The sequence below is a fragment of the Antechinus flavipes genome, chromosome X, assembly GCF_016432865.1.
Source record: "Antechinus flavipes isolate AdamAnt ecotype Samford, QLD, Australia chromosome X, AdamAnt_v2, whole genome shotgun sequence".
Taxonomy (NCBI): Eukaryota; Metazoa; Chordata; class Mammalia; order Dasyuromorphia; family Dasyuridae; genus Antechinus; species Antechinus flavipes.
The window spans coordinates 785,734-845,914 of record NC_067404.1 but is presented as its reverse complement, the minus strand read 5'-3'; the positions used below and the strand labels follow the sequence as shown (position 1 = coordinate 845,914).

The window sequence follows — 60,181 nt, the reverse complement described above, 5'->3', positions numbered from 1 at the left end:
TTTTTAGTAGTGGGGACCGGAATAGATAAGATAGCCTGGATACGTTCAGAAGACAGGGAACGGTGGCCAGATTTGAGAACATAGCCCAGATAAGACACTTCAGGGAGGCAAAGCTGAGCCTTTTTAGCAGAAACTCTGTAGCCTAGGGATTGAAGGAGATGCAAAAGGGCGCGAGCTGCCTGCAAGCAGAGGGACTCATCAGGAACTGCAAGGAGAAGATCATCTACATACTGGACCAGCGAGCAATAAGAATGCTCCTTACGAAACGGTTGGAGGTCCACATGGAGAGCTTCTCCAAACAAAGTAGGGGAGTTCTTAAAACCCTGTGACAGCCTAGTCCAAGTAAGCTGCCCCGAAAATTCCCCTTGGGGATCTTTCCATTGAAAAGCAAAGAGGTTGACTGCAAGGGATATAGAAAAAGAAAGCATCCTTTAGAGCTAAAACAGTATATACAGTATGAGTAGGAGGTAACAAGCTGAGTAGGGTATAGGGATTTGGAACAGTTGGGTGGATAGTTTCAACCCTTCTGTTAACTTCCCTAAGATCCTGAACAGGACGGAAAGTCCGAAGATCCAGGTTTTCTGACTGGTAATAAAGGCGTGTTCCATGGAGACTGACAGACTGTTAAAATACCAGCTTCTCTTAATCGATTAATGTGAACAGAAATACCTAGAAGGGCTTCTCTTGACATAGGGTACTGCTTGACAGAAACAGGAGAGGCAGTGGCTAGAAGCTGCACAACCACCCGTGCATGAGGAGCAGCCAGACCCGGAGGGTTATTTTCTGCCCACACCTGAGGAAAATCGGTTTGCAGCTGAGTGAGAAGGGGGGAGGGAGCAGGAGAGGGTGACGCAGGGGAAGCCACTAAGATATGTTCAAATTGGAGAGGTAGGGTAATAAGAAGACGCTTTGGACCTGGAGGATTTAAGGTTAGAGAAGTCTGGTCCTCAGAAAAGGAAATAGTCGCCTGAAGCTTTCGAAGCAAGTCCCTACCCAGAAGGGGATAAGGACAGTCTGGCATGACCATAAACGAATGGGTGACTGTGCGGTGCCCTAGATGGACTGTGCGTTCAGTAGTCCAGGGATAAGAAGCAATTTTACCAGTAGCACCTTGTATAGAGGTAGATTTTGGAGATAATGGGCCCAAAGGTTTTGTTAAAGCAGAGTAGGTAGCTCCAGTATCTACCAAGAACTTAACAGGTTGACCCCCAATTCGTAAGCATACCCTAGGTTCTCCGGGGTCTAAAGAAAGAGAGAGAGAACCAGGGCTCCCTCAGCCTGTCCCCTCAAGAGTGAGGACATCCTTGGGACGATTCCGGATCGGGCATTCGTTCTTCCAGTGCCCATTTTTCTTACAATAGGCACACTGGTCTGAGCCTAACGGCTGCCGCGCACGAGGGCGCTGGGAAGTACTCCTAGGGAAATTGTTTGCTTCTCTCATGGCCGCCACTACTGTCTTGGCGCATTCTTTACCTGCTGCCGCAGCTGGCGTGTCTCGGGTATTAAAGACCTTCAGAGCTATCTCGACTAGTTGAGATATATTCATACCCTCGAACCCTTCTTGCGTCTGTAATTTTCTACGCATATCTGGGGCAGACTAACAAATGCGATATTCACAGATCTATAGTTCTCGGGAGCTTCAGGGTCAATAGTGCTATAGGCACGGTAAGCCTCATACAAGTGTTCTAGAAATGTCCCAGGGGATTCCTCTGCACCCTGAATAACCTCAGAAATCTTAGTCATATTAATAGGGTTCCTTGCCGCTGATTTAAGGCCTTGGAGAAGGTACCTATGATAAGCAGAAAGCGCCTTGCTGGGAATTAGGGTCCCAGAGGGCCGCTCCGAGGGAAAGCTAGCTTCTACCTGAACACGATGCTCCTCTACAGACCCTCCACCCGGTCCCAGGACAGCTTTCCTTGCTTCCCTTTTAATCTTATCTCTTTCCTCTGTAGTAAAGAGAGTAGTAAGGAGCTGCTGACAATCATCCCACGTGGGCTGGTGGGTATGGAAAACAGATTCAAGAAGGTTAATCAAGGCTTGTGGTTTCTCAGAAAAGGGGGGATTTTGAGCTTTCTAGTCATAAATATCACTTGCAGAGAAAGGGACATAAACTAAGAAAGGAACCCCTTCTGAGCCCACCATTTCCCTCAGAGGCAGAATAGGTTTGGGGAAAACTGGGGCTTGCTGGACAGATCCCGAAGCATTGTATGCAACTCCACCTCGAGTACGGGAAGGTGAGAGAGTTAGGGGAACTGAAGGGCTAGCCGGAGTGGGAAACAGCACTGGAGGGAAGGAGGAGGGAGAAGGCAACGGAGCAGGAGTCAGCACCTCTGTGCTGGCTGTACCAAGCCCCTGTGCACTGGCTGGAGAAGGAAAAGAGGCGGGGGAAGACGGCGGGAGAGAGAGAGAAGGAGACAAAAGGCCAGGCGGTGAAAGGCCAGGCTCAGGAGGGTTTTGTCCCTCAGGTGGCAATTCGGGCAGGGAGTTTCCAGGCAAAGTTGGATACAGATGTAAATCCAGATATAGTGGGGGAGGGGGATTATCTAAGGGGTCTTCCAGAGAATCCTGTAGGATTTTTTTCTCTGGCGCTTTACAACTCTCCTTGTCTGTCCTCAGGCACTGCATGATCAGAATACAAATACCATTTGTCATGGTCGCAGCCCTCAGCCAGGAAGCGGGGTAAGAGACAACTTGTAGCCAAACATCAATGTAGGGGTATTGATCTGGAAGGCCAGATTCACCAGTAACTACCCGGTGCACTGCCAATGCTATTTCCCTGTCATATGTGCCTTCTGGAGGCCATCCTACCCCAAAGGAAGGCCACTCTTTCTGGCAAAACCGTTTTAGTTTATTCTTTTTCCATGATATTCCATAATCATGATGTTTAAAAGCTGAAGAAATTAAATTTTATTTCAATTGAACTTTGGCAAACGACGTCAAGAGGAGAAAAATAAGTTAAAGTATAATAAAAAAGAAAGTATAAAAAGAAAACTACCACCAAAGAATAAAATCTAAGATATTGTTGCCTGCTAAACCATGACATTAAAATAATTCCAAATTTCACAATTCAGATGCCAAACTGAAGTTTAAACTCAATTGGTAAATCACCTAAAAACTCTCGAGTTTTGAGTTATGCAACACGCCTAACATATACAAAATAAAATTTGTCAATCAATGATACCTGGTTTTGTTCTTGATGCTTATAATTGCTTTGAAATATTTCAATAGCCATTAAGACACTTGTGAATTGGTAAATAATCTTTATGAAATTTGAGATTATCTTATTTTTGTGATTTAACTATGGTTTTTCTCCTTAGCCCGTGATAAAGTAAGCCTACACTCAATAGTTATGGAAATAACTGTACTTTAGATATCATCTCATGAAACAAATTCTCTATTGCAGGGTTTGTTTGTTTTTTAAGCAACCTGGGAATTGCTCTTGCAGGTGTTACAGATCCAATTATTGATGATATAGGAAAGTTCTCTTCACTAAAAATCCTGGTGGAGTAGTGAGAAGTGTAACCTAGTTTCCCCACAGAATCACTTACTTCAGGATCTAGAAAATAGGGCAAAAAATCAATAAAAGGTCATAATGCTTCATTTTACTGACCAGGGTAGGTTTGGAAGGCAAATATAAACATTTAGGCACCCAGAGAATGGAAGATCAAAGACTTAAAAAAAAGCCAAAATTAAACATGATTCATTTCTAAATGAAATATTTAGAGAACTGCAACTAGATAAATCTTCTGACAGCTTTATATTATAATAGGATTAAAAGAAGACTGAATTAAAAGTTGCATTAAAATAGTTTGCCACTTCTTTCTCTAGATCATTTTTTAGATGAGAAAATTGAAAAAAAAAACAAAACAAAAAACAGGGCAAAGTGACTGTTCAGGGTCATAGATCCAGTAAGTGTCACATTAAAACAATTCTGAGGTACCATCTCACGATCTGATTGCCTAACTTAAAAAAAAAAAAAAAAACAAACAAAAAACAGGGCAAAGTGACTGTTCAGGGTCATAGATCCAGTAAGTGTCACATTAAAACAATTCTGAGGTACCATCTCACGATCTGATTGCCTAACTTAAAAAAAAAAAAAAAAAAAAAAAAAAAAAAAAAAAAAAAAAAAAAAAAAAAAAAAAAAAAAAAAAAAAAAAAAAAAAAAAAAAAAAAAAAAAAAAAAAAAAAAAAAAAAAAAAAAAAAAAAAAAAAAAAAAAAAAAAAAAAAAAAAAAAAAAAAAAAAAAAAAAAAAAAAAAAAAAAAAAAAAAAAAAAAAAAAAAAAAAAAAAAAAAAAAAAAAAAAAAAAAAAAAAAAAAAAAAAAAAAAAAAAAAAAAAAAAAAAAAAAAAAAAAAAAAAAAAAAAAAAAAAAAAAAAAAAAAAAAAAAAAAAAAAAAAAAAAAAAAAAAAAAAAAAAAAAAAAAAAAAAAAAAAAAAAAAAAAAAAAAAAAAAAAAAAAAAAAAAAAAAAAAAAAAAAAAAAAAAAAAAAAAAAAAAAAAAAAAAAAAAAAAAAAAAAAAAAAAAAAAAAAAAAAAAAAAAAAAAAAAAAAAAAAAAAAAAAAAAAAAAAAAAAAAAAAAAAAAAAAAAAAAAAAAAAAAAAAAAAAAAAAAAAAAAAAAAAAAAAAAAAAAAAAAAAAAAAAAAAAAAAAAAAAAAAAAAAAAAAAAAAAAAAAAAAAAAAAAAAAAAAAAAAAAAAAAAAAAAAAAAAAAAAAAAAAAAAAAAAAAAAAAAAAAAAAAAAAAAAAAAAAAAAAAAAAAAAAAAAAAAAAAAAAAAAAAAAAAAAAAAAAAAAAAAAAAAAAAAAAAAAAAAAAAAAAAAAAAAAAAAAAAAAAAAAAAAAAAAAAAAAAAAAAAAAAAAAAAAAAAAAAAAAAAAAAAAAAAAAAAAAAAAAAAAAAAAAAAAAAAAAAAAAAAAAAAAAAAAAAAAAAAAAAAAAAAAAAAAAAAAAAAAAAAAAAAAAAAAAAAAAAAAAAAAAAAAAAAAAAAAAAAAAAAAAAAAAAAAAAAAAAAAAAAAAAAAAAAAAAAAAAAAAAAAAAAAAAAAAAAAAAAAAAAAAAAAAAAAAAAAAAAAAAAACCCAGAGACAGGATGTCTGAATACCTAGAGATAAAGATGTCAGTGAAATACCTTGGAATATTTTAGAGGGATATAGTAAATTCTTGAGGACAGAAGATAATCAGGAGGTCTACTCTCTTGTTTATCTTGCTTGGGCTAACAATTTATAACCTTAGAGTAATTGGTCCTCAGCCTTAATGGACCAGAGGGAGATTTACAGCTTAGGGGAGTAATTAGGGAGACTGAGACAAGGGAAACTTGTACAAGGAAACTGAGTCAGGGCAGTTAAAGAGAACTGTGGCATAACAGTATGAGAACAGGAATTGAGAGAAAAATTATAAGCCAGTTGAGGTCAACTCATTGAGAAAGGAAGGACAGTCACCTGCAGATCGAGAGAAAATAGCTACCAGGGTCTAATTAAGTAGTAAGGCCCTCAAAGGAAGAAAGGTAATTGAGAGGAGCTAAGGGGAAAACCTAGAGGAGACAACGGGAAGCAAGGGGCAATCTAACTCTCTCACTCAGCTGCTGAATAATGAAGGAAGGAGCTACCACTGTTGGAGAGAATGGTCAATCAGGGAAGTTGGGTTGCCTTTGTTGTCAGGAGCTACCTAACTTTCCGTGAGAAGTTTTGGAAGGACAGAGTGGAAAAGGAAAAGCTTTAAGCTGGAGGGAAGTTTATTGTCTTTAGAAAGGTATTGCAGAGGACAGGGAACGGAGTTAGGGTGAAACTTTGGGGCAGGAGAACAAGAAGGAAGAATGGAGAATTGTGGGGCATGACTAAGTGAATACATGAAAACGTTCCTCATTAAGCCTCAGAGCAGAAGAAGGGACGTTTTAAGTAGAAAGAAGGTCTAGAAATTCTCCACATGAAATTTGAGCAACTTTGGGACAGACAGAATATTCTTTTCCTTGAAGCTTTTCCTCAGGAAAGGTTTGCTGTAACAAGCAGGATTAGGTTAATATTAGGATTAGAGAATGCACCTATGATCTGACATCTTCTCATACAAACAGAGTGACTATCTCTCTCTCTCTCTCTCTCTCTCTCTCTCTCTCTCTCTCTCTCTCTCTCTCTCTCTCTCTCTCTCTCTCTCTCTCTCTCTCTCTCTCTCTCTCTCTCTCTCTCTCTCTCTCTCTCTCTCTCTCTCTCTCTCTCTCTCTCTCTCTCTCTCTCTCTCTCTCTCTCTCTCTCTCTCTCTCTCTCTCTCTCTCTCTCTCTCTCTCTCTCTCTCTCTCTCTCTCTCTCTCTCTCTCTCTCTCTCTCTCTCTCTCTCTCTCTCTCTCTCTCTCTCTCTCTCTCTCTCTCTCTCTCTCTCTCTCTCTCTCTCTCTCTCTCTCTCTCTCTCTCTCTCTCTCTCTCTCTCTCTCTCTCTCTCTCTCTCTCTCTCTCTCTCTCTCTCTCTCTCTCTCTCTCTCTCTCTCTCTCTCTCTCTCTCTCTCTCTCTCTCTCTCTCTCTCTCTCTCTCTCTCTCTCTCTCTCTCTCTCTCTCTCTCTCTCTCTCTCTCTCTCTCTCTCTCTCTCTCTCTCTCTCTCTCTCTCTCTCTCTCTCTCTCTCTCTCTCTCTCTCTCTCTCTCTCTCTCTCTCTCTCTCTCTCTCTCTCTCTCTCTCTCTCTCTCTCTCTCTCTCTCTCTCTCTCTCTCTCTCTCTCTCTCTCTCTCTCTCTCTCTCTCTCTCTCTCTCTCTCTCTCTCTCTCTCTCTCTCTCTCTCTCTCTCTCTCTCTCTCTCTCTCTCTCTCTCTCTCTCTCTCTCTCTCTCTCTCTCTCTCTCTCTCTCTCTCTCTCTCTCTCTCTCTCTCTCTCTCTCTCTCTCTCTCTCTCTCTCTCTCTCTCTCTCTCTCTCTCTCTCTCTCTCTCTCTCTCTCTCTCTCTCTCTCTCTCTCTCTCTCTCTCTCTCTCTCTCTCTCTCTCTCTCTCTCTCTCTCTCTCTCTCTCTCTCTCTCTCTCTCTCTCTCTCTCTCTCTCTCTCTCTCTCTCTCTCTCTCTCTCTCTCTCTCTCTCTCTCTCTCTCTCTCTCTCTCTCTCTCTCTCTCTCTCTCTCTCTCTCTCTCTCTCTCTCTCTCTCTCTCTCTCTCTCTCTCTCTCTCTCTCTCTCTCTCTCTCTCTCTCTCTCTCTCTCTCTCTCTCTCTCTCTCTCTCTCTCTCTCTCTCTCTCTCTCTCTCTCTCTCTCTCTCTCTCTCTCTCTCTCTCTCTCTCTCTCTCTCTCTCTCTCTCTCTCTCTCTCTCTCTCTCTCTCTCTCTCTCTCTCTCTCTCTCTCTCTCTCTCTCTCTCTCTCTCTCTCTCTCTCTCTCTCTCTCTCTCTCTCTCTCTCTCTCTCTCTCTCTCTCTCTCTCTCTCTCTCTCTCTCTCTCTCTCTCTCTCTCTCTCTCTCTCTCTCTCTCTCTCTCTCTCTCTCTCTCTCTCTCTCTCTCTCTCTCTCTCTCTCTCTCTCTCTCTCTCTCTCTCTCTCTCTCTCTCTCTCTCTCTCTCTCTCTCTCTCTCTCTCTCTCTCTCTCTCTCTCTCTCTCTCTCTCTCTCTCTCTCTCTCTCTCTCTCTCTCTCTCTCTCTCTCTCTCTCTCTCTCTCTCTCTCTCTCTCTCTCTCTCTCTCTCTCTCTCTCTCTCTCTCTCTCTCTCTCTCTCTTCACCACTCTCAACAGACACTGCCTTCAAGTGGTGTGGGGAAGTCGGGGGACCTTTTGTATCTTTATGATCTTTTCCCTTTTCCAACAAATGAATAGGCCATGGAAGACAAGATTTCTTAAACGAGGAAAATTGTAGCCAACAATTGTTCCATTGCTAAAAAATGCACAAACTTTTGCAACCAAAGTAATTTATATCAAAAGAGAAAGATATAGTCTTTTGTATGTGTGTTTTAAGTCCAGATGGTTCCTGTGTCTATGTTGGCAAGTAGACGCTCTGGTATTTTATGCCGTCAAGGGTATTTACGTGATCTAAATCAGTACTGAATTCCATTGCTGACACATACTGTAGTTCCCCGCTCTCGCCTATTTGATTAAACCTATTTTAACTCTACCTCGGTGCGACATAACAGTAACTATCCTGACTTTTTTCCTACATACTAAATTCTACTGCTGCCCTTTACCTTATCTTTGTGTGGTCAAGATTAAAAGACACTCTGCTTTCCAGAGCGAGGGAAAGCAAGCTGTGCCCTGAGCTTCGCGTAACACTAACCCTGAGCACGGACCTCCTGGAACTGATAGACTCTAAGGAGCGACAGGCCCAGGCACACAGCTCTGCTATGAGCAGGAAACGTTGTCACCAGACAACCCTGACTCCCTGTTACTCTTGTGCCTCACTGCTGTTGCTGCACTACACTGACTCTTGGGCTAGCCGCAGGTAAAATCGAGACTCAGCCAACACCTGTCTGCTCTCCCTCTCACCTGCAAGCCATTTCCCTCACTTAGAAATTAAACTCCTGTTTGGTCCCTGACTCTCCTGTTTCCAGCCTGAAATATTTGGCTCCCGCCACCCACAGGTTAAAGGCTAGTTCTGTTCTAATGTAGCTCTGGTGTTTCCAGCGTTACCTGAAAGCGAGATATTACCTAATTCAACTTTTTAATCTGCTGTCCATGTCTGTTTTGTGGGTAAATCCATCCCCTTCACATGCTAAGCTGCAATCACTCCCTCTTTCCTAATTTTCCTCCTATTCTTCTCATCCTGTAGATGAAGTGACCCTATCCCTCCTCACTCTTTGCTTTACTTCGGCCCTCTACATTGCCTTCCCAGAGTCCTTAATCTACCCATCCCAGTGGGCCTCCCTCCCTTGTCCTCTCTCCTCACTCTATCACGAGGCGAAGATCAGCGACTAACAAGGGGGAAGATGCCACTAAGACAGAGGCAAGTCCTAGAAGAAGGGCAAAGACATGCTAAGATGGGCAGTGTCTAATGAAGCTGCCATTGGGACCCTTAGCAGGTGAGCTAACCCTGAAGGGGGCTGGCAAAGAAGTGGAGCCACCCATAGGTTCTTTTATAGGAGGAAAAATAACCTCAGGGGTTCTTCCAAAAGCTTCTCTTTTTTTTTTTTTTTTTTTTTTTTTTTTTTTTTTTTTTTTTTTTTTTTTTTTTTTTTTTTTTTTTTTTTTTTTTTTTTTTTTTTTTTTTTTTTTTTTTTTTTTTTTTTTTTTTTTTTTTTTTTTTTTTTTTTTTTTTTTTTTTTTTTTTTTTTTTTTTTTTTTTTTTTTTTTTTTTTTTTTTTTTTTTTTTTTTTTTTTTTTTTTTTTTTTTTTTTTTTTTTTTTTTTTTTTTTTTTTTTTTTTTTTTTTTTTTTTTTTTTTTTTTTTTTTTTTTTTTTTTTTTTTTTTTTTTTTTTTTTTTTTTTTTTTTTTTTTTTTTTTTTTTTTTTTTTTTTTTTTTTTTTTTTTTTTTTTTTTTTTTTTTTTTTTTTTTTTTTTTTTTTTTTTTTTTTTTTTTTTTTTTTTTTTTTTTTTTTTTTTTTTTTTTTTTTTTTTTTTTTTTTTTTTTTTTTTTTTTTTTTTTTTTTTTTTTTTTTTTTTTTTTTTTTTTTTTTTTTTTTTTTTTTTTTTTTTTTTTTTTTTTTTTTTTTTTTTTTTTTTTTTTTTTTTTTTTTTTTTTTTTTTTTTTTTTTTTTTTTTTTTTTTTTTTTTTTTTTTTTTTTTTTTTTTTTTTTTTTTTTTTTTTTTTTTTTTTTTTTTTTTTTTTTTTTTTTTTTTTTTTTTTTTTTTTTTTTTTTTTTTTTTTTTTTTTTTTTTTTTTTTTTTTTTTTTTTTTTTTTTTTTTTTTTTTTTTTTTTTTTTTTTTTTTTTTTTTTTTTTTTTTTTTTTTTTTTTTTTTTTTTTTTTTTTTTTTTTTTTTTTTTTTTTTTTTTTTTTTTTTTTTTTTTTTTTTTTTTTTTTTTTTTTTTTTTTTTTTTTTTTTTTTTTTTTTTTTTTTTTTTTTTTTTTTTTTTTTTTTTTTTTTTTTTTTTTTTTTTTTTTTTTTTTTTTTTTTTTTTTTTTTTTTTTTTTTTTTTTTTTTTTTTTTTTTTTTTTTTTTTTTTTTTTTTTTTTTTTTTTTTTTTTTTTTTTTTTTTTTTTTTTTTTTTTTTTTTTTTTTTTTTTTTTTTTTTTTTTTTTTTTTTTTTTTTTTTTTTTTTTTTTTTTTTTTTTTTTTTTTTTTTTTTTTTTTTTTTTTTTTTTTTTTTTTTTTTTTTTTTTTTTTTTTTTTTTTTTTTTTTTTTTTTTTTTTTTTTTTTTTTTTTTTTTTTTTTTTTTTTTTTTTTTTTTTTTTTTTTTTTTTTTTTTTTTTTTTTTTTTTTTTTTTTTTTTTTTTTTTTTTTTTTTTTTTTTTTTTTTTTTTTTTTTTTTTTTTTTTTTTTTTTTTTTTTTTTTTTTTTTTTTTTTTTTTTTTTTTTTTTTTTTTTTTTTTTTTTTTTTTTTTTTTTTTTTTTTTTTTTTTTTTTTTTTTTTTGTTTTTTTTAATAATTTTTTATTGATAGAACGCATGCCAGGGTAATTTGTTACAGCATTATCCCTTGCATTCATTTCTGTTCCGATTTTTCCCCTCCCTCCCTCCACCCCTTCCCCCAGATGGCAAGCAGTCCTTTACATGTTGAATGGGTTGCAGTATATCCTAGATACAATATATGTGTGCAGAACTGAACAGTTTTCTTGTTGCACAGGGAGAATTGAATTCAGAAGGTATAAATAACCCGGGAGGAAAAACATAAATGCAAGCAGTTTATATTCATTTCCAGTGTTCTTTCTCTGGGTGTAGCTGCTTCTGTCCATCTTTGATCAATTAAGGCTCTCTTTATCAAAGAGGTCCACTTCCATCAGAATACATCCTCAAACAGTATCATTGTTGAGGTATATAATGATCTCCTGGTTCTGCTCATTTCACTCAGCAGAAGATGCAGAATGTTGGAGGGGATGTGGGAAAACAGGGACACTGATGCATTGTCAGTGGAATTGTGAACACATCTGCCATTCTGGAGAGCGATTTCAGACAGTGGAGAAGTTCTCTCTACATGACGTTCACTTCAGGACATAAGAAATCATTCAAAGTTGAGGCTTGAGCTTTAGAAAGGTATTGCAGAAGACAGGGAATGGAGTTAGGTTGAAACTTTGGGGCAGGAGAACAAGAAGGAAGAATGGAGAATTGTGGTAAAGGATGTTAAGGAGGGTTAAGAAGATGATCTATAGGAGTTCAGAGTCACTAGAATATGTATAGATATGACTAAAGTGAATACATATAAACATTCCTCATTAAACCTCAAAGCAGTAGATGGGACACTTTAAGTTGAAGGAAGGTCTAGAAATTCTCCACATGAAATTTGAGCAGCTTTGGGACAGACAGAATATTCTTTTCCTTGAAGCTTTTCCTCAGGAAAGGTTTTCTGTAACAAGCAGGATTAGGTTAATATTAGGATTAGAGAATGCACCTATGATCTGACATCTTCTCATACACATAAATTGACTATAAAGCAGCAGATGAAAAGTGCCAGACCTGGTAGCTTTTTCCAAAGTTTTCCTTTAAGTTATCCCAATCAAAATATTTATTTTATTTATTAAAATAGTTTAAATACACTTTTGCATTATCTCTAGAAATTACAGTTCAACTTGTATCCAAGCATTTTAGACATTGCTTATATGTCAGTCATTTTCTTCTTCTATTTGTATCTTGAATATTATACCTAATTATTATTGAGAGTTTTTGTTTGTTTGCAATTTTTTCTCCAACTTTCTGATTTCAGATTTGATTTTAGAGCTGGGCATTGGGGGATTTCTGCAGAGAAGATTTGGACTAATGACATTTACCTCATTTAAGTCAAGTAAGGTATATATAAGTCCCTTATAAGTCAAGACATCTTATGTCAGTGATTTTCTTTAAGAACAGACAACAAAACCAATTTTTTCTAACTCAAACGGGGATCATTGTATTTGTATCACCAGCACCTTACATAAATTATTCTTGGCCTTTCATAAATATTTGCCAGTTGAAAGCAAATGTAGCAAGAACTTAATAGAGGTGGGTTAGGGTTGGGGTCAGGAGTTGGGTGGGGAAGGGAGAAGAGAGACGGAAACTTTCTTTGATACTTTACTGAAGCTTTTCTTGATAGCTTAATAAGTTTGGCTTGTTCTTAGAGAAGAATACTGTTTGCATGCTTTGATTGAAAAACATTGGATGGCATGCATTTAAAATATAGCAGAGGAACTGATAAAACCTGATCTGTGAGACTGGCAGGGAGCAGGCTCTGATAAAGATCCATGGTTAATTTAGCTCCATGGTTACACCCTTTGGGAAAGTGATCCAGTCTGGAATCCAGTTTATGTCCAACTCCTCAGGCTCACCCCCTGTAGAAATCCCAGTCACGTCGCTGAGGCTCAACTTTCCCCATAAAATACACACACGGGCCATCCTCTGGGTGCTGCTGGCTTGCTTGGAGTCAGGCTGTCATGGCACGCTGCTTTCCCCTTTCTCTTCCCCCATGTTTCTCCCCGAACGCCACTGTGCTTCTCAACCCCACTTCTTCTGACAGCTGTCTCTTTTAGGGTGCTAAGTCTCTTTCAGGATTTAGCCTGCCAGCTAAGGGCATGACCCAACCTCAAGGGGGGCTCCCTACTACTGTCTCCTCTCGAAGCTATATTCCGCCAACATCATCATTGTCTTACATCACTGTCTTGATAAAAAGTCTCTGTAGCTTGTGATAAGGCCCAGTTTCTCCGGTGTACTTTGTACCTCAGTTTCCTTTTAAAGGGCAACTTTCTTGAGTCCTAAAATGCTCTTGGGACCCCAAGTTTATACAAGTGTGTAAACCTGTCAGCTTCTCCTCAGGAGATACTTTTCTCTGTGTGTCTGTTCTGTCTCTTCCCCTCCCCTTTCATTCTCTCTCTCTCTTCACCACTCTCAACAGACACTGCCTTCAAGTGGTGTGGGGAAGTCGGGGGAACCTTTTGTATCTTTATGATCTTTTCCCTTTTCCAACAAATGAATAGGCCATGGAAGACAAGATTTCTTAAATGAGGAAAATTGTATCCAACAATTGTTCCATTGCTAAAAAATGCACAAACTTTTGCAACCAAAGTAATTTATATCAAAAGAGAAAGATATAAAGTCTTTTATGTATTTTTATAAAAATGTATTTTAAAATATTTTGCCATTGATAGACATTCATTTGTATCATAGATACACCACAGAAACACCAAAATGTAGCCTTTCAGATTATTTCTGGGGAAAAAAAGATTTAATTCTAAATTAGATTAAGTACTTTAAATTGATTTTCAATCATTATGCTTAAATTAATTTAGAACTAATCCAAATTAAGTTGTGAATATAGGCTCCTTAATGTAAATTCAGCTAATTATATTTGATGAAAAGATCCCTTTTCCACTGAAAATTGAGATCCTCTGTATTCTGATGGAAGTGGATTTCTTTGACAAAGAGACCTAACTCAGTTTCAACTGATAAAGGATGGACAGAAGCAGCTACACCCAAAGAAAGAATATTGGGAAATAAATGTAAACTTTTTGCATTTTTGTTTTTCTTCCTGGGTTATTTTTACCTTCTGAATCCAATTCTCCCTGTGCAACAAGAGAACTGTTCGGTTCTGCACACATATAGTGTATCTAGGATACACTGTGACATATTTAACATGTATGGGTCTACCTGACATGGGGGGAAGGAGGCGGGGGGAAGAGGGGAAAAGTTGGAACAGAAGATTTTGCAAATGTCAAATGCTGAAAAATTACCCATGCATATGTCTTGTAAATAAAAAGCTATAATAAAAAAGAAGAAATATATCCAACAAGTAGACATTTAAAAGGAGTCTCTTCTAGCTGGATTTTTTCCCCTCTCACTTCAATTTAAAATAGGTATAATCATCTTTAATAAAAAAGGATTCTTAAGTCAGATCTTTTTTCCCCCTTTCTTCTATATGTCTTTTGATAGTTATCTTTTTCTTTTCTCTATTTGTCTTTAAGGCACTGCAGTGAGATGATGACTTCAAGCTATGCCAAATATCTTGCCTCCGTCCACATCCTCACTTACCAAATGGCATTGGGCAGGCTGCTCCTTCATGCAACCATAATTCCTGACATTGAGGGCCTGACATTCATCGAGTCTATTGGCAAACCTTCTTTTACGAATCCCTGTTTTTTCTTGATCTAGTTTGATCTATTGCTTTACCATTTTATGCTATTTGTTTTCAGTGCCATGTTGAATTTTCATGGTGTGGCAAGACCATTATGGCGATAGGCAGGAAAGAGGAACTATTCCAAAATTTTCAATTTTTTGCTTACATTACTGTTTTGTGCAGCATAAAGAATGCAAGTTCTTTTTTCCTAAAATAAAAAAATTCATTTTACGAATTTGCACACTCAAAAATGTTGAGGAGTGGAACAAGATTCCTCCCATATTGTATTAGCATGATTTAGTTACACAAGTTATCTATAATTCACGTTTTAAAATAATAATACCCTTTCAGCATTCTTTAGGCATTTAAACCGGGATGTAACATTGAGAAAAATTGTATAACTTTATTTCCTTGAGTGAATCAGTAGAATATTCTATACTAATATATTCCTTCTTGTAAAGTTGTTTTAGAAAACAAGATTGATAGAATGTTTCTCCATTTTATGTGTTAATTCACATTTGTGACATTTGCTCATTAGTGACAAATTATCTTTTGTTCTAAAATAAGGTAGTGAAAAACAGAATTTTAATGCTTCCAGTTCAGGTACTCTCATACAGTAGTAATCTCCTGTAATAAAATTTGTTGACCTTCATATTAATAATAAATGTTAATTGGATAATGTTGATAAACTTAGGTGATTTAGTACTAAGTTTTAGTACTAAGTAGTACTAAGATTTAAATTGGTTTTGTGTGAGAACTCTAATTGTTCTTCCACACATATTTATGTTCACACTTTATCCTTCTTGTCTTAATAAAATGAAAACATCAAGGGAAATTATGCATCCAACTCGAGTGCTAGTTTCATTTCACTTAAATAAGCATCCTCAAGGATAGGGTAATGGTGCTCCTCTCAGAATCCCTCTTTTGAAATAAGTGTAATTTTCTTTTTGAAAAGATCTAATCCTTAATGAAGACAGTAGACACAAAGGCCCATGTGTGTGTCTGTTTACCAAAAATAAGAGAATTTCTGCTGTTTTCCAGTGGTGACATGGTGGGGATACCTGGAGTTATTTTCTTAGTATACTCCTTTTCGAAATCATTTGTAATAACCTTAAAGGGGAGAGGAAAGTTTCAGATGAGACACAGAGTAACTTAACATCCTTGCAGGTATTTAATTTAACTTTTTTGAAAATGCCAATAATTTGTTCTTTTCCCACATTTCTTAATATTCCCCATAAAAAGGAATAGATTTTGAGGTGCACATGTATATTTCTCACTTAAATGAGCTAAAAACATAAGTTTTAGCATAGTTATCCACATTGTTACAGTATTCTTGGAAATTTGTTACTTCACATATAGGGTACAAAGTCCTTAAGACAACTGGCTAAGGAAAATGTTAATAAGGTTTGTACAAGGATTATGGCGACTATCTAAAGAGGCTCTTTTGAGGAGATCATAAGTCGTTGTGCTCTTTAGTGTGTTCTTCTAATTGAGTTATCATCTCATTCTTCATGCCTAGATCATGAATCCATTATGACTTTATCCTGGTGTACGGTGATGAATGTGAGTCCATGCCTAGTTTCTGCCATACTAATTTTCAATTTTCCCAGCTATTTTTATCAAGCAGTGAATTCTTATCCCCAAAGCTGGGATCTTTGGGTTTGTCAAATACTACATTATTATAGGTATTGACTATTTTGTCCTGTGAAACTAACCACTGATCAACTAGCCTGTGTGTTAGCCAGTACCAAATGATTTTGGTGACCACTGCTTTATAATAGAGTTTTAGATCTGGTACAGCGAGGCCATCTTCATTTGATTTTTTTTTTCATTAGTTCTCTTGAAAGTCTTGACCTTTTGTTCTTCCAGATGAATTTTGTTGTTATTTTTTCTAGGTCATTAAAATATTTTTTTGGGAGTCTGATTGGTATAGCACGAAATAAATACATTAGTTTAGAGAGTATTGTCATCATTCTTATATTTGCTGGACCTATCCAAGAACACTTAATATTTTTCCAATTGAGTAGATCTGAGTTCATTTGTGTGAAAATGTTTTGGACTTTTGCTCATAGAGTACCAGACTCCTTTGGCAGAGAGATTCCCAAATATTGTATACTAGCAGCAGTTATCTTAAAACGAAATTTCTCTTTGTATCTCTTGCTGTTGGATTTTGTTGGTGATATATAAAAATGTTGAGGTATTTATGGGGATTTATTTTGTATCCTGCTACTTTGCTAAAATTATAAATTATTTCTAATAACTTTTTAGTAGACTCTCTGGGGTTCTCTAAATATACATCATGTCATCTGCAAAGAGAGATAATTTTGTTTTCTCATTACCTACTAATCCCTTTCATCTCTTTCTCAACTCTTATTGCTGAAGCTCGCTTCTCTAATACCATGTTGAATAGTAATGGTGATAGTGGGCAACCTTGTTTCACTTGTGATCTTATTAGGAATAGTTCCAATTTATCCCCGTTACATAGGTTGCTTACTAATGGTTTTAAATAGATGCTACTGACTATTTTAAGGAAAAGTCCATTTATTCCTATTTTCTCAAGTGCTTTTAATAGGAATGGATATTGGACTTTATGAAATGCTTTTTCTGCATTTATTGAGATGGTCATATGTTTTTTGTTAATTTGGTTATTGATATAGTCAATTATACTAATAATTTTCCTAATACTGAACCAACCCTTCATTCCTAGTGTTGGTTATAGTGTATTATCCTGGGGATGATTTTCTCTAATTTTTGTGCTAATATTTTATTTCAGATTTTAGCATTGATATTCATTAGGGAGATCGGGCTATAATTTTCTTTCTCTGTTTTCAACCTACCTGGTTTAGGTATCAATACCATGTCTGTGTCATAAAAGGAATTTGGTAGGAGTCCTTCATTCCCTCTTTTTTCAAATGGTTTATATAGCATTGGGGCTAATTGTTTTTTAATGTTGGGTAGAATTCACATGTAAATCCATCTGGTCCTGGGGATTTTTTCTTAGGGAGTTGATTAATAGCTTGTTCTATTTCTTTTTTTTTCTGAAATGGGACCATTTAATGAATTTACTTCCTGCTGTGTTAATCTGGGCAGCTTATTGTTTTGAAGGTAGTCATCCATTTCACTTAGGTTATCAAATTTATTGGCATAAAATTGGACAAAGAAATTCCTAATTATTGCTCTGATTTCCTCTTCATTAGTGGAGAGTTGTCCCTTTTCATTTTTAAGGTCATTTGATTTTCATAACTGTAGAAAACCATGCCCATCCCTTTCTTCACACCGGTATTGTTTGGACAATCTTGATGAGGTGCGAATGAAGAAGTTGGAGAAGTGGGTGGGAGATCCCTTATGAGGCGCAGGTCCTACACGAAAGAATTTGAAAACCCAAAATCTGTGTGGCAAAAAGGGATTTATTGCCACTGAAAGGCCAGCTTGCTAGGAAGACAGACTTGTTAGTGGGCAAAAAGGTCCTGTTAGGGAGACAGCAAAGATTAACACTGAGAAGAGAATGTCTTCCCCAGTGGGCCAAAAGTCCTGGCAGAACAGTTTGCTAAGAAGACAGCTTCCTTGGCAAGCATAATTCTGACTTCTTTAAAGACAGTTTGACCAACCCTGGATTATATGGGCAGATCTTGGCGGGAGCAGTTTGAGTCGACCATCAGGATGAGATCTCTCATTGAATAAGCTATTGGCAATGGTTCAGAACTAATCTTCAGCTCAAGAGAGGGGGCAACTTAGTCCCTGGCCATGATCTCCTACTGAATGAGACCCACTCGACATTGTTCCCTGAGGGTGAGTCTTTCCCAGAGGAAAGTTTGAGACCTAGGTACCTCCCCCAAGAAGGAGGAACTTTCAGGGTTCACTTGCCCCCAAAAGAAATCAGTTTATATCAGTTTCATGTGCTCTTTTGCACATTTAATTTAATTTATTTAATGGCACCCAATTTAAATTAGGCAATTTACTAAAATAATAAATGCAAAATGGTAATTCAGTTGAAATTCCAGATTTTATTATAGCTGAGTTCTCTCTAGAAAGTTGCCAATTTTGGATGCCTTTATTGGAGAGATTTTAGTAGCTGAATTAGTAATGAAAATGAAAAAATGATGAAGTTTCTAAGTCCTAAGTTTCCAGACAAGACCTTGTGAGTTGGCCGGAAAGGTTACATAAGTTCCACTTTAATTTTCAGCTGGAAGTAGCCTCAGTTTCATCAAAAGGCCAACCTTGTCCCCAGAATGTCTGTTCCCCAAAAGATAGAAAAGAAAAAAAAATGATGGCTCACAGCCTAGGACTTATTTTATCGCCAAGGATTGTGGAGTAATTAAAACTTTTTGCTCCTGATTTACGTCCAAGAAAATCCCCACCCTCATCTGATTTCTTCTCTCTCTTTCACCCCTTTGTAGGCTATTAGAAGTGCTGGCTAAACAGAATGCAATGATGAGAAATACTTTGGACTTGGCATCAGAATTTATTGGTTCTAGCCTGCTGGTCTTCTTTTTCACTCAAAGATAAGTCCCTAACTTTTCTCATATTCTATTTACATCTTTAACTTCTTTCTTATTTGTTTTATGGTTTGATTTGTTTAGTTCTAAGAGTGCAAGGTGGAGCTCTTCTGCTATTATACTTTTGCTGTTTATTTCTTCACAATTTTTATTTTTACTTGATCTGAGATAAGGATGGCTACTCCTGCTTTTTTCCCCCTGACTCTCCGTAAATAAATTTATTTTATTTTGCCTTTTTATTGACAAAACATATGCATGGGTAATTTTCCAATATTGTCCCTTGCAATCACTTCTGTTGCAACTTTTCCCTTTCCTCCCTTCACTCCCTCCCCTGGATGGCAGGCAGTCTCATATGTTAAGGTATAGCTTAAAAACAATAATTAAAAAACAAAAATCTTACAGTTCTCTTGTTGCACAAGAAAAACCAGATTCAGAAAGGTTAAAATAACCTGGGAAGAAAAACAAAAATGCAAGTTTTCCACATTTAGTCCCAGGGTTCTTTTGCTGGCTATAGCTGGTTCTATCATTGTTGAATTGGAAGTGAATTGGATCTTCTCATTGTTGAAATGTATAATGATCTTCTGGTTCTGCTCATTTCACTTAGCATCAGTTCATGTAAGTCTCTTCAATCCTCTCTGTAGTCATCCTTCTGGTCATTTCTTACAGAACATTTTTTTTTTTTTTTTTTTTTTTTTTTTTTTTTTTTTTTTTTTTTTTTTTTTTTTTTTTTTTTTTTTTTTTTTTTTTTTTTTTTTTTTTTTTTTTTTTTTTTTTTTTTTTTTTTTTTTTTTTTTTTTTTTTTTTTTTTTTTTTTTTTTTTTTTTTTTTTTTTTTTTTTTTTTTTTTTTTTTTTTTTTTTTTTTTTTTTTTTTTTTTTTTTTTTTTTTTTTTTTTTTTTTTTTTTTTTTTTTTTTTTTTTTTTTTTTTTTTTTTTTTTTTTTTTTTTTTTTTTTTTTTTTTTTTTTTTTTTTTTTTTTTTTTTTTTTTTTTTTTTTTTTTTTTTTTTTTTTTTTTTTTTTTTTTTTTTTTTTTTTTTTTTTTTTTTTTTTTTTTTTTTTTTTTTTTTTTTTTTTTTTTTTTTTTTTTTTTTTTTTTTTTTTTTTTTTTTTTTTTTTTTTTTTTTTTTTTTTTTTTTTTTTTTTTTTTTTTTTTTTTTTTTTTTTTTTTTTTTTTTTTTTTTTTTTTTTTTTTTTTTTTTTTTTTTTTTTTTTTTTTTTTTTTTTTTTTTTTTTTTTTTTTTTTTTTTTTTTTTTTTTTTTTTTTTTTTTTTTTTTTTTTTTTTTTTTTTTTTTTTTTTTTTTTTTTTTTTTTTTTTTTTTTTTTTTTTTTTTTTTTTTTTTTTTTTTTTTTTTTTTTTTTTTTTTTTTTTTTTTTTTTTTTTTTTTTTTTTTTTTTTTTTTTTTTTTTTTTTTTTTTTTTTTTTTTTTTTTTTTTTTTTTTTTTTTTTTTTTTTTTTTTTTTTTTTTTTTTTTTTTTTTTTTTTTTTTTTTTTTTTTTTTTTTTTTTTTTTTTTTTTTTTTTTTTTTTTTTTTTTTTTTTTTTTTTTTTTTTTTTTTTTTTTTTTTTTTTTTTTTTTTTTTTTTTTTTTTTTTTTTTTTTTTTTTTTTTTTTTTTTTTTTTTTTTTTTTTTTTTTTTTTTTTTTTTTTTTTTTTTTTTTTTTTTTTTTTTTTTTTTTTTTTTTTTTTTTTTTTTTTTTTTTTTTTTTTTTTTTTTTTTTTTTTTTTTTTTTTTTTTTTTTTTTTTTTTTTTTTTTTTTTTTTTTTTTTTTTTTTTTTTTTTTTTTTTTTTTTTTTTTTTTTTTTTTTTTTTTTTTTTTTTTTTTTTTTTTTTTTTTTTTTTTTTTTTTTTTTTTTTTTTTTTTTTTTTTTTTTTTTTTTTTTTTTTTTTTTTTTTTTTTTTTTTTTTTTTTTTTTTTTTTTTTTTTTTTTTTTTTTTTTTTTTTTTTTTTTTTTTTTTTTTTTTTTTTTTTTTTTTTTTTTTTTTTTTTTTTTTTTTTTTTTTTTTTTTTTTTTTTTTTTTTTTTTTTTTTTTTTTTTTTTTTTTTTTTTTTTTTTTTTTTTTTTTTTTTTTTTTTTTTTTTTTTTTTTTTTTTTTTTTTTTTTTTTTTTTTTTTTTTTTTTTTTTTTTTTTTTTTTTTTTTTTTTTTTTTTTTTTTTTTTTTTTTTTTTTTTTTTTTTTTTTTTTTTTTTTTTTTTTTTTTTTTTTTTTTTTTTTTTTTTTTTTTTTTTTTTTTTTTTTTTTTTTTTTTTTTTTTTTTTTTTTTTTTTTTTTTTTTTTTTTTTTTTTTTTTTTTTTTTTTTTTTTTTTTTTTTTTTTTTTTTTTTTTTTTTTTTTTTTTTTTTTTTTTTTTTTTTTTTTTTTTTTTTTTTTTTTTTTTTTTTTTTTTTTTTTTTTTTTTTTTTTTTTTTTTTTTTTTTTTTTTTTTTTTTTTTTTTTTTTTTTTTTTTTTTTTTTTTTTTTTTTTTTTTTTTTTTTTTTTTTTTTTTTTTTTTTTTTTTTTTTTTTTTTTTTTTTTTTTTTTTTTTTTTTTTTTTTTTTTTTTTTTTTTTTTTTTTTTTTTTTTTTTTTTTTTTTTTTTTTTTTTTTTTTTTTTTTTTTTTTTTTTTTTTTACTTCACCTGATGCCTAATAGAGTCTGCTCTAGCCTTTTACCTTCAAAAAAAAAAAAAAAAAAAAAAAAAAAAAAAAAAAAAAAAAAAAAAAAAAAAAAAAAAAAAAAAAAAAAAAAAAAAAAAAAAAAAAAAAAAAAAAAAAAAAAAAAAAAAAAAAAAAAAAAAAAAAAAAAAAAAAAAAAAAAAAAAAAAAAAAAAAAAAAAAAAAAAAAAAAAAAAAAAAAAAAAAAAAAAAAAAAAAAAAAAAAAAAAAAAAAAAAAAAAAAAAAAAAAAAAAAAAAAAAAAAAAAAAAAAAAAAAAAAAAAAAAAAAAAAAAAAAAAAAAAAAAAAAAAAAAAAAAAAAAAAAAAAAAAAAAAAAAAAAAAAAAAAAAAAAAAAAAAAAAAAAAAAAAAAAAAAAAAAAAAAAAAAAAAAAAAAAAAAAAAAAAAAAAAAAAAAAAAAAAAAAAAAAAAAAAAAAAAAAAAAAAAAAAAAAAAAAAAAAAAAAAAAAAAAAAAAAAAAAAAAAAAAAAAAAAAAAAAAAAAAAAAAAAAAAAAAAAAAAAAAAAAAAAAAAAAAAAAAAAAAAAAAAAAAAAAAAAAAAAAAAAAAAAAAAAAAAAAAAAAAAAAAAAAAAAAAAAAAAAAAAAAAAAAAAAAAAAAAAAAAAAAAAAAAAAAAAAAAAAAAAAAAAAAAAAAAAAAAAAAAAAAAAAAAAAAAAAAAAAAAAAAAAAAAAAAAAAAAAAAAAAAAAAAAAAAAAAAAAAAAAAAAAAAAAAAAAAAAAAAAAAAAAAAAAAAAAAAAAAAAAAAAAAAAAAAAAAAAAAAAAAAAAAAAAAAAAAAAAAAAAAAAAAAAAAAAAAAAAAAAAAAAAAAAAAAAAAAAAAAAAAAAAAAAAAAAAAAAAAAAAAAAAAAAAAAAAAAAAAAAAAAAAAAAAAAAAAAAAAAAAAAAAAAAAAAAAAAAAAAAAAAAAAAAAAAAAAAAAAAAAAAAAAAAAAAAAAAAAAAAAAAAAAAAAAAAAAAAAAAAAAAAAAAAAAAAAAAAAAAAAAAAAAAAAAAAAAAAAAAAAAAAAAAAAAAAAAAAAAAAAAAAAAAAAAAAAAAAAAAAAAAAAAAAAAAAAAAAAAAAAAAAAAAAAAAAAAAAAAAAAAAAAAAAAAAAAAAAAAAAAAAAAAAAAAAAAAAAAAAAAAAAAAAAAAAAAAAAAAAAAAAAAAAAAAAAAAAAAAAAAAAAAAAAAAAAAAAAAAAAAAAAAAAAAAAAAAAAAAAAAAAAAAAAAAAAAAAAAAAAAAAAAAAAAAAAAAAAAAAAAAAAAAAAAAAAAAAAAAAAAAAAAAAAAAAAAAAAAAAAAAAAAAAAAAAAAAAAAAAAAAAAAAAAAAAAAAAAAAAAAAAAAAAAAAAAAAAAAAAAAAAAAAAAAAAAAAAAAAAAAAAAAAAAAAAAAAAAAAAAAAAAAAAAAAAAAAAAAAAAAAAAAAAAAAAAAAAAAAAAAAAAAAAAAAAAAAAAAAAAAAAAAAAAAAAAAAAAAAAAAAAAAAAAAAAAAAAAAAAAAAAAAAAAAAAAAAAAAAAAAAAAAAAAAAAAAAAAAAAAAAAAAAAAAAAAAAAAAAAAAAAAAAAAAAAAAAAAAAAAAAAAAAAAAAAAAAAAAAAAAAAAAAAAAAAAAAAAAAAAAAAAAAAAAAAAAAAAAAAAAAAAAAAAAAAAAAAAAAAAAAAAAAAAAAAAAAAAAAAAAAAAAAAAAAAAAAAAAAAAAAAAAAAAAAAAAAAAAAAAAAAAAAAAAAAAAAAAAAAAAAAAAAAAAAAAAAAAAAAAAAAAAAAAAAAAAAAAAAAAAAAAAAAAAAAAAAAAAAAAAAAAAAAAAAAAAAAAAAAAAAAAAAAAAAAAAAAAAAAAAAAAAAAAAAAAAAAAAAAAAAAAAAAAAAAAAAAAAAAAAAAAAAAAAAAAAAAAAAAAAAAAAAAAAAAAAAAAAAAAAAAAAAAAAAAAAAAAAAAAAAAAAAAAAAAAAAAAAAAAAAAAAAAAAAAAAAAAAAAAAAAAAAAAAATAAATAAAAGGTATAAGACAAGGGTAAACTCTAGGACCTGAGGAAGTATCCCCATAGAGTTTCTGTAAACATTTCCCATCAATTCAGAAAACTTGGAAAGTCCACAAGAAGTCTTAAAAGCCGATTAATCGATTTCCATCTCTGGCTCTGAACTATTCTGGCTTGTTGAAAAACCTTTTATTGTTGTCGAAATATGTTCTAACGAGAACAATTAGATAGTCACGATCTTACCAAGTGAAAATTATGGCTAAAAAGCAACATAAAATTTAAGAATTGAATAGTAGCTGATGCATTGTTATCCTATTGTTATCCTAACCTAACTGCTCTGTATACCCATCCCCTATCAAATGGGGAAAAGACAAGTCTGTATTTAGCTGCAGTGAAAGATTAGGTAGGAATGTTATTATAAGCCCCTGAACAGCAAAGGCAGACAAGAACCCCCTCCACCAGAATCTATTCTTCTCCTTTATTTCTATCTGAATGGAGAATGACTTAGAGGTTGCAAACCTGCCCTCAGCAGAAAAAGGGAAGTCAGAAAGAGAGGAAGATTTGAGAGTAAGTTGGCGTTCTTTATTAGGGCCTTTCCTGATGCTGTTCTAGTGGCAGCTTAGAGAATTGCAGGAATCCATCTTTGGCCGGAAGCGCAGGTCCAGCCCGAACAGAATTCATGACCCCCAAAAGTTTGAAGGGCAAAGGGAAGTTTATCGGCACTGAGAAGTCAGCTCTGTGAAGAAGGCAGACTTCCAAATGGCAAAGTCCTGTTAGGGAAATAAAGGTCAGCACTGAGCAGACAATGTTTTCACAGTGGGCAGGAGTCCTGGAAGGCAGCTGTGCCAAGAGGAGAGGTCCCTTGACAAAAGCATAATCCCTACCTGGCACTTCTGCAAACATAGGTTTGGAGTTCAGACCTATCCTTTATAGAAGGCTAAGGCTGCTAGTTGAAAAGAGAGGCCGGCGGGCCACTGCTTTCTTCCTTAAAAATTTCCTGACCACCACGGAAGTTGACTTAGCAGGAGGCGGGCAGGCTGTTCATCAGCCAGTGCAGCCTCGTGGATTCAGTTAGGCCCGGTTTCCTGGCCTCCGGTGGTGTGGTCTTCAGAAGGCCACGCGGGGCCTTACCAAGGACCCACGGCCGTCCGGGCTGACTTTTGTATTCACACAATCAGGAAAGTGCATCAGGGGTTAAGTCTCTCGGATAGTGTCAGAGGCATCAGGGACAAAACACCTTTTACCTGCTGTCCTTGAATGTCCTTTGCTGTCCTTGAATGTCCTTTGCTGTCCTTGAATGTCCTTTGCTGTCCTTGAATGGAGATGGACTAGATGCCTTGTAAGATTGCTTCCAGTTAAAATCCTTTTGATTGCAACTGAAAAAAAGATCCTTTAATTTCTAGTGCAGTGTAACAAAGTCATACTTTCTATAATACTGGTATATTCATGATGTTGTTTAAATCGAGGACTCGTATGTTTTTATTGAGACAACTTACAAAAGTCATGTTTGTGACGTTAGTGGCCAGTTCTCCAAGTAGACTGGATTTAGACTTTACAAAGAGAGACAATGTTTTTTTTCAAAGCCAGAGAAATATCTCTCGGTGTTTAGATTGACATATCACCATAACAGTGAGGCCATGTTTTGATGGCTTGTGTGAATTTGATTTCCACTTTGTCTGGCAGTTTCTATCTTCAGGAAAGTGAAGATTCTGTTTCCTTTAAATACACCTCTCAGAGATGAAACTTCTGCTCGTAGTGCTCTCTCAAGAAATCTCTGATCAGTCACATGGGCCCCAGTCAGTTCTGGAGAGAATAATTTTTGGTCAGACTAGATCAAATCCTGATCTCAACCAATTATCCTCTCTACCCAGTGCCTCAGTCCTTCTGAACACTTTGCCACATGTCTTCTTGGTTACCCAAGTGACCCCTTGGTTGTTTGCAGAGCTACTAAGCTCCTCTTCTTAGGTGTGTTTTAGGCTTTGGTCCCCTTCAAATGACCAGCACTTTAAAGCTATATGGACCAAATTCAGGGAACTGGTTCAGAATTTATTGAATAACCCACTTCAGTCACCCCCAAATGCGATCTATTGGCCATTCCCAGCATGAAATCGTTTCAGAAGATGAGATCATCCCATATCCCAAAGGATCCCATTTGTTTGGAGGGAAACTGAATAAAGCATAATAGATTTTGCTGTAGCCTTTTACCTTTACTCTGTATGTATCTCCCTGCTTTAAATGTGTTTCCCATAAATAACATATTGTGGGATTCTAGAAGTTGAAAGCCAGAGGCACGTTTGATCTCAGCTCCTCCTGACTCCAGGTTCAAAGCTGTCTTCCCGGGGCCATCTCCCTGCCTTTAGTGTGTAGGTATACATACATGCCCATTTTTTGCAGTACATATGGAAGAAGAACAGAGTGAGAGAGTTACTCTTCATGGGTGACAGGGTGTGTGATGTGGTAGGGCCTAGTTTAGAAGAGAGCTTCAAGCAGTAGAGGCCATGAAACAAACTATGACTTGGGGGAACTGGTCGTCAGGATAGTATCAATAATCCAAAAGGGGCTGTAATAATCAGACCTGACCAAAAGGGATGAACAATTTCCAGATGTGGAAATGTAAGCCATCTGCAGGCACGTGAAAACATGCACTAAATCACACTGATTAGACAAATGCAACTAAAACGACCCTGAGGTCCCACTTCACACCTCTCTGACGGCTAAGATGACAGGAAAAGGCAAAGATAAGGTCAGAAGGGGATGTGGGAAAACTGGGACACGAGTGCATCATTGGTGGAGCTGTGCACGGGTCCAGCCACCCTGGAGAGCAATTTGGAACTGTGCCCAAAGGGCTAACACACTGCCCGCGTGCCCTTTGATGCAGCAGTCTCACTGCTGGGCTGGTATCCCCAGGAAATCATAAAAGAGGGCAAATGCACAAAAATGTTTGTAGCAGCTCTCCTTGTGGTGGCAAAGGACAGAAAATGGGGAGATGCCCAGCATGGCAACAGTGAATAAGCAAGGCTGCATGAAGGAAATGGAAGAATACTGCTCTATAAAGAGGGTGAACAAGCTGATGGTAGAAAGGTGTGGAAAGATGTACACAAACGGAAGCTGAGCAAAACACGTGGAAACAGGGCATGTTTGGCCCATTTGCACGGCAAGAAATGGGCAATGCTCACTACGAAAAAAGTAGTTCTTCTCTGAGGTTCAATGACCCAAAGCAATCCCACTAGACTTTGTGTAAAATACCGTTGAGTTAATTACTCAAGCCTGGGCATCACTTCATCTGCGAAAGCCCTGGCAGTTCCCAATATTTCACATTGCCAATCTCTCCTCATTCACAGGGCGACAGGGTATCTCTGGCCACGGATCTTTGCAGTGTCCATTAATTCTACCTGGCTCGCCTCCTTCCGAGGGCTCTGCCAACGATTTCTTGAGTCATAGTTTAATAACCGATAACATGCTCAAGACGGGAAGCCTTTATTACACTTGCTCACATAACGCCCTGACTTGTTAACTCCCTAGCGAACACCTGGTCTGAAGACCCACGTGTCCACTATCAAGCTCCTTACCTCTGGCGCTATCCATCCACTCGGCTCAGCTCCGCCAGCATAGCCAGGAGGAGAGCGACCTCCTGCTGCCAGGGGGCTTAAAAAGCCTGCGAGGTCACACACACAGCCAATCAGAGAGGGAGCTGAGAAGCTACCTCGATATGGCCGGGATCCCGCCCATGGGGCAGTCCCTAGCCACAGACAATTACTTCCAGGCCACTGGAAGCTCCTCTTGCACTGTGCCGGCCCATTTTAAGAACCCTTACGACTCTGGACAGAAAATGCCGCCTGCATCCAGAAAAAGAACCAAGGAGCCTGAAGGTCAATCAGCCCATGTGCAGTTCACCACTTCCTTCCTCTCTTACCTACAGACTGCAAAGTCCCACATGCGGGAGGGATTTCAGCTTCTTTATAAACAAGGTAGTGCAGGGGCCAGGGCAGGCAAAGTCAGGGAGACCTGGTTCTAAATCCTGCATCAGACCAGTTCTATCACCCTGGGCAACTCCCTCTCTCCCAGTTCCTCCTGGGACGGGGAGGATAGAAGGGTCAAGGCTGAGAGAATCAAAGGAGAGGAAACCTAACACATAATATGTTTTGCCAAATATAGAGAGATAGGTATTAACACTGGTATCTCTGCACAGCAAATGCACGCTCTAAGTGCTAAATATTTGCTGAATTCATACATTTGCTGAAAAGCTCGATTGCTGAAATATTTACCTACAGCATCTTTATTTATAGTTATATATATATGTATGTGTGTGTATATACATATATATGTACATGTATTTTCTTCTTTAAATATAAATGAATTATACAGAAAAATGCACAGGAGTTAAATGTGCCAACTCAAGAAATACTCCCTGTTTGCAAGACCTGTGCTATGGGAAATGCAATGAAGTGTGTTACTCTAAAAGAAAAAGAATTATATTCATAGCATGAAATCACAAATTATTAGGGATGGACAATGTGAACTGTGACCTAACTAACTGATTAATGGGGAACTGCAACTACAGGGCACGGTGGAAACTCAAGCACTCCATAGCAAAGCACCATTAACCTATCGAACCTGAGCACTGATAAAGGATGGACAGAAGCAGCTACACCCAAAGAAAGAATATTGGGAAATAAATGTAAACTTTTTGCATTTTTGTTTTTCTTCCCGGGTTATTTTTACCTTCTGAATCCAATTCTCCCTGTGCAACAAGAGAACTGTTCGGTTCTGCACACATATAGTGTATCTAGGATACACTGTGACATATTTAACATGTATAGGACTGCTTGCCATCTAAGGGCGCGGGCGGAGGGAGGGAGGTGAGTGCAAGAGATAATGTAAAAAAACATTACCCTGGCATGGATTCTGTCAATAAAAAGTTATTATAAAAAAATTGAGATCCTCTGTATTCTGATGGAAGTGGATTTCTTTGACAAAGAGACCTAACTCAGTTTCAACTGATAAAGGATGGACAGAAGCAGCTACACCCAAAGAAAGAATATTGGGAAATAAATGTAAACTTTTTGCATTTTTGTTTTTCTTCCCGGGTTATTTTTACCTTCTGAATCCAATTCTCCCTGTGCAACAAGAGAACTGTTCGGTTCTGCACACATATAGTGTATCTAGGATACACTGTGACATATTTAACATGTATAGGACTGCTTGCCATCTAAGGGCGCGGGCGGAGGGAGGGAGGTGAGTGCAAGAGATAATGTTGTAAAAAAACATTACCCTGGCATGGATTCTGTCAATAAAAAGTTATTATAAAAAAATTGAGATCCTCTGTATTCTGATGGAAGTGGATTTCTTTGACAAAGAGACCTAACTCAGTTTCAACTGATAAAGGATGGACAGAAGCAGCTACACCCAAAGAAAGAATATTGGGAAATAAATGTAAACTTTTTGCATTTTTGTTTTTCTTCCCGGGTTATTTTTACCTTCTGAATCCAATTCTCCCTGTGCAACAAGAGAACTGTTCGGTTCTGCACACATATAGTGTATCTAGGATACACTGTGACATATTTAACATGTATAGGACTGCTTGCCATCTAAGGGCGCGGGCGGAGGGAGGGAGGTGAGTGCAAGAGATAATGTTGTAAAAAAACATTACCCTGGCATGGATTCTGTCAATAAAAAGTTATTATAAAAAAATTGAAAAACCCTAATATAAAATGTTGCTGGGAAAGCTGATTTCAATGTATTACAGATAACATGCAAATGCTTGATTTACTGAAGCACCCCATCCAAAACATTACCTCCATAGTATTCCATAAAAGAGCATCAGGGAAAATTGCATTGGCCTACAAGAAGTAAGAAATAGAAAATTTCACGATACACAAACTGCTATTGTGCTAACAGAACCACAAAATATCAAAATCAATAGATATGAACAAGCCAGATGGAAACATCCCAAAGTCCCAAACTGCAGAGCATTTTTGAAGAGCTCTTTGATTAGAACATTTAATATTTCTCTTTTAAGAGAGTATGTTGAGTTACTCTAAGAGAGCATGGAGACAGCATGTTCTACTCCTCAGAGAGAGCAGGTAGGGTTTACCCTGAGGCTACCCCTGGAAAGTGTAGAGGAGTTTCCCCACTGCTGTGATTACCCCCTCCCAAAAGAGCCTACCTTTGAATCCCAGATTCAGCGTTATACACAAATAACTTGGAAAAGTACCCCTGGCTAAGCAGCGGAACTACACTTCAAATGTCCAAAAAAAAAAAAAGAGAAGAAGAAGAAAGAAAATGAGCAAGCAAGAAAAGAAAAGCTGACCAGCACAAGGACACTCTGCTGAAAGGAAGACCGAATCACCAAGTTACAAGAGGAGACCATTGCACGTTAATGACTCCACGAGACATCAAAAGTGAAACAAACACGTGAGGAGCATGTAAGAGACTCCAACCTAAAGTGGGCAGGTAGGATACCCAAAAAGTGGGACCAAAGTGGTGGCTATAAACAAAAGGCTTGAGAAAGTGCCTTCCCTATAACAACAGTGGCCTCTTTTGTGGGTCTATTTTTCTTTCTTGCTCATTTTTTTTCTTTTGTTCTTCTTTTCCTCTTTGGTGTCTTTTTGAAACATTTTTAAGCTTTTTGTTTATAAACCCGAGCTTCAAATTCAAGCACGGAGACCAAGGTTTTTTTGGGGTATCTGCACCACACAAGGTGGTCGCCTCCCGTGCGCTCTACAAGAGCATCCCTTCATCCTCTCTTATCCAGTAACCCAATGTGTTGTCTTTAAAGGCAGCCCTAAATATTCTCAACAACGTGCTCTTCAAAACTGCTCTGCAATTTGGGACTTTGAAGTTCCTATTTGTACGTGTTCATCTCTACTGAGCAGGATATTTGGTCTGCCTCTAAACATAATAACATTTTGTGTGAAAGCTACTTTTGTATTTCTTACTCGTTTTCTTTCTTCATTTTGCCTCTGATTGCAGTTTTCTTGAAGATCTTTTTGGAGTACTTCTCAGGTTCTCTTTTGGGTCAAGTCCTTCAGTAGATCAAATATTTCTATGTTGTCTGTAATGGGCCATTTTAAAAATTGTGTTTTCCAATTAGGTATATAATATTATGGACCTTTTTTCATGTTTTATCGCTTCTATGTCTTATTTTTGATGTTTCATGCAGGGGCTTGTTTACCTCATTTTGATGTCTCATGGAGCCATTAGCTTGTCATGATCTCTTGTGACTTGGAGATGTGGTCTTCCTGTTACCACAGCAGATTTTGTGGGTCACATTATTTTGTTCTATCTTGCTCATTTTCATTCTTTTGTTCTTCTTTTCCTCTTTGGTGTCTTTTTGAAACATTTTTAAGCTTTTTGTTTATAAACCCGAGCTTCAAATTCAAGCACGGAGACCAAGGTTTTTTTGGGGTATCTGCACCACACAAGGTGGTCGCCTCCCGTGCGCTCTACAAGAGCATCCCTTCATCCTCTCTTATCCAGTAACCCAATGTGTTGTCTTTAAAGGCAGCCCTAAATATTCTCAACAACGTGCTCTTCAAAACTGCTCTGCAATTTGGGACTTTAAGTGGTCGAATCTGGGAACATTCATCTGCACTTAGAGGAGATTTTGTCTTTTTGGCTAGCACAACAGCAGCTTGTGAATCATGTACTTATTTTCTAATAACTTTCTATTGACAGAACATATGCTAGGGTAATTTTTTACAGCATTATCCCTTGTCCTCACTTTGGTTCTGTCTTTTCCCCTCTCTTCCTCCACCCCCTCCCCCAGATGGCAAGCAGTCCTATATATGTTAAATATGTCACAGTGTATCCTAGATGCACTTTATGTGTGCAGAACCGAACAGTTCTCTTGTTGCACAGAGAGAATTGGATTGAGAAGGTAAAAATAACCCGGGAAGAAAAACAAAAATGCAAACACTTCACCCTCATTTCCCAATATTCTTTCTTTGGGTGTAGCTGCTTCTGTCCATCCTTGATCAATTGAAACAGAGTTAGATCTTCTCTTTGTCGAAGAAATCCACTTCCATCAGAATACATTGTTGTTGATGTACATAATGATCTCCTGGGTCTGCTCATTTCACTTAGCATCAGTTCACGTAAGTCTCTCCAAACCTCTGTATTCATCCGGCGGGTCATTTCTTACAGAACAATAATATGCTATAACATACCACAATTTATACCACAATTTATCCAACCATTCTCCAATGAATGGGCAGTCATTCAATTTACAGTTTCCGGCCACCACAAAGAGACCTGCCATAAACATTTTGGCACATAGAGGTCCCTGTCCCTTCTTTAAGGCCATGTGGGCTTATGCCCCAGGAGTAACACTGTTAAGTGAAAAGGGTTTGTTTATCACCCTGAGTTTGAGGTTCAAGCAGAATGGCTGTTTTGGGGAGGCTCTGCTGCTGGGACACAAGGACACTTTTCCAAGCTATTTGTTTATAAATCTGTGTTTGGGGTTCACATATAGGGGCCCAAAAGGGGCAATCTTAACCTCAGGGTAACCCCTACCCGGTTCTCTCCTCTGCGTAAATGGCATACCCCCGGAAGGGCTGCTAGACACCGGTGCAGACCGTAGTCACTAGAGGTGCCAGTTGGCCCAGGCATTGGCCGAAGGTTAAGGCAGACCCCACATGTCTGACACAGGAGGATCAATAGCAGCTGAAGTTAGTGCTGCCCCTTTGAGATGGACATTTGAAGGTGAAACAGGAGGATTTACTCCAGTTGCAGCTGAAAACCCCATCAAGCTGTGGGGAAGAGTCATCCAACAAGAGGTAGACAATTGAGTACGGTGGCTTTTTTAGGCTTTTTTAGGCGGGGCTGCAGTTGGAGGCCTTTCTGCCCTCTCACCTGTTCCCATTCAGTGGAAAACTCATACACCTGCGAGGGTGGAAAAGTGCTCCTTAGCAAGCGAAAGAATTCAGGCTTTATTAGCTCTAGTACAGGAGCAACTTGACCAAGGACACTTACCCCCTTCCCTAAGTCCTTGGAATCCCCTGTTCTGCTGTAAGAGAGAAATCTGGAAAATGGAGGATGCTGACTGAGTTGGGAAAAGTCAAGGAACCGATGGAAACTATGAGGACTCTTCAGCCTGAGCTTCCATCTCCTACTCAATTGACTAGGCAATGGCCTCTTTGGGTTACAAACATCAAGGATTGCTTCTAGTCTATCCCTGTGCAGAAGGAGGCGATGACAAGATTTGCTTTCTCCGTGCCCAGCGTCAACTTAGCCGAGCCTTATAAAAGGTAGGAACAGACAGTTTTGCCACGGGGAAAGAAAAATAGCCCTACTATGTGGCAGATGTATGTGGCCGCTGCTCTTAGTGAGGAAGAAAAGCATTTCCACAAGTCCTGTGGTTGCATTACATGGGTGATAGCTTGCTGTGTGCACCTGAGGAGCAAATGTTAGAAGCATGTCTGCAAAAGACCATGGAAACACGAAGCAACTACAAAATGCATCTAGCTCCAGGGAAAACCTTCGATATTTAGGATATGAAATATATCCTAATGAAATAAATACTGTGCCAGAGCTTTCTCTAGGAGCAGAGAACTGAACCTTCTTAAATGACTTTGAAAATTGATAGCTATCCAATGGATGGGCCCAATGTTAGGCTGACCTACCTATCGCTTACAACCATCCTGTGACATTTTAAGGGGAGACAGTGCTTTACACTCACCACGCCAGCTTACAAAAGAAGCGCAAGAGGCTTTGTCAAATGTGGTTAAAAAGAGTTACTGGGAACCCCTTGGAAATGGTAGTTTTTGCCACTACTTGAAGGACCAAAGTCCTTCTTCAAGCAGACTGTGTGACAGAGTGGGTGACCCTGCCCGCACAACCAGACCAGAGCCTTACCCAGTGCTTGCGGCTAGCATTTTATCAAAGGCCATTAAGCGAGCAGTACAATTATCTGGGATAAGACCTGACAAGATACACACCTTTTATGCCAATGCACAAATTAAGGTGTGCTGTGAAACCATCCCTGCATGGCCAATCTTATTGGCCACAGCTTCAAACTTTACCCAAAATTTGGAAAGTTGTGCAAGGATCAACATGGGAAAATTACCCATGCGTATGTTTTGTAAACAAAAAGCTTTAGTGAGATAAAAATATCACAAATTACCTACCCCCAGTTATAACTTGAAGCTTGGCCATCACAAGTTGTGCTTTAGCCAAAAGCCGCCCGTGTGGGCCTATCTTAGGCAGACTCGCCTTTTCTCCCCGTTGGCGCTCAGTTCCTAAAGAACGTGCCGTTGGCTAGCATTCACTTTTGTCCTTTGTCTCTGGGGGAGACGTGGGGCGTAAGATTGTGGGCCTGTGACTCCCAGACAGTGGGAACAAGGGTCAGGAAGGGAGGGGCGCAGAGTTTCGCGTTAGCGTCTCTATGATTCTGCATGTGGCTGCTTGCGCTTTGCACTCTCTCTGCTAACATCATGGCAGTAGGGAGCGGCCATTTCTCCCAGATGGAAATAAATGCCTTTTTATCTCCTACCTGCACAGTCTCTGCTTCCAAGTCGGGGCAGGGGGGCTGTCCCGCACATTACCATTAAGGGTAAAGGAGGCCCTCCCCCACGTGTTCCACGGTATCCCTTGTCTCAGGAAACTGTTGGAGGGATTGCACTTAAGCGACCAGGGCGTCATTATCCCACCCACATCCCCATTCTCCCTCTTTGAAAGGCTAAGCCAAGGCCAGATGGCAAATATGCTCACCTTTAGTCCCAGACCGATGGGACTTATGTCAAACCTGGGCGTGCGGGGGTACCGAGCCCTGCCACTGTCACCCAACTCCTTGTGGCACAAATGCTTCAGGTGGCAGGTGTCGGTCTGCACCCCCGCCCCCGACCCCTCCATGCAGTTTCCCAACATTTGTGTGTGGAAAGGCTCACCATCCTCCTGGTCTCACTGGCCGGAGGGGATGCAGCAAGTTCAGCTTTTCCCTTCACTTCTGCAGCAGGACTTTGCCTCAAAGGAGGCGTCCCCTTCACTACGGAGACGAGTAGCCCCCGACGCAGAGATCTGCCGGGAAGACCCCTGCCGCCGATTTCAGGAGCCTCATCAGTGGTCACAAAGTCTCTAAAGTCAAAAGCGCACTGAGCCTTGCACTTGGACCCTCTGCTGTAAGAGAGAAATCTGGAAAATGGAGGATGCTGACTGAGTTGGGAAAAGTCAAGGAACCGATGGAAACTATGAGGACTCTTCAGCCTGAGCTTCCATCTCCTACTCAATTGACTAGGCAATGGCCTCTTTGGGTTACAAACATCAAGGATTGCTTCTAGTCTATCCCTGTGCAGAAGGAGGCGATGACAAGATTTGCTTTCTCCGTGCCCAGCGTCAACTTAGCCGAGCCTTATAAAAGGTAGGAACAGACAGTTTTGCCACGGGGAAAGAAAAATAGCCCTACTATGTGGCAGATGTATGTGGCCGCTGCTCTTAGTGAGGAAGAAAAGCATTTCCACAAGTCCTGTGGTTGCATTACATGGGTGATAGCTTGCTGTGTGCACCTGAGGAGCAAATGTTAGAAGCATGTCTGCAAAAGACCATGGAAACACGAAGCAACTACAAAATGCATCTAGCTCCAGGGAAAACCTTCGATATTTAGGATATGAAATATATCCTAATGAAATAAATACTGTGCCAGAGCTTTCTCTAGGAGCAGAGAACTGAACCTTCTTAAATGACTTTGAAAATTGATAGCTATCCAATGGATGGGCCCAATGTTAGGCTGACCTACCTATCGCTTACAACCATCCTGTGACATTTTAAGGGGAGACAGTGCTTTACACTCACCACGCCAGCTTACAAAAGAAGCGCAAGAGGCTTTGTCAAATGTGGTTAAAAAGAGTTACTGGGAACCCCTTGGAAATGGTAGTTTTTGCCACTACTTGAAGGACCAAAGTCCTTCTTCAAGCAGACTGTGTGACAGAGTGGGTGACCCTGCCCGCACAACCAGACCAGAGCCTTACCCAGCGCTTGCGGCTAGCATTTTATCAAAGGCCATTAAGCGAGCAGTACAATTATCTGGGATAAGACCTGACAAGATACACACCTTTTATGCCAATGCACAAATTAAGGTGTGCTGTGAAACCATCCCTGCATGGCCAATCTTATTGGCCACAGCTTCAAACTTTACCCCAAATTTGGAAAGTTGTGCAAGGATCAACATGGGAAAATTACCCATGCGTATGTTTTGTAAACAAAAAGCTTTAGTGAGATAAAAATATCACAAATTACCTACCCCCAGTTATAACTTGAAGCTTGGCCATCACAAGTTGTGCTTTAGCCAAAAGCCGCCCGTGTGGGCCTATCTTAGGCAGACTCGCCTTTTCTCCCCGTTGGCGCTCAGTTCCTAAAGAACGTGCCGTTGGCTAGCATTCACTTTTGTCCTTTGTCTCTGGGGGAGACGTGGGGCGTAAGATTGTGGGCCTGTGACTCCCAGACAGTGGGAACAAGGGTCAGGAAGGGAGGGGCGCAGAGTTTCGCGTTAGCGTCTCTATGATTCTGCATGTGGCTGCTTGCGCTTTGCACTCTCTCTGCTAACATCATGGCAGTAGGGAGCGGCCATTTCTCCCAGATGGAAATAAATGCCTTTTTATCTCCTACCTGCACAGTCTCTGCTTCCAAGTCGGGGCAGGGGGGCTGTCCCGCACATTACCATTAAGGGTAAAGGAGGCCCTCCCCCACGTGTTCCACGGTATCCCTTGTCTCAGGAAACTGTTGGAGGGATTGCACTTAAGCGACCAGGGCGTCATTATCCCACCCACATCCCCATTCTCCCTCTTTGAAAGGCTAAGCCAAGGCCAGATGGCAAATATGCTCACCTTTAGTCCCAGACCGATGGGACTTATGTCAAACCTGGGCGTGCGGGGGTACCGAGCCCTGCCACTGTCACCCAACTCCTTGTGGCACAAATGCTTCAGGTGGCAGGTGTCGGTCTGCACCCCCGCCCCCGACCCTTCCATGCAGTTTCCCAACATTTGTGTGTGGAAAGGCTCACCATCCTCCTGGTCTCACTGGCCGGAGGGGATGCAGCAAGTTCAGCTTTTCCCCTCACTTCTGCAGCAGGACTTTGCCTCAAAGGAGGCGTCCCCTTCACTACGGAGACGAGTAGCCCCCGACGCAGAGATCTGCCGGGAAGACCCCTGCCGCCGATTTCAGGAGCCTCATCAGTGGTCACAAAGTCTCTAAAGTCAAAAGCGCACTGAGCCTTGCACTTGGACCCTCAGCTATAACAGAGCTGAAAGGGGCCTGATTATACTTGGCCCGTGCCCTGGGGTCCCCAAAATGCAAGAAGTCTTTCAGCTTTTGTACATGAGTGGCGGGGGTGACTTCTGCAGTCTGACATCAGCCATTAGGACATCCCTGGTCTCCTGACCTAGAACAAAAGGGGGTGAAGCTTCGTAGCCCTAGCAGACTTTAGGCAATAACCTCTGCACTGGTGTCCTCCATGTATAGAGGGATCCCACATTTGAAAAGGGGAGAGAATTGGGTGGAGAGGAAAAGGAAAGGGGTCACTGTTTTAGAGTCCAAGCAGCCTTTAGGTAATGGCCCCAAACCAGGAGCCCCCCAACTATTGAGGCTCCCCTTTCTTATATAAGGAGTCAAATGGAAGGCTCTGGAGCAATTCAGGAGGGGTGTGGGGCTTTGCAGTCCTAGCAGGCTTTCGAAAATGACTCCTCCAGTGGTCTCCCCACAAGTACAAAGGCTCCCCCCTTCTACAACAGGGGAGTAATGGAAGGTGCAGAAGAACAGGAAGGGGTTGCAGCTTCAGTGTCCTAGCAGCCGTTAGGAAATGGGCCCATCACTCCTTATGTCTCCATCATGAACCCATTTAGACCTTATCTTGATATAAGTTCTTGATCATGGAAGTCTGAGGCCTCTGACTAAAAGCAAAATTAGGTGGGTGCCGTGGAAAAAGCACTTTGGGACCAAGAAGACTTGAGTTCAAAGTTGCCTCAGATACTTCCTAGCTGGGTGACCCTGGGCACTTCATGTCTATCTGTCAACTGTTAAATGAGGATTTTAATAGTACTTACCCCTAGGTTGCTGGAAGGACAAAATGAAAATATTTATAAAGCATTTAGCCTAGAGCTTGGCACGTAGTACACGTAACATAAATGTTAGCTATAATCCTTATAATCGTTAAAGAGTATAACTCTCTCGGGGCATAATTTTCATATAAAGCAAGGCACTTGAAGAACTGAGACATCAAGATGTTTGAAGGAACATCATCACAGACGGGGAAATCTTTGCATATAAGGGAAGGATTGGGGATGGAGAGCAAGACTGTACGTCAGGGGCCGAACTTCTTAAGAAAGAAAGAGACTACTTTTTCTCCTTTTTGCTCTGAATGTTTCTTGGGCAGCATAATATTGGTGGAAATATCTCTAGAAGAAGGGCACATGTTGAACATATATTGCATTACTTGCTGTCTAGGGAAGGGAGGGGGGGGAAAGGAGGAAAGAAAGATTTTGTAAGAGTGAATGTTGAAAATTGTCCGGGGATATATTGTGAAAAGGAAAAGCTTTAATTGAAAAACAAACAGAATAACATGTTACATAGGTAACAGTCACCTGCCTCTGTATTAGGTGATATAAGTCGGTAGAGTGAAGCTCAAAAGCCTGAAAGATGAAATGAAATAGAGGAGAATGTTCCGGGAGGAAACAGGGAAATCAAAAATTCATAAAGGAAAAGTAAAGGAACAGACAAACTTGTCAGGACAGCGTGCCAGCTTAACCTCCTCCCGCTTTCCAGAGTCTTCCCGCTATTATAAAAGGGGAGAAATGAAAAGGCATAGTGGAAAAGGAGGGGGTCGCTGCTTTCAAATCTGGGCAGTCTTTAGGGAATGGTCCTTCCACAGGGAGTCCCCCAATTCCAGAGTCTTCCCGCTATTATAAAAGGGGAGAAATGAAAAGGCATAGTGGAAAAGGAGGGGGTCGCTGCTTTCAAATCTGGGCAGTCTTTAGGGAATGGTCCTTCCACAGGGAGTCCCCCAATTCCAGAGTCTTCCCGCTATTATAAAAGGGGAGAAATGAAAAGGCATAGTGGAAAAGGAGGGGGTCGCTGCTTTCAAATCTGGGCAGTCTTTAGGGAATGGTCCTTCCACAGGGAGTCCCCCAATTCCAGAGTCTTCCCGCTATTATAAAAGGGGAGAAATGAAAAGGCATAGTGGAAAAGGAGGGGGTCGCTGCTTTCAAATCTGGGCAGTCTTTAGGGAATGGTCCTTCCACAGGGAGTCCCCCAATTCCAGAGTCTTCCCGCTATTATAAAAGGGGAGAAATGAAAAGGCATAGTGGAAAAGGAGGGGGTTGTTGCTTGGGAATCTCAGCAACCTTTTGGGAATGGCCCTTTCAAGAGGAGCTCCCCAACTCCAGCGCTTCCCCTCTTTTTTAAAGGGACAGAAATGAAAGGCTCTGGAGCAATTCAGGAGGGGTGTGGGGCTTTGCAGTCCTAGCAGGCTTTCGAAAATGACTCCTCCAGTGGTCTCCCCACAAGTACAAAGGCTCCCCCCTTCTACAACAGGGGAGTAATGGAAGGTGCAGAAGAACAGGAAGGGGTTGCAACTTCAGTGTCCTAGCAGCCGTTAGGAAATGGGCCCATCACTCCTTATGTCTCCATCATGAACCCATTTAGACCTTATCTTGATATAAGTTCTTGATCATGGAAGTCTGAGGCCTCTGACTAAAAGCAAAATTAGGTGGGTGCCGTGGAAAAAGCACTTTGGGACCAAGAAGACTTGAGTTCAAAGTTGCCTCAGATACTTCCTAGCTGGGTGACCCTGGGCACTTCATGTCTATCTGTCAACTGTTAAATGAGGATTTTAATAGTACTTACCCCTAGGTTGCTGGAAGGACAAAATGAAAATATTTATAAAGCATTTAGCCTAGAGCTTGGCACGTAGTACACGTAACATAAATGTTAGCTATAATCCTTATAATCGTTAAAGAGTATAACTCTCTCGGGGCATAATTTTCATATAAAGCAAGGCACTTGAAGAACTGAGACATCAAGATGTTTGAAGGAACATCATCACAGACGGGGAAATCTTTGCATATAAGGGAAGGATTGGGGATGGAGAGCAAGACTGTACGTCAGGGGCCGAACTTCTTAAGAAAGAAAGAGACTACTTTTTCTCCTTTTTGCTCTGAATGTTTCTTGGGCAGCATAATATTGGTGGAAATATCTCTAGAAGAAGGGCACATGTTGAACATATATTGCATTACTTGCTGTCTAGGGAAGGGAGGGGGGGGAAAGGAGGAAAGAAAGATTTTGTAAGAGTGAATGTTGAAAATTGTCCGGGGATATATTGTGAAAAGGAAAAGCTTTAATTGAAAAACAAACAGAATAACATGTTACATAGGTAACAGTCACCTGCCTCTGTATTAGGTGATATAAGTCGGTAGAGTGAAGCTCAAAAGCCTGAAAGATGAAATGAAATAGAGGAGAATGTTCCGGGAGGACACAGGGAAATCAAAAATTCATAAAGGAAAAGTAAAGGAACAGACAAACTTGTCAGGACAGCGTGCCAGCTTAACCTCCTCCCGCTTTCCTTGTCCCTACTTAAGTGTGTTTTTCAGAAACATTGGGATGTTCAGGGAGGACTAACCTTCCGGAAGGAGGGCTTGCCGAGCTTTTCCAAGGCTTCTCCTCCACCTTTGGGCTCCACCTTCGCCCAACTCTTACCTGTGGCTTCTGAAAGCTGTAGCACCCGGCAAAATTATCTTGGTAGACAAGGTCAACAAGGTTGAGGGAGATGACAGGCCTCAAATCTAGCAGCGAGTTAGTGGGACGTCTACCCTAAGCAGGCAAAAACGGGGGAATGAGAAGCATTTGTTGCAAGCCAGCACTGTGGGGCACTCAGAGCCCTCAGGCTCGCCCCATGCTCACTCATTTGGACTTTTGCCTTGCCAGGGGACTCTATAATCAGCACGAGAGAGTGAGGCTGATGACTTTGTGCAAGGCGGCCTCGCGGACGTAAAAATCATGCCCAAGTCAAGACATCGGCCCAGGAGGTCATTGGCCCCTTTCCAACGATAGTTGGTAGCGGTTTGCACATGGATCGAGAGAGCCAAACCGTATAGGAAGTTCCTTTAGCGCCCGATGATGTTGTAGTAATCCAGGCATGGGATGATGAAGGTTTGGAACATGACAGTGTCCCAGAAATTTTAGAGAGAAGGGTGAATTTAAGTGGCATTTTAAAGGAAGCAATAAGAGAACTGGGAATAGGAGATGAAGGAGCAATGGAGCTGACTTCAAATTTTCTAGGAACATGAATCTTGGTTTTCTCAGAAAAGGGATAGTGTGGAGAAGTACCGCTTTCCCTACAATGGATAGTTTTAGAGAGGTGTTCAGGGCCCTGAGAGTCACTTGCCTGAGAGCCCTCGAACTCGGGTCCTCTTGAGTCTAAAGCAAGGTCTCCATCCACCAACCCACGGGAAAAGCAGGCAATCAGAGTCGTGTAAAGGGCTGCAACTCTTGAGTCGCTGCACGGAGGTGGGACAACCGAGCAGTTAAGGCTAATCGCCGATGGGACGATACTCTCTAAGCACATGCTTGGAAAATGGCCCTTCCCACTATTCTATAATGGGTATATACAGAGAACTGTAGGAGGGACGAGGGGGTTCTCCAGCCCGGGCAACTTAGAGTCGCAACTTAGAGTCGGTGCTCCCCCGGTCTGGTGATGTTTTCTTTTTCTTTTGCTTCTATTTTCATGGAAATTCTCATTTGTCTTTTATGTATTATTTACTGTATTGGTAGCTATTGTAGGCAATCTATCCCGTGTATTGTACAATTAAATTTTACTTCCACTTTACTTGAGCCAGAGAGCGTCATTTATAGGAGCGAATCCGAACTTTTCCCTAAAATCCCACAACAGGCACCTCAACATGATTTGTGGTTGGCATCCCCGAGGGAACTCTCTGTGGGCCCTTGGGAGTCCAGAGAGGGGCCAGTCAGTCTGGGTTAGGCTGAGGAACTGCTTGTGCGGCGGCGACCTGCAAATACGCAGACCATCCCGTCGTCATAAGCTAGCAGTTCCCCAGCGGAAAGAACTGGCTTCTCTTCCCCCTTGGGAAGAGCTCTCTCTCACCTTGACTGTACCTTTCTTCTTCCCCTGCCCCTTCAGATGGGGATTTGTGTTCCCTCCGTCGCTCCCTGCCTGCCTTCTTCCCTCCTCCCCCTCTTCCTTGCCTGCTCCCCCTTCCTTTCCTCCTCCTTCCTCCCTCTCTCCCTCCCTTCCCTCCTCTTCTTTCCCTGCCTTTCCTCCTCCGCCTTCCTTCTCTCTTTCCCCCTTCCCTTCCTCCCTCTTTCCCCCTTTCTTCTTTCCTCCCTCTCTCCCTCCCTTCCCTCCTCTTCCTTCCCTGCCTTCCCTCCTCTTCCCCCTTCCTTGCCTCCGCCCTCCCTCCCCCTCTCTCTTCCCTCCTTCCTCCCTCTCTCCATCGCTCCCTTCTTTCCTTCTCCCTTCCCTCGTTCTCAGGTGGAAGGTCCTTAGGCGTTTCCCTCAAGTTCCCTCAAGTTAAAGTTCAGAGAAATACAAAGAAAATTAAGATCACTGCCCCTGCGACACAATCGAAATTATTTCCTTTGTTTCAGTCGGTATTTGTCAAACTCCATTATAACAGGTAAGACTAGGGCAGGGACATTTTTGGTGCAACAATTGGCCTGCAGGTCTTTCCAGGCCCTGGAGAGAGGCCTTCTATCGTCTCTGCTAAAAGAGCCTTTTGGTACAAGAGAATCGTTTGAAATGACATTTAAGGAGAGAGCACTTGGGATAAATAACCAAATCAACATGGCCTCCTGGGGAGTCATCATAGCAGCGTTACAGTTTCAGAACTACAGGAGGAGCTTGGGGCCAGCTAGTCCAACCCGGTGATTTTTCTGATGAGGAAACTTGCTCTTGGAGAGCTGAAGGGCTTTGCCGAGGGTCTCTCAGCTAGGAAGTGGCAGCCCCGAGGTGGGAAGCCAGTTCACAGACTCCACCCTCAGTTTCCCAGCGGGTCACGATTCAGACAGATCCAAACCGGATTTCTCCGTGGGCTTCTCTTGGGCTTCTCCCCACCCGCCGCCGTCTGTTTTGAAATAGGTGACAAGTGAGTCATTAGCGCTCATACAGGGTGTCCCCCAGATTTTAAATGATTAAAGCGCGGCCTGGGACGCTGTCACTTGCAAAGCTACGCTGCCCTCTGAGGGACTGTTACAGCCGTTGCGCAGCCTGGGAAACGGGGCGGGAGTGACCCGTGGCCACAGAAGCAGCAACTGTCTGCATTCAGACCTCAACCACCGCACAGCCGACTGCCACTCTCGCCCTCTGCCCCGCAGACAGAGGCATTTCGGGAAACGCCCTTCGCCTAACTTCTCGCGGGGCGGCGGAGGGATATTGCCCGAGAGTTCTGCCAACCGAAGAGAACGGGAGGCACAAGGTACCGCCCGGCTGACTTTTCTCCAAGGACGGCCTCGGATGCTGGGGAAGCGCAAGAGCATCTCCGCCCCGGGGGCAGCCAATAGGAGCGCGCCCAGCGGGCATGCGTGTTGACCTTGAAGCCGCGCCCTCGGAAGCGCCTTCCATCTCTTTGGCCCGGAGGCTGTGGTTGGTGTGGCTCCTTAGGCCTGTGGGACGCTGCTCGCTGTTGCGGTAGAAATGCTTCCCCCCCCCGCCCCCCCACCCCCTGCCTTCCCCTTTGGAAAAAGAGCCCAGCTTTCCTCTCCCGGTTCTTTTATGTTTCCAGGGAGACTCGTTATTACTGTGGCTTTTTTCCTGTCTCCTGAGAGTTTTTCTTCGCACTCTGCGCGTGGGCGGTTGCGGGGCGGAGGGGGAGGGTAGGGACCCGTATGGAGGCTGTGGCTCCTGGGCGGGAAGAAGGGAGTGGGCCCCGCAACCCTGAAGGGTGGCGAAAGAGAGGGAGCGCGGCCCCTTTGGGAGGCGCGAGTTCCCCCTGGCTGGCCAAGGGAGCGGGAGGTGAAGCCAAGGGCGCCCCTTATCCCCTCTTTATGCGGTTTGAAAAGGGAAGGCCTGGGTAACGAGAAGTTCTTTCATCGTGGGCCTCAGGAAGTCCGACAACCCAGGGTTACCGTGTGCGCAGAGTAACTACGTTTTATGGCAAACGGCTCCCCAGGCAGATTCCGGTAGATTTGCCCAGGCAAGGTCAGGGTTAGGCGCGGCACTAACGCGGGGTAAGGCGCGTAATTCCAGCAAAAAGCCCCCCCTCGCATTATTGGTAGCCGAGTGGGGGCGGGGTGGCTGTGGGGGGTGCACAGATACCTTTATGGATTGCTATGTGTGTTCACGCCTATTTATACGTGTAATTCACACGCAGAATTAAAGACACGCCGAAGAAAGACATAAAAGATAAAGGGACCACAAGCACCTTGAGGCCAGGGCCTATTTACCAGGGTCTAACAGAAGGCTTTGCACGGGGGAGAACCTTGAAGATAGGCTAAGGGGGATCACCAAAGTTTGTCAGTCTAGTTTCAATATGCAGCGTTATGTCAGCAAAGAGAGCTCGGGCCTTGCTTGTTATATCGGTGGTCTTAGCACTATGAGGTTACGGTGGGTTCTGAAGGGATTGATTTTCTGCCTGATCCCGCTTGAACTTTGGGGGGGAGCAGAGGATGAGTAAAAGATTACACAGATGGATGCCCTGTGGAAACATGGGGCAGACTGTTTGGAGGTGCCTTAATCAATGCAAAATGGGACAAGGCTTGTCGCTAGGTCTAGTGGGGGAAGTGGTTGAACGTTGTCTGCTGTGATTTTGAAAACCTGATTCATGGGGGGGAGGGAGACAAAATAAAAGGTTAACTGTTTTTTCTTTCCTCTTCTACACCATTATTATAGTAATGTAATATTACTATGTTATAGTAATAATATACTATTATTATTCAAGGTGCAGGAGCACCTTTGAAGCCTTACAGTTTTCCCCTGGAGAAACCCTGTGGCTTCCTGGCAAAAGAAAGGAAACCAGAGATACCATCCCCGCCTTTCTTTTCCACAGCACATAGTGCAGCCTTTTTCTCTTCTACTGTAGAAGCTAATACCATGGTTAGTGCTGATATCGGATTTTCCTTCTTTCTTTGCTCTTGACTCATTTTGAGCTTTGCCCCTAAAACTATGATGCTGGGGTGATGCTCAATCATAGAAGATTGATTAAAAAACAAAACAGATATGAACTGTAGTTACTAGGACTCTCTTTAAGAGTCTTCAGGAAAAATAGAGAGCAAAAGAAAAAAGGTTGAAAGAACGCCACTATCCCTGCAGCAATTTAGGAAGAAATTTTCATGTATTGATGGTAAATTGATTTCCCAAGCCTATTTAGGAGAGCAGCTGATGAGAGTGATAGGATTTCCTTTTGGTTCTATACAAGCATCTAAGAGACCTGTCTGTTCTCCACATCCTGGGTCTTCCTGTCACAGAAAAGTATTTGGTAACTGAACTTTTTCTTGTGTCGTTTCACCCTTCAAGGCCTCTAGGAGATATTTTTGCAAGCACTTAAAGTTGGGTAGAGAGATCCCTGTACAGAATTTAACTAAAGTTATTGATTATCAGCATTGGATTGGACAGATTAGAATTATTGGTGCGATGAACTTTTTGTGCTACATAAATAACTCTGTGGAATCTTTTATTCTGTTTAAAACTGCTTTGTCTAGGAAGAGATGAGCATTTCCATAATGTCAGCAGATCTATGTTCAGGGGGGTTGCTTGAGCAATTTTGTGGGTGGCTACATCGGTGAATGGGGTCGATTCTCTAGTAGAGAAGCATCTGCTCGAGCTTGGACTTAAATGTTTGTGTACAGAAGATGGGCTCGGTCCCCTTTACAAAAACCGCATCGATGGGGGCTTTGCCACAGTTTTCAAACATGGCTTCCCCCTTTCAGTGTGAGAATTAATGAGGCTATTAGAGGCAGATGAATAGTGCAGACTTGTGCTCTGTTTTAGTGAAAACATTTTGACCATTGTGGGGACCATTAATTTACAAGGTCCTGCTTTAAAAATTCCCTTTCGCGGCATTTCTTTGGGGTGGCTATGCGGATATAATTGATGTAGTCTAATTGATAAAAGCAATGTAATTCATTCGATACCAGAGAGTAATCTAGAAGCTAACTTTGGGATTAGAATTCATCCCAGTAACTTTTCCTTTTTTGGTTACATTGTTATGTTAGCGTGTGTGTGTTCAAAGATGCCCTCTTTCCCAGCAGTTCTTGGTATTTACAATTCAGTAGTGCCCATTGTGGAGAAATGTAACCAGGACATGGAGGAATATTCTGCTTTCTTCCCCATCCCACTGTAGATTTTGTATGACATTGTCACTATGTGAATTATTAAACCTAGGGGTGGCATTTGTAGCCTTGTTGGTCCCTTTCCAAGGCAACAGCTGAGTTGAGTTGCATTAAGAAGAGAGAAGACAGGCATTTAAAAAGCGACCTTAAGAAAGGAAACGTTCAGAGGTTTTGATCCAAGGTAATTGGGGAAAAGATGGTGGTAGTGACAAAAATGTCTGCAGGCAACGTTGTTTTGGCAGGAAGCAGGATCGCTTTATGTCAAACATAGTCAATTTGAGATGATCGCTAAATGCAAAAAGGGACGTTTCTGGCAGGAAATTAGAGGTTTTAACTGGAACTCAGGTGAGAGAGCAGGGCTCCCGATGTGCAGTTTAAATCACTCGCTGAAAGGTAAAGCCACGAGACTGCGTCTCGAGGGCAAATGTAAGAGTGTATGGAGCAGAGGAGGGGACACGAAGAAGCCGAGGGAGTGAAGGAGACTGAAGACACGATCTTTCTGGTAGCGAGTCAGAAGAAATATTTTAGAGAGGAGGGTCAGAGTGGTATGGATGTAGACGCTTAGGTAGTGACTATCACCTACCCTTTTTGAAACTTGTAGTGATTAAAAAAGGAAAATATCCCACTAACTGTTGTGGGGAGTATATGCCTTATTTCTCTAATAGGATGTTACCAATTCCGCAGTATCTTAATGGGTCACATTTGCGAACTTTTTCTTAGTGAACAGAAATGTGTGAACCATCTGAAGTTGATAAAGGAGAAAAGAATTCCACTCAAGAAGATGCAGACTCGAGTTTTCCTGAGAGAGAATTTCAAATTGGACAGAAGCAACGGGTATGAAATAAGATGTTCATCTCCTGTATCCCATGTAACCCTAATTATAGCTTTCTCTTGGCTTTACTGTGTCGTGAAGATTTTAAACTTCTTCTGTGTGCCAGGCATCGTGCTAAGGAAATGGGAGTCCGACATGGTTCTGGCAGCTGCAGGCTGCTACCGACTGCCTTCTTTGCGCCTTTCCCCGTCCCCATGAGCGCAGCAGATCCTACGGCTGCTTCTCATCGAAGTTTCTTTCTCGTCGACCCCCAGGAGCCCCTGCCTCAGGTTTCGGGATCACGCCAGGGTCCTGGAGCTTGGCAAATCTCTATTGTCACTTCCCGGGAGGTGGTGGTACCTTTACTAACTTGGCTCCCTTGTGGGAAGAGAGAGGGTCTGGATGTGCCAAGCTGACATTCTGAGTGTGTGCTCTCCAAGCAACAGTGTGAGGGGTGATAATTATGGGGTTTCGAAGCTTAGCTACAAGGTGGGCTTGTTGTGACCTGATTTGAGAACCGAGCCCTCCCTACCTTGTGACATTATTTCCATGGGAAAACGGGGTTTCAGTTCTAAAACGCTGACTTGGCAACAATCTTTTGGAATGTGACTTTTTAGTCACTAATTAGGAATTCCTTGAATCGTGACACCAAATAGCACATAATCTAGAGACATCGTTCACTGAGGGAGCCTTGCTTTGGGTGAGAGAAAAACTCGCTTTCTAGTCCAGCCCGGACTCGGGACTGTCTAGTGGCACAAGTTTGGGACCGCAATGAAAAGAGAGGCCGGCGGGCCACTGCTTTCTTCCTTAAAAATTTCCTGACCACCACGGAAGTTGACTTAGCAGGAGGCGGGCAGGCTGTTCATCAGCCAGTGCAGCCTCGTGGATTCAGTTAGGCCCGGTTTCCTGGCCTCCGGTGGTGTGGTCTTAAGAAGAGAGAAGACAGGCATTTAAAAAGCGACCTTAAGAAAGGAAACGTTCAGAGGTTTTGATCCAAGGTAATTGGGGAAAAGATGGTGGTAGTGACAAAAATGTCTGCAGGCAACGTTGTTTTGGCAGGAAGCAGGATCGCTTTATGTCAAACATAGTCAATTTGAGATGATCGCTAAATGCAAAAAGGGACGTTTCTGGCAGGAAATTAGAGGTTTTAACTGGAACTCAGGTGAGAGAGCAGGGCTCCCGATGTGCAGTTTCAATCACTCGCTGAAAGGTAAAGCCACGAGACTGCGTCTCGAGGGCAAATGTAAGAGTGTATGGAGCAGAGGAGGGGACACGAAGAAGCCGAGGGAGTGAAGGAGACTGAAGACACGATCTTTCTGGTAGCGAGTCAGAAGAAATATTTTAGAGAGGAGGGTCAGAGTGGTATGGATGTAGACGCTTAGGTAGTGACTATCACCTACCCTTTTTGAAACTTGTAGTGATTAAAAAAGGAAAATATCCCACTAACTGTTGTGGGGAGTATATGCCTTATTTCTCTAATAGGATGTTACCAATTCCGCAGTATCTTAATGGGTCACATTTGCGAACTTTTTCTTAGTGAACAGAAATGTGTGAACCATCTGAAGTTGATAAAGGAGAAAAGAATTCCACTCAAGAAGATGCAGACTCGAGTTTTCCTGAGAGAGAATTTCAAATTGGACAGAAGCAACGGGTATGAAATAAGATGTTCATCTCCTGTATCCCATGTAACCCTAATTATAGCTTTCTCTTGGCTTTACTGTGTCGTGAAGATTTTAAACTTCTTCTGTGTGCCAGGCATCGTGCTAAGGAAATGGGAGTCCGACATGGTTCTGGCAGCTGCAGGCTGCTACCGACTGCCTTCTTTGCGCCTTTCCCCGTCCCCATGAGCGCAGCAGATCCTACGGCTGCTTCTCATCGAAGTTTCTTTCTCGTCGACCCCTAGGAGCCCCTGCCTCAGGTTTCGGGATCACGCCAGGGTCCTGGAGCTTGGCAAATCTCTATTGTCACTTCCCGGGAGGTGGTGGTACCTTTACTAACTTGGCTCCCTTGTGGGAAGAGAGAGGGTCTGGATGTGCCAAGCTGACATTCTGAGTGTGTGCTCTCCAAGCAACAGTGTGAGGGGTGATAATTATGGGGTTTCGAAGCTTAGCTACAAGGTGGGCTTGTTGTGACCTGATTTGAGAACCGAGCCCTCCCTACCTTGTGACATTATTTCCATGGGAAAACGGGGTTTCAGTTCTAAAACGCTGACTTGGCAACAATCTTTTGGAATGTGACTTTTTAGTCACTAATTAGGAATTCCTTGAATCGTGACACCAAATAGCACATAATCTAGAGACATCGTTCACTGAGGGAGCCTTGCTTTGGGTGAGAGAAAAACTCGCTTTCTAGTCCAGCCCGGACTCGGGACTGTCTAGTGGCACAAGTTTGGGACCGCAATGAAAAGAGAGGCCGGCGGGCCACTGCTTTCTTCCTTAAAAATTTCCTGACCACCACGGAAGTTGACTTAGCAGGAGGCGGGCAGGCTGTTCATCAGCCAGTGCAGCCTCGTGGATTCAGTTAGGCCCGGTTTCCTGGCCTCCGGTGGTGTGGTCTTCAGAAGGCCACGCGGGGCCTTACCAAGGACCCACGGCCGTCCGGGCTGACTTTTGTATTCACACAATCAGGAAAGTGCATCAGGGGTTAAGTCTCTCGGATAGTGTCAGAGGCATCAGGGACAAAACACCTTTTACCTGCTGTCCTTGAATGTCCTTTGCTGTCCTTGAATGTCCTTTGCTGTCCTTGAATGGAGATGGACTAGATGCCTTGTAAGATTGCTTCCAGTTAAAATCCTTTTGATTGCAACTGAAAAAAAGATCCTTTAATTTCTAGTGCAGTGTAACAAAGTCATACTTTCTATAATACTGGTATATTCATGATGTTGTTTAAATCGAGGACTCGTATGTTTTTATTGAGACAACTTACAAAAGTCATGTTTGTGACGTTAGTGGCCAGTTCTCCAAGTAGACTGGATTTAGACTTTACAAAGAGAGACAATGTTTTTTTTCAAAGCCAGAGAAATATCTCTCGGTGTTTAGATTGACATATCACCATAACAGTGAGGCCATGTTTTGATGGCTTGTGTGAATTTGATTTCCACTTTGTTATGTATCTGATGAATATCCCTTATTTCTTTTCCTTCTCTTGCAGAAAGGTCAAGCTAGATTTTATTTTACTTAATTTGGTATTCTTTCTTAATATTTCTCAAAATAGCATTTTGTTTCCATGTTCAAAATGGCCATCCAGATGCTTGAATCTTTTTCTTGTTAATCTGTAACTCAAAAGCTAAAAATTCAGTAATCTTTATCAGAGCAATGATTTAAGTTTGGTCAAATCATCAATTTAAGTGAGAATTTTCCTGCTTTTTGACTGTTATGCAGAGGAAATCCTTCTTTTTAACGCTGTCCGTTAGTAAAGTTGTTTTCTGTGAGTCTACGTCGTCAAATCAAATTCCCCTCGTTCTGTTTTTTTTTTTTTTTTTTTTTTTTTGTAAGCGTGGTGTGCGTTGGAAATAGCTAGAACAATTTTAGGATTGAGATTGGGGTGGTAGAGTTTGGGTTCTCTACCTTAAACATCTGCCCATTGAGATATTTTATAGTTGATGTAATGCTTAATCATTGCTTTTGTCCTTGATAATTAGCAAGGGAAACCAGGTGGGAGGCTCTTACAATAATCCCGGTGAGAGTGGTGAGGACTTGCCCTACGGGTAAAGGAGGAAAAAGTAACTAGTGCTGGGGAGAGCAGCAGTCCTCTACCTGTAGTTGACAGGTGCATGAGGATCTTCATGAAAGTCTTGTAGAAATTTACACACACACACACACACACACACACACACACACACACACACACACACACACACACACACGTATACATACAGTTGAAAAGTCTTAGAATTTATGTATTTTTAAAAATGACAATTCACTTCTTGAAACAGGGAAACATTCCTTTAGAATTTGGCATGTAAAACATCTCTATTATGTCGTGGCATTATGGTAAAAAATAATCTGTTTGAGCAAAAATGAAACAATATGAAAGTATAAAGTTGTAGATACTAACAAATCTTATTTGTTTTATAGCAAAAATTAGAGAGACAACTAAAGTCCTTAGCATTTCAAAATCCCGGGCCTCGGATCTCAGACTTTAATCCTCAAACCAGGGAGCAGCAGAAGGCGGCCCACATGTCAAAGATGAAGGAGTATTTTTCTGTGAACAAGTAAGACAATCATTTATTGCATAAGACTGTGAGATTGTGGAGTGAATTTCCTTTCCATAAGACTTATAATTGTGGGGAGTTTTGTTTGTGTGTCTGGTTTGTGATTTGTAAAAAAGAGCTTTTTAAAGTTAGAGCAGCCCCCCATTTATCCGGAGGTCAGGCTTGGGGAACCCTCAGCCGTCTGGGCTGCGGCCAAGAAGCAGGAAGCAGGGTTTTGAGCCTTTAGAAGACAGCAATACCTCCACCAACGGATCTGTGTTGCCGTTCCTTATTAGAAACTTCATTAACAGAGATGACGTGGGGAGGAGGTCGCATCGGAGGAACAGTAGCTTCCTGGTGTAAATGAACGGGTTACCTTAATAATGGTTTGTATTTGCAAACCCATTCATAACAACTTTCCTGTCTCTCTCTGTCTGTCTGTCTGTCTGTCTGTCTCTGTCTGTCTCTGTCTCTCTGTCTCTCTCTCTCTGTCTGTCTGTCTCTCTCTCTCTGTCTCTCTGTCTCTCTGTCTCTGTCTGTCTCTCTCTCTCTCTGTCTCTCTCTCTCTGTCTGTCTCTGTCTGTCTGTCTGTCTCTGTCTCTCTGTCTCTCTGTCTCTGTCTCTCTCTCTGTCTGTCTGTCTGTCTCTGTCTGTCTCTGTCTGTCTGTCTGTCTGTCTGTCTGTCTGTCTCTGTCTGTCTCTGTCTGTCTCCATTTCTCTGTCTCCCTCTCTCTGTCTTTTTTGTTGCTGAGGTCATTGGCATTAAGTGACTTGCCCAGGGTCACCCACTGTCTGAATGCAGATTTGAACTCAGGGCTTCAGGGCTGGTGCCGTATCCGCTGCGCTGCCTCGCTGCCCCGGTCTTTGTCTCTTTTAGGGGGAAACAGACGAAGAAAGGAAGACAGCATTAGGCATTGCACATTGCGGGGGAATGGAGGCCTCACCACCTGGGGGACAGGGCTTCAAACAAAGGAAGAACGGACAGTTTTGCCAAAGTCCGTTTCTGTTTGCGACCAACATAAAAGGGGCAAATACAAATTTTACAGAAGCACTTTGGGTATGCTTGCACAGGACACATCGTCTTCACAATATGAAGGACGGTTCGTCAGCTAAGGGATTAATTACTTTTTTGAAGCTTTCTGTGCTAATAGAAACTTCATCGATTATTACAAATCCAGTGCACTGAAGCTCTCAGACTCTGTAGGAAAAGGCTGTGCTTATATACGCTCCTGACAGCCCTGGCTTTCTGATTTCTCAGACCACAACATATGAAAAGCACTTTAAAAAAGTGAGGGCTAGGAGTAGTACAGTGGGTAGGGCACTAGTCCTGAAGTCAGGAGGACCCGAGTTCAAATCTAGCCTCAGACACTGAGCACTTCCTTGCTGTGTGACCCTGGGCACAAGTCCCTTAACCCAGTTGTCTTAACAGCCAAAAAGTGTGGGCTGCCATGAGTCGGATGATCTTGACCGCAGAAGCCCAACAGCAGAAGTCTTAGGGAAAAAACTGTGATGTTATAGCTTTGTCTAATAATTTCTATTCTTGAACTATCAAGAAAGGGCTTAATTAAGTTTAATATCCATGATTTTAGAAAATAGGCAAGTGTATGGTGCATTTTAGAAAGATTTCCATCCAAACATTGGATTTTCAACATTGGAATTTCAAGGGGAAAAAGGAAGCTGTCTTTTTTTGACTAATTCCCTTAAAGGGAGCATCTACTTTGTCAGCAATGCCGGGTAAGTGAGTTATTACCGGATGCGACTCTTGGAATAATTGGTTCTCTTTCCCATTGGTAGTCCAGATTCATTTGAATTTTCTCTGTGATCACTGTCAAAATCCAGAAATATTGTTATGAATGACTGACTCCAAGGCTGCTACCAGAGTGTGAAGGGAATTTTGAAAATGAAAGTTTACCTGACGATAACTCACTCTCAATCCCGCAAACAACGTGAACTGTACATAGTGATGGTGGTTTTTTCGTTACAGAGTGATGAAGAAGTATGACAGGAATGGCCGGCTGATTTGTAACAATGCAGACTTATGTGACTGCCTGGAGGAGAGCTGCCCGGGCTGCTTCTATCCATGTCCCAAGTGTAACTCCAACAAATGTGGGCCAGAGTGCCGCTGTAATAGAAAATGGGTCTATGATGATATTGTAACTGAGTCTGGTGATGTCATTAGCACTTTGCCCTTTGTTGTTCCTGACTAAGGTCGTTGTGAGAAGATTTGTGCTCTTGTATACACGAAGCAAGCAGAGAATGGGCAGTTGTTGCCAAAACTATTTTCATCTTGTCTTTTCAAAAGGTTTGATGGATGTGGAAAAAAAGTTTTTAGGGTGGTTGTGGTGAACCACCAAAGAAGCACCTCTCCTTAGATGGGCTAATTCAGATTTGTTTTAGTTACTTTCCTAAACTTCAGGATTTAGGCTGGAATGCCAGCAAGGTAACCTTTCCTTAAGCATAATGCAACAGGAGAATTGGGTTTCCTCCTCATTTTCTTTATAGCTTAATCTGACCTGGATTGTCTTAAAAGAGTTTGAAATGTGCATATTATTTCGACTGTTTTTCCATAAAGAGAATTTTTTCTTTTCTTCCTATCAACTAAGAAGTAGTTTAGTTTCTAAAGCCAAGACTGCAATCGCTTTCACTTTGCAAGTACTGATTGAAAGTCACAACAAGAAAGAAAAACAAGAAAACTTGAGTTACTTTTAAAAGCATATTGTTTTTTATGTGCTTCAAGCTGCCTGTATGGTAGGTTAATAAGTGCTTTCTTACAAGACATAATATCTAAGTACTTGACTAAAAACAGTGAGACTTTTTTCTTCTATGTTGCAGATATTGTGATAATAACTTTCTGTTTCTTTTGTATTTTTAGGTAGTGCTATTTTCTGTAATACTACTTTGTGTACCTTTTGAATTATAGTGAAATTAAGGTTATGAAAAATGGGAGTAGTGTGATTGGAGAGAAATTATTGAAGTTGCACTACTTACACTGAATAAATTATATAGTATGTGTGTGCTGTTTATAATTCTTCCCTCTTCACTCAACGGTTCAGGAACTACTTTCTGTGTGGCAGGCGTTGCAACCAGTGGGAAGTAGGGCAGCTTCCTGATGTTACTGGGGGCAACTTCCTGATGTTTTAAAACTTATCATAATATTACTTAGTAAAATAACACTCCAGCCCATTCATTCAGGTTGGTTCAAGTTGATTCAGGGTGAGCAGTTAATACAGTGCTTTTCCATTTTGTCCTTCAAGAGTCAGTGCGATTAGTGGTAGATTGTTGTAATAAAAGCAGAACCAACAAAGCAAAGGTGTCAAAACCAGACCTGTCGTACATGTTTTTCGTAATGTACATCTTTGCAACATGTGGAAAAGTCAAAAGTAAGAGGAATATCAAAGTCTACAAATTAGGCTCATGGTTTTAGAACTAAGAAGTATTTTTCAAAATGATTTACTTTCATTGATTGACTTTGCAGATAACCTAAGGTACAGAAAGATGAAGCACCTTTTTTCCCTTCCTTTTTTCACAAAATGCAAATGGAGTTAAGTGAATTAAATGCCCAGGGTCACATAGCTAGTGAGTGTTCCGGGTCTGCAGCCCGAGGGGAACTCAGGTCCTCCTGGCTGCAGGGATGGGACTCTTTGCGCTGCATCATTTAGCTGCCCCTAGCAACTTTCTTCAGATCGTAAAACTAATTAATTCATAGGGTGCGGGATGCTGGACGGAAGGTCTCCTGGCTTCCAGGCAAATGCCTTTCTGCTCTCCCATCACTCGCGCACTTTTTAGATGAGTAAAGATTTTTAAAACCCTACTTTCTTCCTACCTTCTGTCGGAAGAAAATGATCTTAGTCCTTGAGGTGAAGAACATAGTGCTTTCAAAGTTGATGTTGTAGAGCAAAATTTAAGCAACTGGTGTAATGCTGGAGAGGCATGACATAACTACATCCTGGAGGCAAGATAGAGATTAGAGAATTTTTAACCTTTTATTTGGATTTCTGAGAGGCAGCGATTTTCTGGGACCAAAAAGTCCATTTTTGGTCTCGGGGCTGAAGCAGACTTTCCTCTCAAAGAATCCAGCAGCCAGAGGCAGGGGCGCAGTGAGACTTTCCAAGAAGGGGACCATCAAACCGGTTCTGACCGGTTGGGGGTAGGGCATTCATACATTCTTACAAGTTGGGAGTAAAGGAGATGGTCGGACTAGAGCTAGCACGTCTGGACTTAGCGGCTACCAGTCCGGTATCTGCCACAGGACAGGTGGAGTTTTATCTTTTGAGGTGTCCGATCTCCACAGCCTTCCTTATCTCAGTCCTAATGATCAGAACAGGCCGGGTCGCAAGCAGGGGGATTGAGGCAGCACCATCCAGGGAAAGTGAGGCAGGACAATAGAGGGGAACTGTGGCACAACCATAGAAAAGGCACAAGTGCTACGTGCACATATTTGGGACCTTTTTAAAAAGCAAAGGTGGGGGATAAAGTACAGAAAAGGAGCTCAATAAACCACTTGCAGCTTCATGTGGAGGGAGGAAATTTTAGGGGTGGCAAGTGGTACCACCGGACAGTATAACTGCCTCCACAATCTAGGGAAACCTGTGAGCGATCCGGGATTTCCGTTCTTCCCCTAGGGCCTGGTCCTTCAGCAGAGACTTGTGCCGTCCTGGGACAGGTTTCCCTCCCCTGACCATGCATGAGCCGACAAAACTTTGCCCTTTCCTCCGTCCCCCGTCCCCCAGACTACCTGTTATAATTCTGGTCCACGGGTGTTCACGCTGACATGCTAGGATCCTCCAATCCCGAGCCACGGGAGCTTTTGTGATCAGCTTTTCTCAGTGCCGACTGGAAGAACTGAATTAACTCATCTGGTAAAGGAGGAGGTGGTTCCTCGGATTCCCTGCATCCGGAAACCAAAATGTTTGAAGGGGCAGCCACGGTGAAGTGGAACAAGAGATGGCTCAGTCTCATGGAAACCGGTTTAAATCTTTGTTTGGTATTTATTACCTATGTGAAGGTAAGTAAATTACTTACTCTTCCTGGATTGCACTCCCCATTTGAAAAATGAGGAGGGAATAAGGGACTGAACGCGATGAGCTCTGATGTTTGATCCTGGGATCGTACATTGATCTAGATAGATTCTAGGGCTAGGAGGCTTTGGGCTAGTAAGCTTTGTGTTTGACTATTTGCTCTCACTACTCCCAACAAATTGCTGCATGGATGTTCTCTGCCGTGGTCCTCACAAATTCCGTGAGACAAGGGCCGATGGAGGCAGTTAGATGGTACAGTGGATCGCACTCTCAAGAAGACCCGAGTTCAAATCTGCCCTCAGACACTTTATGACTCTAGGAATGGCATTGCCTCTGTTGGCCTCAGTTTCCTTGTCTGTTAAATGAAGATGATAATCATCGCACCCATTTCCCAGGGTTGTAGGGAGGATCAACCGATAGAATTTTTGTAAGGTACTTAGTGTTGTGTAAATGTTAGCTGCCATTGTTATTACTTCAAAGGCAGAGAGTTAGAGGCTGAGGGACGTGAAATGCTTTGGCCAGAGTCACATGGACAATAAGGATTTGAAGCAGGATTTGCATTTGAGCCTTCTTGACCCCCAGTCACTCAGTCAGTCATATTTATCCAGCGTCTACTGCGTGCCAGGCACTTTGCTGAGCTCTGAAACAGGCTCTTAGTCCGACACCGTTTATCCCGGAACGTTGTCTCTTTACTAGTGTTTCCTGGGCTGTGGCCTCACCCAGCTCACCAACTCTTTCGTTCCTGTATTTGTGCCCTCAACAAGTTGGGTTTGAATGCCTGTGCTCCACAACAGTATTGCTCTTTGAGGAAGAAGAGCTTTTAAAGCCAGGATTTGCTCTACCAAATCTAATGCTTTTTGTCCACCATAAGCCCACCGTGATCTCCTCTTCTCAGTGCCTTTCAGTCATTTAACGATGTGACTGGGTATAGATGTTTGTTGGCAAAAGGTTTCCCGGGCTGTTCCGTTCCCCTGATCACACAATAGCGTGAAGATGCGTGTGGATTACTCTCATTTAAAAAAATAAATGTATAGAGGTGGGAGGAGGAGGAATAAGCATGAATATAGCACCTATTATATACCAGTATAGTGCTAAGTACTTTTTACAACTATTTCGCCTGATGAGGAAATAGGTTGTGGTTTTGTAATTGCCGGTCCCTTTTTTCCTTGTTAAAAATAAGACCCATGATTTCTCTGCTACAGCTTCAGTGTCTTTTCTCCTCTCAAACAGCTTAAGAAATGATCCCTCAACCTCCTGACAATTTGTTGTCTCTTCTCGGGGCCTTTTATCTCCCCGTTTTCTTACTTAAATAACGTAGCTGTACTTCTCAGGTTATTTTTTGAACGAAAATATCTAGGTCTTCATGTAGCACTTTGGGGGGACTGCAATGTTAAGAGTGTAAAGGTGGAGGCTCCGTAGTCCCTGATGACAAAAAGAATTTATTATACAGGGTTGGGTAGAGCTTTTCCATTTTTTGTTGTTGGATGTTGATAAACGAGTTTCTTAGCTAAAAACCCTGAATCATCTATTCCTATTTCTAAATATATCTGTATATGTCTATTTTAATCCATATAAAGACAACTCTTGGGCTTAGTGGATCTAGAAGGCTGCACTTAGAGACAGGAAGAACACAGTTCAAATCCAGCTGTCAAAGAGGTGCCCTTGAGTAAGCCATTTAACCAGTGGCTGCCTCCGTTCCTTCATCTGAAAATGGGAATTAGACAGCGTCTGTCTCCCAAGACGGTTGTAGAAATCAAATAAGACTATTTACAAACCATGCAGCAAACCTTAAAGCTTGCTATAAATGCTTTTTATTAGCTTTTGATAGTTTTTTGGGCTCTAGAAAAGGACCTCCTCTTAAGCAATAGGGATGACAATAGCTCACGTCTCTGTGAGCTGTTTTAAGGTTTTCAGAATATTTGACAGATATTCTTATTTGATCCTCACAAAAATTCTGCTAAGAAGGGCGAATAAAGCCACAGGTGCAAATACTTTAGTTTTGCCTATCCGGACTGAAATAACCATAGATCCTTTGCTGCCTCTTCTCTCATTAAAAGCTTCTCTTAGAACAGTCCGGAGTCTCTCCTCATAGCCCTGTCGGGACGCAGCCCCTGTCGGAAGCATTAAGAGTACAAAGACAATAATGAACCGAGCAAGACTTGAAGCAAAGGCCTATCCTTAGCTCCTCTTCTGATAGGGTCTTTTCGGAATATTTAGGAACATATAGGCACATTTAGGAACATATAGGCACATTTAGGAACATATAGGCACATTTAGAAATGTGTAGTTTAGTTGGATGGCTACTTTCTAAACTGAAATTTAATGTCTCCGCCTGACGTCCGCGTACATATACAAATGTAACCCCATGTACATACATACGTATGTGGAAATAGAGGAACATAAATAATTCCATTCACGTTTTAAAGAAGGGGGAAGAGAGAGGAAAAGGGAGAGACTAAAAGGCAGGGAGGGAGAGAAGTGAGAAGGGGAAGAGAGGAAGAGCGGCAGAAGAGAGGAAGCAAAAGTAGAGGGAACGAGAGAACCCTTTATGGTTTATTAAGCTTTTGAACACATATTAAATGCTTGGCACTTTAACTTAGTAGTTTTGGTCCCAGGATTTGGGAGCGACAACCCTGACTCTCTCCTCCCAAGACGAGGCGGGCGGTAGGGAAAAGAACAAAAGGCTTTTAGAGTCATCAGACTTGGGTTTGCGTGTTGGCTCTTCCCACTGGCGGCCTTTGTGATCTCGGGCAAGTCACTGTCACTGCCGGGGGCTCAGTTTCCTCCTCTGAAAAATGAGGGAGTGGGCCTCGGAAGGCCCCTTCATGCGCCACATTCTGAAAGGGCCGGTCACTAAAAAGAACTATTCTAACGATTGTGTAAAATGAAATGTCTACTCCTTTAGAATGAGTGTAATGGAGTGCCCAACTTCTCCACGGGCCTTCTCCACGAAGGGGACGGAGGCAGGGAGGGAAGCTGGAACTCAAAGCCGTAAGAAGAAGTGTACGAAATGGTTTTACCTGGAACCGAGAAAAGCCAAAAACACATGAGAAGGAGACGACGACCTAGCTTTCAGCGAGGCCCTTTATTCCCCCCTTTCCCTCCTCCCGCTTCCTCTCCTCCCCTCTTTGCCTTCTTTTCCTCCGCTCCCTGCCCTGCCTCTCCTGCCTCATCCTTCTTCCTCCTCTCTCTCCTCTCCTCCTTACGTGTCTTCCTCTCCTTTCTTCCCCTCCCCATCTTTTCATCTCTCCCTCCCTTTTCTCTTCCTTCCCTCGTCTTCCTTGACTGCCCCTCTCTCCGCCGAATCTCCGTCCCTCTCATTTCTCTCTCCCTCTTTCCCGCCTTCCCTCCTCTCTCCCTTTCTCCTTCCTCCCCGCCCCCGCCCCCGCCCCCGCCCCCGCCCCCGCCCCCGCCCCCGCCCCCGCCCCCGCCCCCGCCCTGAGCCTTCGCGAGCAGCGCGTGAGCACAGGCTCGCCTTCCCGCCTCGTGCCTGGCGCAGGCGCAGTGTTGGCTACTTCGTTGGCCTGGGGGCGCCTCTTCTCCCGGCTGCGGAGGCTGAGGCGAGGCTCGGGGCCCTGCGGGAGAGGCCAGCGCCCTTCCAGGGGGCGAATCGGGGCCGGAGCAGGCTGAGAGAGGCCGGCCTTGGAAGGGGAGGAGGCCGCTGGAAGGTGGGGGTACGGGCGGGGGGAGGGGGATGAAGCCCCAGGGGGAAACAGGACCTTGGAGGCGTGGAGAGGGCGCGCAGGGGTGTGTGGGCGGTGTCTGTGTGGGGGGCAGTGTGTGGGTGTGTGTGTGCGTGTGTGTGTGGGTGTGAGCCGGAAGGGCTCATCTACATTGTCACATCCTGATATTTTGTTTCCTTGGCTCTTGGCTTTAGTCCTGTAGATCCTTGGTAATGCCGGGGAAACTGAGGCAAGATAGAGATTAGAGGCTCTTTACTGTTTCATTTATGGAGCGCTCGATGACTAACAGGGTCGCACTCTCCTCTCACCGTGCGCAGGGTTGAATGTGAGACTCCAGGGTTGTTGGATGGGACTCGAGAGAGAAGAGAAACAAAGGCAGAAGGCAAAGAGCGGGATTTTCAGGGATGGACCGTAGTGCTTCTGGGGGTTTTGTGTCAGGGTCCTGCTTTGTGGGGCTCCAGGCTTTTGTGTCCTTGCGGGTTTCCTTCGGGGATAACATGCTTGGGGTGGGGGGCGGGGGGGAGTGAGATGGGAATAAGCTTTCCTGGGTGGCTGGGGGTGTAGTTTTCCTGGTATGATTTGGGGGGTGGGCTTCCTGCGGGGTTTCTGTGGTTAGAGAATGGTTTGGTGGCTGCTATTGGAGGGGAGGGATCTGGAGGCCGGCCTGGGGCCCCCTGCTGGGCTGCTCTGGCAAGCAGAGCTGCCGCACCCCAGGGCCAGGTAGCATAGGGAGCAGCAGGGGGTGCAGGTCTGCTACCTTCTTCTGGGGGTGCCGCAGCTAAGGGGAAGGCTGGCTGGGCTCCAGAGCCTGCTCACCTTCCAAAAAGCCTGATTGGAAGAGGGTGGATTCTCCCAGGTGAATTAGCCGAGGCCGGAAGTCTGCTCGAAGCCCCGCCGTGGGGCCTGATGTCTCCTTCTCCTCCGCTTCCTCCTAGTCCTTCTCCCCGCCTTCTGCTTCCTCCTCTACGCCCT

At 39.5% G+C, this 60,181-nt stretch overlaps 1 protein-coding gene across 6 annotated transcripts; it reads left to right on the top strand.

The window, feature by feature from the left end:
* Positions 1-42,698: 42,698 nt before the first annotated feature.
* Positions 42,699-53,520, top strand: ARL14EPL (ADP ribosylation factor like GTPase 14 effector protein like). 6 transcript variants are annotated; one of them, XM_051968672.1, is made up of 5 exons: positions 42,794-42,866; positions 45,558-45,686; positions 46,226-46,339; positions 50,393-50,529; positions 52,493-53,520. In XM_051968672.1, exons 3-5 carry the CDS (start codon positions 46,235-46,237, stop codon positions 52,713-52,715), a joined length of 465 nt encoding a protein of 154 aa, XP_051824632.1. In that variant the 5' UTR covers positions 42,794-42,866; positions 45,558-45,686; positions 46,226-46,234; the 3' UTR covers positions 52,716-53,520. The 6 variants fall into 6 exon arrangements, with proteins under 6 accessions (XP_051824630.1, XP_051824629.1, XP_051824634.1 ...); XM_051968671.1 differs by lacking the exon at positions 46,226-46,339 and adding an exon at positions 47,854-47,967 and having other exon boundaries at positions 42,795-42,866; XM_051968670.1 differs by lacking the exon at positions 45,558-45,686 and having other exon boundaries at positions 42,699-42,866.
* The last annotated feature ends 6,661 nt before the right edge of the window (positions 53,521-60,181 follow it).

Bases quoted from the DNA above. Each gene is read 5' to 3' on its own strand.
- ARL14EPL (XM_051968670.1), top strand. From the start codon at position 46,235: ATGTGTGAACCATCTGAAGTTGATAAAGGAGAAAAGAATTCCACTCAA. The intron at 46,340-50,392 runs GTATGAAATAAG...TTTGTTTTATAG, and splicing joins AAATTGGACAGAAGCAACGG to CAAAAATTAGAGAGACAACT. The intron at 50,530-52,492 runs GTAAGACAATCA...TTTTCGTTACAG, and splicing joins GAGTATTTTTCTGTGAACAA to AGTGATGAAGAAGTATGACA.